The sequence below is a fragment of the Canis aureus genome, chromosome 34 (assembly GCF_053574225.1).
Source record: "Canis aureus isolate CA01 chromosome 34, VMU_Caureus_v.1.0, whole genome shotgun sequence".
In the NCBI taxonomy this organism is placed as follows: domain Eukaryota; kingdom Metazoa; phylum Chordata; class Mammalia; order Carnivora; family Canidae; genus Canis; species Canis aureus.
In genome coordinates, this window is record NC_135644.1 from 30,650,847 (window position 1) to 30,722,935 (window position 72,089).

Below are 72,089 nucleotides of genomic sequence, written 5' to 3' on the forward strand. Positions count from 1 at the left end.
ATAACAAATAAGAAAAGTCTCTGTGTTCCTAAAGCAATCTTCTAGCTGGGAGAGGCAATAAACAAGTATATAATATGTAAAGTGGTGATAAAAACTATGGAGAATGAGGCATAGTATGAAGGATAGCGAGCAGAGGATGATGATGGGGTAGGTTGAATCATATGGATTTGATGTTTTATAGGTTAAAAAAAAAAGTCTAATAGCCACAATTTCATATGATTCAATGTACAGGATGCAATCTTTTGTTTGTTAAAGTTCCCAGTATCCCAAACTTTTGCCTATTTTCTCTTTCTTCTCATCTTTCTCAGGGAATAGATGCCCATCTTTTTTTCCAAGGCCAGATTCTAACTTTAATGTTAATTTCCTTTCTGCTTTACTTTTCTTGACTTTGTCTTCTTAGCAAACTTTTTATTGTTTCCTTTTTTCCTCTAGTCACACTTCTCCTAACCTATTCAATGTACTTTCTCTTGAAGTTTCAACATAAAACTTTTTTTTTTTTTTACCATAAACTTCTATAGCTCAAAATCCTATAGATTTCCTCAACATTCCAACCCATTGTGACCTCTTCTGTCTTTAATATCCCTAATGGAGGTTTTCTGTATTACTCTCATAGTTATTTAGTCTACACTGCCCTATTCTCCTTTAATTCTTCCTGGGCATATTCCTTGTTATCTCCATTATATTGTGATTTCAATGATAGTAACAGAAGAGTCATTTTGCTGTTTCATCTCATCTTGAGACCTAATTAACCATTCATAGGGTAGGTACTCAAAAATCTTTAAAAATAAATACATTCAAATGAATTAGAATCTTAAACTTTTCCTTGATATTCTAGAAAAATAAATTTTGATTTTCATCAATCCTAATAGTTTGCTTCTTGACACACCTTGAAACTCCACAGAATACTCCTATTATTGATGATCAAAAGGAAAGGCAAAAACACATGTAAGTACATGAATTTCCAACAAAATTTATTTTAACTTATTTCTTCAGAGAGTTTGCTATTTTAAACACAAAAATAGCTTCAAATGCAGGATACTGTATTTAAACATTTTGAATCCAGTGACTCAGAAAATAGAAGGACTAATTGCTGTGAATTGTTCAAGCCTACACAGAATTTTGTTTCAATCTCATAACACAGGCTTAGTTCAAGATATGCATGTTCACAAAACAGGTAAAACATCCAAGATGGAGACAAACAGACTCTATATTTGGGTTTACAGAAAGAATTCTAGTAACAAACATAACTTTGAAGATTTTTGTACAGGTTAAACTGCATGAACATGGTATAAATAAAATGATTACCCCTTCAGTTTCTTTTACTAGAAGTTCTTTTAGCACAGTAAAGAATCAAGACTTAACAATGTTAGCTTTAATTTGCACCATTAGATTTCCTACACACAAAACTTCAGGACCCAGGAGAGCCATTGGTGAAGTATCCCACTTTAAGTTAGCACAAAATCTGAACCTATACTGTTAACAAAATAAAAATATATGAAAATCAGTGCTCTCTGCTTGATAGAAAATCTGTTCCCTGTAGTCTTTTACTTTCAACAGCTCAGTTTTGCATGCTTTCAAGACATGGAGGCTGTGAAATTGAGCAAGTGTTAACCTAAAGAAAACCAATGATCTAAAAACTCAAAATCTCCAGTTCTGATTAATGGAAACAAAGACAGACTGGATGGGAGTAAAATGAACTATGTTTATAGAGCTTTCCACCTTAATGGAATAATGCAATGGTCGTCATCATTCATATTTTATATTCACTCTCACTATTAATACTACAACATAAACTCATCTAATTTAGAAATGGACCTTATGTGGCCTAATAAACAAAATTGGTGTAATCTAAGGAAATCTAGGCCACCAAGATGAGCTAAGAGGTCTTTTCCCTGCAACACCGTGACCAATTAGAATAATGACTGCTGAAGGAAGATGAGATAGTAAAGCAGAATGACTCAGAAGAGAAAAAAGCCAGACTCAAACGACTTAACTCCAGTAGAATGTAATGGGGAAAGTATTGATTATAACTGACCATCATACTTTATAACATTTTAAATAATATAAATTTTTATACCATGGATTAGGACACTATTTGTCATTCTTATTAAATTATCTTTACTGTAAGGTGTACCTATGCCACATATATATAAATAGCATTACTGAAAACTTACATGTAAATGACATATGTGTTCTGAATCATTTTCCCATAGACTTAGTATAGGATCTCAGATATGTTTGTTTTTTGGTGTGACACAGAATGGAGAAGATGTCATAAGTCAGGATTTTAATGTGAATTTCTATGAGAATTATACCATTATCAATTTCCTGCATTATATATATAATATATATATATATAATCTCCAAATGCATTTTCCACACTCACTGAAACCTAATAGTTTGATTTTCATGTGTATTTCTCAGTGATCCTATGGAAACAAAATGTTTAAGTGGTCACTGTGCTTCACACATCCTTGTTTTAAATTATGGTGATGACTATATTTTCAAATTATATTTTTAAATTGTTTGCTGTTTTAATACCTTACTTTCTTTGTTTTAGAATATTGATCATTCTCGATAGCTGCTCTTTAACTTTCATTTGCGTAATCATAATATTTACAAATGATGGCAGTTTTGTTTCTTTTTAGTGCTTTTAAATTTATTTTTCATGCTTTATTGATTTAAAGGAGACTCCAGTATAATGTTGATCAGAAAACTGGAAGTCTTAGTCCTGACTTTAAAGACAATGTTTTAGTATTTTATTACGGAGTATCTTGTCTCATGTAATAACATTTGGTCATGAACTTTTTAACATAGTAAATAGGATCTCTTCTATTCCTGTTTGCTGACAGTTTGCCATGAATGGGCTCTGAGTTTATTGAACAATTTTCCTGCAAGTACTGTGAATTATGTTTTAAACCTATTATGATAAATTACACCAATAGATATTTTAACTGTCCTTGTCAGGTTATATCAACGTTATAAGCAAATGCTATATTTGCTTTACCAAAACATAAAATTGTGGAAGAGTTTTCATATTTCTTCTTTTTTAGAACAGTATGAATGAAATAGAGATTATCTAACCCTTGAGTGGTTAAAGTATCCTGTAAATAGATTAAGGATTCATGTCACATTATTTGGGTGATTTTTGTTGTTGTTGTTATTGTTTTTGCTGTTGTTTCTCCCAAGTAACTTTTTCCAAGTATTTTATATTTGCAAAATCATTGGCAAAAATGCTATTGTATAATTGTGGCCTAATTCTCATTACAACTTCTCCATATTGCATAACCTGCCAGAGATTTGTCTATTAGTTTTTCTAAAAAAATAACTTTAGACATTGTTTGCCCTCCCTACTCCTTCTTTATTTTCTATTTAAAATTTTTTTGTTCATATCCTTACATTTTCCCTTCCTCTACTTTCTTTAAATGACTTCATTATTGCTTTTTTATCTGTATAAGTTGAAAGCTATGATTTCAGTATTTCTTTTTTTTTTTTTTTTGAGATAACTACTATGACCACTTTAATGTTCTTTTTTTCTAATATGTACATTTAAGGCTTTGCTTTCTAAGAGTGATTGCAACTAAATCCTACACAATTTAATTTATAATGTTTGCATTATCATTCAGGTCTAAATATTTTCTAATTTCCATCACCATTTCTACTTGAAATTGCATGAGTGCAAGTAGGGTTGGGGGGGCAGCAGGACAGAGAGGGAGGGAAAGAGAGAACCCCAAACAGGCTCCACACCCAGTATGGAGCCTGACATGGGACTAGATATTACCACCCGGAATCATTACCTGACCTGAAATCAAGAACCCCAAAACCTTGGATTCTTTGACCCTTCATGGGACTCTTCTTTTCTACTATCCCCCATTCCTTGGCCTCCTTCTTCTGAGACTTCTATCCTCCATTACACCAAGAAAACTGGACAATCTGTGTATTTAGTGTACATAAATGCCCCACAACTTTATGCCTAACTTTAAGCCTAATTTCTATTTGGCTTTCTTAACCTCGGGACAGAGTGACTTTGTACCCTTTTGGTTTAATTTTTCTGCCGATGTGGCTATTAAGAATCCATTTTTTAAGGGCTGTTGCTACTTTCATTTCTATTCATCCTCTCCTTCATGAATAAAAGGACCAGTAATTGCTTCCAAAAAAAAAAAAAAGGTTGCTTAACCGACTGAACCACCTAGGCACCCTTCATGAGTTCTTTAAATCCAGGGGTTATTTATAAATTTTTTATTTCCAAATATTTGGTGGCTTTTTCTCCTATATTCTCCTAATTTTTAATTATATTGCATTGTAGGCATGTGTGTGATCTGTATGCTTTATTTTATGCCTAAATATGTTGTCGTTTGTTAGTAGTTTCTTATATGTTTGAAAACAATATACTTTAATTCTTGGGTACAGGTTTCTATATATGTCAAACTTGTAACTTTTTTTATAGATCTTATATATATAATTAATGTATAAATAAAATGAATATTACACATAGTCATTTATATATATGTATATACATATATATATAATTTGTACATATACACATAGTTTGTATATGGTAGATCTTAAAATCGTCTAAGAAGTATGTTAAATAAACCATGATAATTATAGATTTGATTTCTATGTTTTGTAAATCAGTCCAATTTTGCTCCATATATTTGGGGGCAACACTGTTAAGTACATACTGATCAACTGCTCCCTTAATTAATTGGCTGTAACCTCTTCTTTCCTTAAGAATGCTTTTGACTTTAAAGTCTCTTTTGTTTGATATTATTATAGTGACATCAGCTTTCTTTGTTTAGTATTTACCTCAAATATAATTTTCCATTCTTTTACACTCACGTTTTTGCATCTTATGTTTTAAGTAGGTCTCTTATAAATAAAACACAGGCAGATGGATTATTTCTTAATCTACTCTAAGAATTCTTGCCGTTTAACTTGCAAATGTAGTCAATTCACTTTGGATTTATTTCTACCATTCTTTCAACTTTTAAGGCTTTTAAAAACTTTTTAAACTTTTTTTAACTCGTATTTTGAGATCATCATAGATTGATGTGAAGTTATAAGATATACCTTTCACTCGTTTTTCCCAATGGTAATATCAGAATAGCTATAGTAAAATACCTCAACCGGGAAATTGACAGTGATCCTGTCAACTCACCTTATTCAGTTTTCACCAGTTTTACATCTGCGTGTGTGTGTGTGTGTGTGTGTGTTCAGGTGTAAGAAGTCCTATCCCATATATGGATGGTGGAACTACCAAAACAGTCAAATAGAGAACAATTCCAGCATAAAAATTCCTCTTACTACCTTCACCCATCTCTTTCTCTCCCCCTACCCTCCCAATTTCTGGAAACCATTAATCTGTTCTCCATTTCTATCATTTTGTCATATCAAGAACATTGTATAAGTGGAATCATACAGTGTATATGATTTTGAGATTGTCTTTTCACTCAGCATACCTCTTATCCCTAAGAACCAAATGGTTGTTGTGTATATTGATATTTCTTCCTTTTCTTCCAGTGGCACGGAGACAGTAACATTCTCATTCAGAAGGAGAGAAAACAATTCTTCCCTTCTATTCTTTATTGAAGCCAGTTCCAATTTGGCTTCCCCACAGTGTCTCTACCAATCTACTTTCAAGATCATCAATGACCTCTATATTGCTAAATACAATGGTGATTTCTCAGTTTTAGCTTACCTGACCTACAAGCATCATTAGAGATAATTTTCCTTCTTGAAACACTTCCCTCATTTGGTCACCAGAACATTACACTCTCTTACCCCCTTACTTATTTCACTAACTGGCCCTTTCTCAGTTTCTGTACTTGTTTCCAGTGGTTGCTATAAAAATTATTACGAACTTAGTAGTCTAAAGCAATACAGATTTATTATCCTATAGTTCTGGAGATCAAAAGCCCAACATGGGCTCCCTTGCTAATATCAAGAAGTAAAACCTTCTGGGGGCTCCAGGGAAGAACTGGCCTCCTTGCCTTTTCCAGCCTCTGGAGGTGTTTGCATTCCTTGGCTTGCATTCCTTGGCCTCTTTCAAAAATCATATCCCTCTGACCTCTGCTTCTGTCATCACATCTCCTTCTCTGATTGTGACCTTCCTACTTCCCTTTCATAAAGATTTTTGTGATCACTTCAGACTGATCAGGATAATCCAGGAAAGATCTCCCCATCCCAACAGCCTTAATTTCAATCTGCAAAATCTCTTTTGTCATGTAAGGTATTATATTCACTGGTTTTGGGAATTTAGGATGTGAGCATAAATGGGGGCAGGCATTAATCTACTGCCACATTCTCCTTGATGATTCTTCCACATTTCTATAAGCTAAACACTGGCCCACTCCAAGAGCTCCAGTCTCAGATCTCAGTTTCTTCTGTATCTGTACACTTCTTAAGTTAGTTGATACAGTGGCCCATAGAACTCACATATATCATGGTTTATACTCCAACTATAAACTCCTGATGTTCAAATGTGCATATCCAGTCTGGACTTCTCTACTAAATACCAGCTGCATGTTTGACAATCTCCACTAACACTTTCGATGGGCATATCAAATTCAGCATTCCCCAAAAGGACGTTTTCATTTATCTTATATCCAAAAGCTTATTCTGAGAACGTTTCTCATCTTATTGATTTAAAATTCCAAGTTTGCTTACTCAAGACAAAACCCACAATCCTTCTTTGAAGTCCATCTTTTTCACGACTTATGTCTAATACACCAGAAAATCTAGTCAGTTCTACCTTCAAGGCATATTCTGAAACAAATCGCATTTCTTCATCCCCCTACCAGACTAGTCAAAGCCATCACGATCTCTTGACTGGACATTATAGTATCCTCATCCATCTCCCTGTTTGCATCCTTTCTTTTTATGGTTTATTCTTAACTCAGTGACCTGAATGGAAGCATAAGTCAAGTCACTATACCTCTAGTGACTTCTCCACCCCCAGAAACAAAAGGCAAGAAAATTTACAGAACTTACAGTGTCCTATATCATCTGCTCTCCCTTTCCTGCAACTTCTCTTCTGTTACCTCTGTGACCTTTTTTCTATCACTTTCTCCTTGGCTCCGTCTGTTCCTGTCACACTAAACTCCTTTTCTGTCCTCAAATACAACAGGCATGCTCTCCCTATACAGATTTGTACTTTCTTTCTTCCTTTCCTGGTGTTCTCTGCCCCAGATGTTCCCCTTGGCACATTCCCTTCCTTTCTCTGGGTCTTGGTTTAAATTTGATCTCAGTAAGGCCTTCTCTGACCCCCTAATAAAAAGTTATGAGGTCCATCCCTGCCCTAACACTTCCACTTTTATTTGCCACCCCAGCACTCATTCTCATGTGATATATTCAGAAATCTTTCATCTGCACAGTTCATTTTCAAGATCCTGCACCCTATTTTCTATTTTTTCTCTTAAAGACAGCCCTCAAATTATTTAAGCTCCTGGCGCTGTAAAACTTGGATCTGTTTTACTTGTTTATTGTGTGTCTCCCTCCATAGGAATATAAGCTCAATGAGAACAGCAGTTCTTGTCATTTTGGATTACTGCTGCACTTATAGCACACAGGAGAACCTGGCATAGTATGTGATAAATATGTGTTGAATCAACTAATAAAATCAGCAGAAAACAAAAATAAAAAGGCCAATGGATATGACCCTATAAAAGAAATAACTTTTATGTATTTTTAAAAAGTACAATAAACAGAATTAAATGTTAATCAGCAATATAGGAAAATATTTGTCACAATTCTAATAGACAAAGTTGAATGCCTTTAACAGGCCAAACAAAAACCCATGTAAATGAACAAGGCAAATTCTAATTATTCTACAGGAAACTATGTAACCAGTATTTGCCAGCTTTAATAAAATGATGCCTTTGTGCTCTTGTAATAAAGATTCCTCTAAACTAGATGGGAGAAACCAACAGCTGATAACTAAATTATTTTGTTCAGCACTTACTCTTTATTAATATTCTTATGTTGGCTCTATTCCAGGGCATCTGGAACAGACTGATGAGACACTATGGACCACTCTCAAAAAATAGAGGCAGTCACAAAGCTTGGGACTTTGCATTTTTCAAGGAGTACACAAGTACATTTTTTTTTCTATTCTTAATACAATAGTAATTGTAGGAGTATTTATTAATGTTGAATAAGAAAATGATTGGTTATGAATCACAAGTTACAAGACTAAGGGGCTGCTTTTGTACTGCTGTTTTTAATTATAAGCAGCATTTATATACTTTTTCTAATATAGCCCTAATTTCAGGAGAATTGGTGGTAGGCTTGTTTATTTATAGCATATGTTATCTTTTTAAGATGTTATTTATTTGAATTAGAGCCAAAGAGAGAGAGAGAGAGAGAGCATGAGTTGTGGGGAGGGGCAGAGGGAGAAGGAGAAGCAGGCTCCCCACTGAGCAGGGAACCTGATGCCAGGCTCAAATCTCAGGACCCTGGGATCATGACCTGAGCTGAAGGCAGACACTTAAGTGACTGAGCTACCCAGGCATCCCTATAGCATATGTTCTTTAAACAATTACCTAGAATGGTTAAACATTTTTAAATAGGTTGTGTATGCTATTTCAGAACTTTCAGCTTTTTTTCTTTTTTTAAAAATAACATTGATGATTATAAAAATAATTTCTGTTAATTCATTGTAAAATGAATGACAATATAGAGGAATGTAAAGAAGAAACTTTTTCCTATTCTCATCATATAAAGTTTCTATTTTTTAATATTTAGCTTACCGTAAATTTTAAACTTTATTTTAACAAAGCTAGGATCTTAAATATTATTTTGCTTTTTGATTTTGTAATTCAATTCTATATTGTAAGCATTCTCATATTGTGTGTTTCTGAAAAATACAAAAACTCAATGGTTTTAATTTGATAAATGCATTGTATTTAATTTATACTATAAAACTGGTCATATATCCCTATTTTCATATAGACTTAAATGGAAAAAGGTTTAACACAATAGTTCCTAAGTAATCAGAATCTAAGTTTTCATTTGTATAAAATCAGAGCTAATGACCATTTTCATTAAATTGCTTTACCTGCAATACAAGGAGTCAGACAGGCTGCATAACATTCATCAGCCTGTTGCTCTCTTTGGTAATCCTGGTTCAGATTTAGAACCTATTTATCAGAGGTTGTAAACTAATGAGCTTCCCAAAGTCAGTGAGATATTGTGGCTCAACTAATTGGCATCCTTTGATGATGGAATCATACATATCCAGCCCTAGCCTTGGATGGTCCCTCTGAATGAGCAAGACTATTTATGACTTTTCTAACATCTGGAAGATAGTAACAAGCCAGTTGCCTTTCCAATAACTTCTAAATCTTAAAAAAAACTTTTTCTAAAAAATATTTTATTTACTCATGAGAAACACAGAAAGAAAATAGAGACCTAGGCAGAGGGAGAAGCAGGCTCCCCACAGGGAGCTCTAAGTGGGACTAGATCCCAGAACTCCAGGATCACACCCTGAGCTGAAGGCAGACGCTCAACCACTGAGCCACCAAGGCATCCCTAAAATAATGTTTTTAGTAAGTAGCTAATATTACAGAAAGGCCAAATTGACATATTCAGAAACCGAGACCATAAGTAATATAATGCCAATGCTTTCCAGAAAAGTCTGGAATTTCTACTACCTAGGACAGCAAAGCGATTATAATAGACTATGTTTTTAAAATTCTCTCCTTGTTCCCAAAGATGTTGCCTTCTGTTTACCAGGGTCTGCTCCCTAGTTGACATAAACATTTAAAAAACATATTCATTTGTAAACATCAACTAGTCTAAGGAAAATGTCACATTCTAACCTTTCAGTAGCTACAAAGACTAATTCAAAGAATGAGAATAGGGTCACCTGGGTGGCTTGGTCAGTTAAGTGTTCAACTCTTGATCTCAGCTTAGGTCATGATCTCAGGGTCATGAGACTGAGCTCATATCAGACTCCATGCTTTGCTTAAGATTCTCTCTCTCCTTCTGCTCCTCCCCACTTGAGTGCATGCACTCTCTCTAAAAAAAAAAAAAAAAAAAAAAAAAAAAAAGGTCCTACACTATTAGTGTTCCTAACTTAGATGTTCATCATTTTGTCCAATCTAATTAAAAAGGGCACTGTACCATTTTTAAAATGAAAGGTTGTTTTAGATTTCTCATATAGCTTATTCCAGCAGAGAAATCACCTTAAAGTTTTTTGGCCTTTTTCCCCTCATATTCCCTTGTGAACTCATTATTTTTAGAATAGTCACAGACTGTATAGATTTGTCCCAAGTATATGATGAAGTTATATTTTTAAACAATCTGAATCAATGGAAATGTTTAGATACTAAATTATGAGGGATTAGAATTCTCAGAAAGGTCTATATCGAAATTCTGAATAAAACATTAAGCATTTATTCACATACAAACTGTGTTAGCCAAGGTACAATGAAATTGCTCAGAAAATTGCTTTTTATAAATATCTACTTTAATGCACTTGTCTTTAAAGAGCAAAATCACTCACCAAATTTTCCAACTAATGTCTCACCTTTGATATTTTGAATATTAGGGATCTGAAAGAATGAGTTTCTATGTGAAGTAGACTCGATAAAGGCCAACCCTGTCAGTTTTATAACTGAAATTTATACCATTCATCTTTTAAAAAATGCAGTTTATCATCTATCATAGTCGATGGATGAAATTAGTCAATGTCCAAGCAACAGTCAGTATATATGTGTGCGTGCAGAATATACATTTATGTATATACGTATAAATATATACATCCACATATATCCTGAATGGAATGTAGATGTTGCTTTAGAAGACAGAAATTAAAGTTTAATAAACGTATCCTATATGGCAGTGTAGTGGAGGCCTGACAACTCTTCCCTGTGCTGTCTGCCCCAAGAGGCTAATCTGTGTGAGTGGCACCAACAGATTCCTGTGCCCTCGGGCTCCCTGTTGTTTCCGTCAACAGGAGGGAAGGCATGGAAGGTGTACATTTCCTGGTTCCTTCCCCATGAGGTTGCTATGGGCTGGCCACGCCCCTGATCAGAAGGTTATCTTTACTCTGAAGGCATCCAGAGCCATCCAATTTTCTTATCCTGGGCTCTGGGAAACCCTCCCTCCTCTCATCCTTAACAGTCTACAGATGCAGCTAGTCCAGGTCTATGCGTGATCTCTTACACTTCTATAACTTACCCATATTTTTGTGGCTGGCCACTTTTTATAGAAACCTTTCGTAAGTTATCATTTGTGTGAGCCATGTAACTTCTATTGAGGTCCTACTATGTCTCCTTTTCCAGAATTACTCCTCTCCTTGGAAATATTCCCATGCCCATATTAGTGCATGAACTCATCTACTGCCACAGTTGACTGGGTATGGAAAAACACTCCAGAACTACGATGAGCAAAGAAGAATCCCTTCCTAGAACTTTGGAAATGAAACTAAGAAATTACAACTTTAATTAATCAAATTAATACTTGATCAAAATAAACATTAACCCCAAGTTTTTGGTGGGCACACACTCTCAGACCCTAGGGAATGGGAAGAAAGCCAATGTGTAGATGAGAGGTGCAGGATCTTTAGTTTTCAAATCCCTGATTCTAGATGTTCATGAGGCCAAACTTCATTCTCCCCCATGGTTTCTGGGATGTGCCAAAGTGTTCTCACAATTGCCTCCCTTTGACTTCACACCCAGTTTAAGATGGACTTCTGCTACTTGGAACAAAAGATCCCACATATAGCCGGCACTGTGCTTAATGTTTTCACATTAAATTCTCATTTGTAGCTCTTGACTCTGCAAAAGCCCTTCAGGGAACACATCAGTATTTTCCTTTACAAGACAAAAACAAAAGCTCAAAAGGTTAAGTAATATATTCAAGGTCACACAACTTGTAAATGACAGAGCTGAGACTTGCACCCAAAATTACAAACCTAGTTACATTAAAATACACTCTTACACCAAAATTTTATTGGTTTTGGGGAGGTAAAAGCATGTATTTCCACCACGTTTAACCAGAAGTTAACTTTCTAATATGCAAACCTATCATGCTACTTTTTCTGCGGAAGAATATTCCAGTGGCTATTACTACTGCTCCAACATAGCTTAGAAAGACTGGCATGATCCAGCCCCTGCCTGCCTCTCCCGCTCTGTCTCATGCATCTTCATCCAGCCGACTCTTTATTCTAGCCAGCCTGAAAGTGTTTCAGTTCTTTAAAAGCACCATGAGCTCTCTCAGTGTCACTCCCTCATGCATACATTTCTTTCTTTCCACGAGTAATTTTCTCTGGTCTCATCTTAGCCATCTTTTCCCAAAGGAATGAGTTGTTCCTCTGACACCTTACCAGGTCTGGGTCAGGTACCATGCCTAAGTGCTCTTGTATTGCCCTGAGCTTCCTGTGTCAGATCCCTAATTCAACAAAACGTATGTGAGGCTCCTATGGGCCATGTCACATCTTCCTATTGTATCGACTGTACTGAGCCCAGGGTCTGATATGGAACAGATATTCAATGATTATTTATTAAGTGAGTGAATGAATTTGCTGTGTTACTCTTTGAATGTATTACCCTCTCATTAAAAAAAAAATGTATAACTGTTTTTCAATCAAATTCTAAAATCTAAAATATCTCTAGTGCTAAGACTACATAATCAATACATGATCTTTACTGTGTTTACTCTCTGTTCCCCACCCATGTTTTATTCAAACCACCCAGAATTTTAATTGGTATTAATATTTTTATATGTCTGCATGTTTTAAGAAATCCTTTAACAAGAGAATTACTATCACACCAAATACTATTTAATCTAGCTATTGAACTTTATAAGTTTTACAAGTTTTATCATTGCTGCTTTTTTTCTTCTATCTTCTTCTTTCCCTTTGTCTCTGTTTGATTGATCCATTGATTTTGGCCTATAAAACAAATTTTTCCAAAACTCACTGCATGTCTGAAAAATTCCATTGTACTCAGTTAAAAAGAAGACAACAGACCCAATATAAAGACTCATGATAAGTTCTGTATCACAAAAACCAGAACAATTTGATTATAGTTTGACTCTCCCAGAAATGGAATCTGAAACCAGTCAACCAGGAAGTGCGCGACCAGCACCGGTTGGGTGATGTGCCTGACGGACCCCTGCCATCCCCTAAAGGAAAGTGACCCTTTAATAAAAAAAACCATGGCCTCATTTAACTCCCTTTTCCTACTCCTTTCTGCCTATAAAAGGCTTTCATTTTGTACAGCTTTTGAAAGCTCCTTTCTGCTAGATTGGCTGCTGCCTGATTCAAATCGATTTTCACTCAAATAAACTCTTAAAATTCTTAAGTTGCCTCACTTTATATTTTAACCACTCTTACTTTTTGATACTGAGTATAGAATTCTAGATTCAAAAGCATTTCCATTCAGAACTTTGAAGAGTTTGACCCACGTTTTTTTTCAAGTATCCCAAGTAAAACCCAACTAAAACCAGTTTGTTTCTCATTTTTATAAATAATCTAATATTTCTCCCTAGAAACTTTTAGGAATTTTTTTCCTTTCTCCTTGAAGTTCACAACTCTGGCCACGACACATCCAGGTTTGGATTGGTTTTCTTTACACATGCTTGGCATGTTGTACAGGCCTCACATCCAACAGCATGTGTCTGTGTGTGTTCAGCTCAAGAAATAATTTTTTTATTAATTGTTTTTTCGATTTCTGTTCTTAATCATCTTCCCATACTTTTTTCTTATTCTATACCCTGGGAAATTTCCTCCAGATCACTGATAGTCTCAGTTCTGTCCATTCCATCAACTCATATTGTGTTGTGTTTCATTTCAGCAATTACATGTTTAATGTGTTTGTGTTCTTTCTTGTTCTCTGACTACCTGCTTTTCATGACAGTCAGTTCTTGTGTTTATGAATGCAATTTTTTTGAATTTCTCTGAATTTATTATTTTGATAATTATCTTTAAACTTTTGTGTTATCTTCATTTTTATTGTGGTTGCTTAACTCCTTTTTTATATTCTATTTCAAACTGTTAGTTTTTCCTCAAATATTTTATGATCTGTGGCTACTGATTTAGATTTATAAATGAAATAAGCAGTTTATTGGCTTCACTAGTTAGTATAAGTTTCCCCAGAATTTGCCTGTGTCATTTTCACAAAGGCTAGTCCCTAGCATAGGAGGGCCAACTGTAGGCTCAGAGCTTTGTGGCCAAATGGGGTGGGCATAGCACAACCAGATGGATTCCCTGGAGAGCGTGTGATGAGAACAAGCCAGTGAGCCACAATTCTTTTGAGTGTCATAATAAGGAAATATTTATTATGGACAGAGTAGACCTAACTATTCTTACTACGTTCTTTCACTTCCTTCTTTCCTGATCATAGCTCGTGTTTATTTTTGCTTCTTGATGTTGTTCTAGCTTGCTCACATGCTGGCCATTTACTCCCCATGTAACTCATCTTGTGAACAATTCTGCACAGGTGTCTTCAGTGCATGCCCCTCCCCCTCTTACCCCAACCTATTCTGCTAGCTCTCCCTAATGGTAACTTGAAATCAGCTCCCTGGCCTGGAATTTCTTCTGAGATGAGCTACATTGTCTTCCTAACTCCACAGCGCATGGTACAGCCCTCTGTGTCTTGTAACATGGTCACCTATCCTAGTGACCCTTTTCCTGGCAAGCCTGTGGGTTCCCTGTCAGTGCACTGGGTACTTACTAGGAGCCAATGGAAATTTGGGTCCTCTGTGCACTCCTGCTCAGACACAAGGCTGCTTTGTCACATAACTCTAGGGGCTACCATTCCCATGATCTTTTTACTATAAATAATGTCTTTGGATGCTATAGCACTGGCTCCACTGTTCTTTCCATTCTTGTGGTTTGAAATATCTTTGCATGGTTCCGCTTCAGAAATTTTTAGATAAAAGCAACTCACAAGCCTTACTCTTGAATCTTCCCATTACTAAGATAATTTTGATCCTAAGTCCCAAGAGACACAAAAACTTTTGCGACAGACAGAATCAAAGTGGATGTCACTTAAGAATCAAAGTAGACATCATTAAACATCTATAAGAATTGTAGCCCTACAGGTGAAAAAAAAAAATGCATGACAAAAGTCCAGACCAAGATCAAGCAGTAAAGGATTTAAATCTGATCAAGTGGTGAAACTAGATGGGAATTACAAACTTACATCAGATTTGATAAATAACTAATGTGTGATTTGAGTTCAGCAGATGTGGGCTATGCAATCACTATGTTTGAAGACCACCAACTAGTCTATAAGTGTAGCACATTTTTCTTGGAATAGTTTAATTTTTATGGTGAACACCTTACCCTCAATGGGCTTTAAAATTAAATATAGCTGTAGTTATCAGACTTCAGCATGCATCAGAATGACCGACAGCTCTTATTAAAACACAAGTTGCTGAGTCTCAAGACAATTTCAAATTCAGGAGGTCTCGGGTAGTGCCTGACAATTCACATTTCCAACAAGCTCCTAGGTGATACTGATGCTTCTGGTTCTGGGACCATATTTTAAGAACTAAAAAAACAGAAATGGAAGTGAAAACAAAACTAGTAATATTAATATTTTGTGTTATATTTGGGAATAATCTTTAATTTTATCATCTTAAAGAGAATTTAGAATATTAGAGGATCTAAACATCAATGTTATGCTTCCAATTTAAATATGCAATTGAGTTCCTGATTTAGACTTAGAGTTTTAGGTTGAGAAGTACAAGAGTGTTTGACCAGGTGTGAAAACAGTATTAGAATATTTAAGAGATTTAAAATTGTTATAATCCAATTACTAAGATACATCTACATTTAACTCATGCAATTTGCAAAATGTGTCTTGGCACTTGGGAAGGTTTGCTTGTTAGACAAAGTACTTAAAGACAAAACCAAATATACTAAATGTGTACATGCAGTTTAAGTCCTTAAGGGAATTTAATTAACCAAATTGTAAAATCTCCCTTAAAAGCGATGTTAGAATTTACTATACTAATAACCACATTAATAAGTAAAATGATAAGATTAGTAATTTGGACTTCAAAGGATAAAAAGGGGCTAGATTTACTTGAAATATTAGTGAAATAAGTAACAGTCTTTTAAAAAGCAGCTTCTGGATAATATTTTCTGTGTACAAAAGCCACTGTTGAAGATGTCACACCAAATTACATGGGAGATTCTTTGGTGCTCTTGTCCACTTCCCCTCTTCCAATACTCTTCATGGAGTTGAGGGGAACATGTGTCCGAATGCCTGCACACAGCTGCTTCTAACATTTTCCAGCTAGCTGCTTCCTGCTCCCCCATTCAGGCATCAGAGAGAAGTACTCATTCCGCTGGTTACGTTGCCTGTTGGTCTTCTCCTCCTCACACCTGATACCCTATGAGGAGCTGGGATACTGGCCAGTGTGGATCTCTGTTTGCTGCTCTGCGTCTAACAGTGTTAGCTCCAGCAGGGGCAACTCATAGTTTTAAAATCTGAGTTAGGGAAAAGTTGAAGTGTCAAGACTCTGCAGGGTAGTATCACACACTACCACTCTGTCCTGTAAGCATAATTAGTAGGTCCCACGTTTCCTTGGCTTATAATACCAATGATATATTCATATTAGTCCTTCAAAATCTCATGTTTCCCTGTCCTCTCCTTGTCTGGCAGAAATTCCAGTATTTTCTTAACGTTTTCATTTTCAACTATTTCTGAGAATCCATGCCTATAAATCATTCTTAATGAATCTCAGTGCTCATTGGGAGAGTAGGAATTTAGGTGCTGACCTTGAGGTTGGGCTTCCAAACAATAGTACCAGTGAGAATTGCCAAATTGCCACTTGACCCAGAGGAATGACTGCATGTTCAGTATCGCCAGATAGGGGCATCTGTTGTATTATTCTTTGCTGAGTGGTTCTTATACAATTCAGTATACAGTTATTTTATTCATCTTTGTGCAAAATTCATTCTCTGACTGAAGCTCTAGACCATTCACGTGGAAGTATTTTCTAATGAATGCTGATTATTGTATAGATTTTACATCAAGTGGAAAACACACTGTAACATGTTGGTAGACAAAAAAAAAAAAAATAATGCATATATAACTGCGGAAGCTTTCTCTAATCAATACTGTGTTTTTGCACAATCCCTGACCAGCCACAATTCATTTTGTGAATTGAATTAGCTATTTACTACTGTCCCTCTCCCCAACTGATGTTTCTCTTTCCTTGCTAACAGGCAAACTTCATGGTAAAAATGTTTGTGTTTTTAATTTTCCTAAAATGGAAACTCTGTTTGGGAAGGGATTTTGTCTATTTTGTTCATACATGGGTTTTTTGTATATTTTTTATTGGAGTTCGATTTGCCAACATATAGCATAACACCCAGTGCTCATCCGGTCAAGTGCCCCCCTCAGTGCCTGTCACCCGGTCGCCCCATCCCCCCACCCGCCTCCCGTTCCACTACCCCCTTGTTCGTGCATATTTCTTGTGTCTAGAAGAGAACCAGGTGCTCAAAAACACATATAATTGAGTCGATCCCCTTCATCTGCTGTCTAGCCCCACTACCAGTGCCTTAGTGCCATTACAGTCTCTTACAGGGGTCAGCAAATGGCTACCTGTGGCTCAGATCCAGCCTGCTGCCTGATTCTGTGAATAAAGTTGCACTGAAAGCCACACCCATTTGTTTACATGGGATTTATGCTGCTTTCACACTTCGACAGCAGAGCTGAATCTTTGTGACAAAGACACTGTCTAGACTACGAAACCTAAAATATTTGCTCATTTTTATGGAAAATGTTTGCCAAACACCTATCAATTGCAACATTTAGAAGTCATCTTTTCACCCAGCACCATCACCTCTTACACACCCATACCCCAGGTGTCTTCTTCACTGGCTCCAAAGAAATCATTCTAAAATACACATATGAATTTGTCAGTTATCTGACTCATTCCCTGAAATATTCATCAGCTGACTTCTTTTTGATTGTGCATGTAATGTTTTAATCTTCAAGTAAGAAAACCTTTCATAATGAAGCTTCAAGCCTTATACATCCATAAATACATATCTCCAATCTTATTGTAATTCTACATTCTTTCTGTGTAGAAACTCTTGAGCTGGCACTGCTAGAAAGGATTAAAAGAATAAATAGTAAAGGGCAACAAGAGAGTTTCTGGATATAAGGAGCAGCAGAGTGGGAAGGATACCCAAATGAGATATCCCTGGATATCCATGGAGGTCTATGTATTGAGGTCTTGTGCATTCATATAGTAAAAAGGATCTTAATAGCTCAACTAGGATTGTCACCTGATCTGTTACCCCAGCTTCCTCTACTTATTCACTACAATTTTGATCCCATGTGGTAGGCAGATTTTAAAATGATGCCTCAAATACTCATTCTTTGATGTCTACACCTTTTATAATCCTCTGCCTTTAAGTGTGAATGGAGCTTATAAATATGATATGATAGTCAGTCCCTTGACTAAATTATGCTATATAGCAAATGGTGGTGAAATAGTCATTTTGTGGTTACTTTCAATTTTAAGACTCCTTCTAGCAGGCTGGAGAAAGATTGGAAGTATGAGAACACCTAAGAAGGAGGTCCTGCAACAAGGACCTGAGATTGTCTTCCAGGAGCTGAAAGTGGTCCTTGGAGAGCCAGTAAGACAACAAGGCCCTCAGTCACATAACGGCAAGGAAATCAATTCTGTCAAGAAACCAAGGGGGCTCAGAAGTCTATCTTTCCCAAGCTGAGCCTCCAGATGAGGATGCAGAAGGCCAACACAGTCATTTCATACTTGTGAGATCTTGAGCAGAGGACACTGCTAAAACATGCCAGAAGCCTGACTCAGTGAACCTATGAAATAAGAAATTTCTGTTGTTCTAAGCCTTTAAGTTTGTGGTAATTTGTTATGCAGCAATAAAAAACTAATACATCATTATTAATAGAAAAAAGAATTATTTAAAGTTTTGCTAAGGGTTGAAAAGACATTTGTTTGAATGACAGTGCCTATCTTTTGATCATTGCAATTAGAACATTCAATGTACCGTCTTCAGGTTCTCAAGTGTCAGACCCTTTATGATGATAATATCCCAAGAGAGAAGTTCATAGTCTCTATGAGTAAAGTGGTCAACTGGTATTTTGAGCCAAGGAAGTGAGGATAGATTAGCATTTATTTGTGCAGGTTGGATTAAACAGCTTTACATTCTTGAGTTCAAGTTTTCTTCAAAGTTAACTGAACGATTGGGTAAGTGGTTCGAATATTTGTAAGAGCCCAATTTAAATTCTTGTACTGCCAAGGTATTAAAAATGGTATTAGGGCAAATGGTAAAATCTAGAAAGGGAAGAAAAGCCTGACCTTGAAGTGTAAACTTAGAGGCTATTGTACCAGTCAGGAAAATATATGTTATATTGTAGTAGCATACAATCTTTGATTCATATTTTACAAAAATAAAAGTTTAATTCTTGCTCAAATTATATGTCCATCATTGTTTGGCTAGAGGTCCGCTCTATTTTCACATTTTCTGAGGCATGAAAGCAAATGTGGCAAATCATGCACTGGCAGTCAAAGCTTCTGTTCGTGTTTCGTTGGTTAAAACAAGTCATGTGCCCTGCATTAGTCAGGGTTCTTAAAAAAACAGAACCAGCTGGGTGTGTGCATGTGTGTGTAGAGAAAGATTTATTTTAAGAAATTGGCTCACACCATTGTGGAGACTGGCAAGTCCAAAATCTGCAAGGTAGGCTGGCAGGCTAGAAAGACTTGATGTTGCAACTCGAGTCTGCTAGCATAATTCCCTCTTTCTCGGGGAAGTCAGTCTTTTCTCTTAAGACCTTCAGTTGTTTGGACAAGTCCCACCACATTATGCAGGATAGTCTACTTTACTCAAAGTCTACTGATTTAAATGGTAATTTCATCTGAAAAATATCTTCCCAGAAACATCTAGAATAGTGTTTGGCCAAACACTTGGCCAAATACAAGACCTAACTAAGTGGACACATGAAATTAACCACCACATGGCCCCCATACCTAACTTCGAAGGAGGTAAGGATCTACAATTCTAACACAAGTTTGGTATGAAAGGAGCCAGGAACATATGGTGAACAGCACTGAAAAAAAATGCAACCAATCAAAGAATCTAGAGACCTATTTTGCCATGTATCTATTTCTCTGAGCAGAACAATAAACTAGACACTGAGGAGTCAGCCATTGGGACTAAAAGTAAATTAAGATTAAATGTCTAGTGAGAAGTTGGAGAGACTTTGGCATATGTGTATATACCAACTGTAGGGAAGATGCAGCTCTGAACGTCATGATTACCTGGCAGAGGCTTGCTTGAAGACCTCAAGAAGGTGATTTAATTGAGGAGAAAGAGGGCAGAGAAATTGGGATTCAGAAGGACATGGAATATTTACTCTTGGAAACTCACCGGGTATGCCTATTTTCATAGCTCTTGCTAAATTGATGAAACCTTGTCAACATCTTTCCCTAAGAAATTATAAAGATTTTTAATTGAAGAGGTTAGTCTGCTTTGAGATGAGAATAAATGCCCTCTTACACTTCTGTTTTACAGGAGGAAAATTATGTCCTAGGTCTTAAAATATCAAAGGCTGGTTTGCTTTTTTGGTTGTTTGATTTCTTTTTCTTAGTGAAAAGTTTGAAGATGATAAATTTAAACACTTCAAAAATCTCACAGCTTTTTAAAAGCTGAAAGACAAAATTTATACAATACTAACAAATTAGGTTACTTGTAAAATTTATAAAAAGTACTATAATAGTGTTTAAGTTATCTCATGGTAAAAATATAGCATATATCTAATTTATATAATATAAATATATAGAAAATATATGATTAAGTATTTTTAAAATGTATATATTTGAAAAGGTAAAGGTAGATTCACAATCATAGCTCTCTCATTTTGCTGGAAGACATAGGGCTTGGAAATTATGATTTTTCCATTTCAAAGTAGTTTTAAAATAACTATATTTTATACCGATTATTGATGTACTGAAAACAACATAACTATCTTTTCCTCAACAAAATCTGAAAGTGAAAAGGCACAGACAGAAACCCTAGTCATAAAAAAAAAAAAATAATCTCTGCAATGTCTCACAGCTGGGAGTCATATTGCATTGAGTGAGGTCACACTCTACCATAAATTTTAAAAATTCATTATTTTCTTCAAGGAGATCATGCGGTTTGGAAAAAAAGGATTTGATTGCAAGATCCCTATTACAAAGCTTTTTTTGAGTTTCAAACCCAAAGAGATATATTAGGGAAACCCACAGAATTGCCAGTAGAAATGTCTTGCAATCTCTCTTATCTCAGAATATACCTTAAAAGCCTACCCTCGCTGCCTGAACCTGGTCCCAGGAAAAAGTGAACCCTAAATAAAGATGCAATCATCCCCAAAGTAACAGTATATCAACTGAGCTGCCACAGGTTCCACACTCAGGAGTGTAACCACCTCTACAGCATGGGATGAGCTACCATCATCTTGCTCCCAGATTCCTGTAGTTACCTCTTAACTGCAATTCCTGCTGAGATCCTTGTCTCCCTAGAGACAATATGACCAAAAGATCAATTCTCAAGATACCATTCAGAGTGATACTATGAAAGCAAAATAGATCATGTCATTCCTGTGCACAAAACCCTCCAACAGCCCCCCAATTCCCCTCAAAATAAAGGCCTACCTCTTTGAAACCACCTAGAAGATCTTTTATAACCCAACACTCCATAAACCCTCTAGTCCTTCTGCCTAGAATGCTCTTCACCAGGTAGAAGAATGGTAAAAGCCCTCATCAACTTGAGTTCTTTGCTCAAATGTCACCTGCTTCATAAAAAAGCCCCCTCTCATCACCCTATTTAAAATTTTCTCCCAATCCTCACTCTCTTTATTCTCCTTGTTCTGTTCCACTTTTTTTCCTATCATACAATTTGTATCTATACTAACATTTTTCTCTAATACTTTTTTCTATAAAACTTTTCAGTATCTGATGTATAATGTTCTTCTTATTATGTTTCTCATCTTCTCCTACCTTCAACCCTTTGCTAGAATGTTAGCACAATGAGGGCAATTGGCCCTATAAGTGATATATACCTATATACTTTTAAGTATATAATACAAAATTATTAACTATAATCACGATGTTGTACAATAGTTTCCTAGAACTTATTAATCTTATAACTGGAAGTTTGTATCCTTTGACCAACATCTCCCTATTTCATCAACTCCCAAACCCTGGTAACTGCTACTTCACTCTCTGTAGTAGAGATACAATAAAATTTTAACAAGTGGGGAATATGAGTGAAGGGTATATGGAAGTTCTTTATTTTAAAAAAAAATTCTAAATTTTAATTCCAGTATAGTTAACACACTGTGTTATATTAGTTCCAGATGTACAGTTCATTGGTTTGAGAACTCTATATATCACACAGTGCTCATTACAACAAATGCCCTCCTTAATCCCCATCACCTGTTTCACTTACTTGCCATTAATCTCCCCTCTGGTATCCATTAGTTGTTCACTATAGTTAAGAGTCTGTTTTCTGGTTTGTCTCTTTTTTTCTTTGTTCATTTGTTTTGTTTCTTAAATTTCACATGAGTGAAATCATATGGAATTTGTCTTTCTCTGACTTATTTCACTTAGCATTATATCCTCTAGATCCAGCCCTGTTGTTGTAAATCCAAGATTTTATTTTTCATGGCTGAGTAATGTTCCATTGTGTGTGTGTATCTTCTTTATCCATTCATCTATTAGATTTAGCATTTTCATATTCTTTGGGTAAATATCCAAAGTGTTTTTATAAGCACTGTTATATAATAAACTTGTGAAGTAAAATTTATTTTACTTTAAGGATTCAGGAACCAAGTCTCAGAAACTGAATTTAAGAAATTTAAGAATAAACAAGCCCCAATATTTTGTTCCCGGTCTAGAGCTCTCTCGAATATACCCTCCACCAGGTGCTGCCATGAAGAAAGTTCTATTTTTACAAGTTGGTTCAGAACCCTTCCACCATCACCAAGGCAAGGAAAATGGATTTCAGGGCCTTCTTTCATCCTTTAAGACCTCCTAATGTTAATTTTTAGTTCATCCTGATGGCATCAAAGAATATAATGTGTTGTAATAGGGGTCCAGTGTAACTGGTGAGCTATGTGATTGGCTCTGGGAGCTTAATTCCCAGTTTGGGGTCAGGGGATGTGAGTGCTGGTTTAGGGTCTGCCTATGTGAACCTGTCCTTCTTTTCAGCTTCTGGCTTGGGCAGCACATTCCCCCACTTTATCTCCTTAACCATCCTGTGCTACTTCCCATGTAAAGTTTCTCCTGGTCAGAGCAAGACAGACTTGAACAAACTATCACAAATAAGAGTATTCCAATTTAAAACTTATGCATCCAATGTGTAACTCAAATATCGACAAAGAACCATAGCTCCCAAATTGGCTGTACTGCACATAAACACTGTACAAATTAGTAACAGAGAACACAGCTTGATGGGTACTTTATATGGAGACGATTACACTGGTATTAGCCAAGTACCAAGTACAGGCGTATAGGAGCCAAGTGAGCCAGTATCCCTCGGAGCATATGATGAACTCTGGAGTGCACCATGTTACCAAGGGCTTAACACGCGTATCTAACAAACTTTCTTAAGGTCAGGTTTTTTCACTGTGGTCTCCGAGGAAATTCCTGGGAGCCCTGTGTGAAGGGCTACTTTTACTCTCCAAGTAAGCCCCGGGCACCACCTTCATTGTTCAAAAGCAAACAACAGTAACATAAAAAGAAAATAACGATAATGACAAAATCCCTAGTGTACAACATGGATCAAAAAAAGTATCAGGACATCAAAGCAAACAAAGCTACATTGCCATAGCCCGTGCTCTGAGGTTTCTAAGGCTTAGCTGTATCAAAGAAAACCTACCTGAACTGGGAGTTGAGTTAGGAGGTGAGAATTCTACTCCTGGCTTTCCAAATAAACCACTAAATGACTTCAGCAGGTCAACAAAACTTGAGAGATCCTTGTTCCTTTAGTATATGATAAGGGGGTTAGATTAAAAGCCCCTTCAAACTCTATAATTTAATTAATCTATGCTCGGGTTAATTCATGGTTAATATTTCCTTGGTAGGACCCTGGAAATTCTAATGAAGATTTTCCATGGATCAGGAATTTTCCATATACTCAAAACCCTGATAATGAGCCCAATGCTAGACCTTAAACTAAATGCTTCCCTACAAGTCATCCCCTCAGTCCTGTGAGGCTAGAGCTTTCTGTTTTAGAGCTGACATGACTATGGCTCAGGAGAAACTTGCCTACAGGGTATGTGACTCTTTTTGAATACTCCTTATAGCCTTCTTTTTCTTTACTGATTCAGGCATGACTGTCTTTAGACCACATTCAAACAAGAATATGGAGCAGAGTTGTTTTTTGCTGTTGTTGTTGTTGTTATGGCAGGTGCTTTTAGTTACACCACTTCGCTTTTAAAAACTCATCTCTTTGTACATATGGATAAAGGGAATAATTGAAATTTACAGCCTTGAAGGCATAAAACTTAAAGTTTTAGCTACTATTTAAAAGTTGTGCTGAGTGACTTTTTTATTCGCACAAGTAAAAATAAACATTTTTCTGCATCTTAAACAGCTCTGAACATCTCAGAGGCTGAAAATAAATTCACTGGGTTGCTAATAATGCATAAATTTACCACTAATACTTGATGTCTACTCTTCTAAAGAGAAAGAAAATACACTGATACCTTAAGCAGTGAAAATAAAACCCCTTTATAACAAAGTTAGTCAAATGAAATAAAAACAAAGCAGCAGACAGAAATCCAATAATAGCTGCCAGGACACTGAGCAAGGAATGGAGGTACATCTTAAATGAAAGTACCCATTGGTAGCAAATTGACTAGGCACCTAACGCGTAACCTAGTTATGTGTGCGTACATGTTTGTGCGTGTTTGTGTGTATTGTGCTTGCTGCGAACTCCTGTCTATTTAAGTTATCATGTCATTAGAAAGGACAAATACCCACCATTTGCTTCAACGTGGATGGAACTGGAGGGTATCATGCTGAGTGAAGTAAGTTGATCGGAGAAGGACAAACATCATATGGTTTCACTCATATTCACGTGGAATATTAGAAATAGTGAAAGGGATTATAGGGGAAAGGAGGGGAACTGAGTAGGAAAAATTGGAGAGGGAGACAAACCATGAGAGACTCCTGACTCTGGGAAATGAACAAGGGGTAGTGGAAGGAGGGGTGGGCGGGGGTTGGGGTGAATGGGTGACGGGCACTGAGGGGGGCACTTGACGGGATGAGCACTGGGTGTTATATCATATGTTGGCAAATTGAACTTCAATAAAAAAAGTTGATCATCATGGGATAAACATAATATTGGATATTATTTAAATCTGCTCAGAAACAAAAATAACTAAAGGAGATCTTTTATAGAGTCACATTCTGTCCTCTCATCATGTCAAAAAAAAAAAAAAAAGTGGTTCCCTTTTAAGGATTACCTTTCATGTCTTATCTTCTCAATACACATCTTTACCTTTAGTCTCTGGAATATAGACCCAGAGCCAAATGCTATGAAGTAAGGATCAATACAATCATTTTTCTTTTTTCCTGTCCAAATAATCATTTCTGAGACTGGATTGTTGACAATGAAATGTTTTGGGAGAGAAAGACAGGAGTGTATTTTTAAAAGTTTGCTCAACACTGTAAACCTGAGCTGGTTTCTTGGCATGATTACTACTATTATTATCTTATCTAAAGCATTCCAGGCTTGGGTAGGGATGGAAGGCAGAATTTTAGGGGATAGGCAAAGTACATAGCTGTTAGGGGGCCTGAATCTAAACATATGTCCCTAGAGACCTGGCCACTGATACTTGGGGAGAGGAAGTGCCATGTCCAAGGAGAAGTGCAATTATTAAATATATGTGGGGAAGGAATATTGACCTGGCCCCTGAGCCTTGTTAGCATCAATGAATCTAATAGTTTCCAAACTGAAAGTGGAGGCTTCAGCAAATGGGATAAGCATCCCCTTTCCTACTTCTCCTTGGGTACTTTGTCCACCTGAAATGTTCTCCCCTTTCTATTCTTCCAAGCCCATCAAATTCCATATCCACCGCAAAGCCACCTTTGCACATTCCAGCTTCCACTCACATCTCATGACTACAGCTCACCAAATCCCGAGAAACACATTAGCGCTTTACCAACTTGCTTTCACCTTTTATTTTTCTTCATTGCTTTGTCTTATGCTTCTTCTAAAGCTCATTTTGGCTATCTACATACATGTCCTCTCTTCCTACAGATCATACTTTGACTAGACCCTGTAAAACACTAAACACATACTAGATATTTAGCAATTAATTATTAAGGTGCTATCAAATGGGTTTTAAAGAAAGAACATAGTACTGGAGGGACAACTATATATGCTTCCAACTTTATATTCTGGGGTAAGGAGAATTAGAGTTGCCCTCCCCAGTTCATCAAACATTTCCAACTCTCTGTGCCACCTGACAATTGCTCATTCCCTTTAATGCTGTTTCCCCACTTAACTATAAAAAGAAAGACTTCTAAAAAGAAAAAAAGAAAGACTTACCAATAGACTACCCAACTGCCATAGCCCACCCACTAAGGGTGGCCCCTTCCACCACCCCTTGTTTGTTTCCCAGAGTTTCATTTTCAAGTCAACAGGTTGAAGATGAATTTTCGTCTGCTTACTAAGGGAACAGTTCACTGTTTTGCTGTCATGTCAATTCAGCAGGAAATTCCCCTTCATGCTTAGAAGTTATTCAAATCTCCTAAAAATCTAGCACATGTGGAACCCTGAATACTGAATTTAGAACTTTGAAATAATCAGGAGTTTCTGGGTGGTACAGTTGGCTACACATCTGACTCTTGGTTTCAGCTCCTGTCATGATCCCCGGGGTCCTAGGATTCTGTGTGTCTATTTAGACCTCTGTGTGTCTGCACAGGACCTGCACTCAGCAAGGGGCCAGCTTAGAGATTCTCTCTCCCTCCCTCCCAATCTCAAATAAATTAAAAAAAAAAAAAAAAAAGAACTTCAAAATAATCAGGTGAAGCTCCTTTGAAGATAGGATGGTATTTTGACCTTGATTCCTCAGAAAGTAAAATTCCCAGAATCAGGAAACTTTATCATCATATAGAAGTAGCCATTTGCTTTCATATGATAGGATATAAGATAAACATTAAGAGCAGATTTTTTAAGAGTATATTTTAAACAGATTAATTTACTACTGAAAAATTTTTAAAAATACTTAGTGAAGTAGGTAACATGAGCACTGGTGATCAATTTTATGTATTTTATTTATTTTTTGTATAGTTTTTATTGGAGTTGGATTTGCCAACATATAGCATAACACCCCGTGCTCATCCTGTCAAGTGCCCCCACCAGTGCCCGTCACCCAGTCACCCCAACCCCCCGCCCACCTCCCCTTCCACCACCCCTTGTTTGTTTCCCAGAGTTAGGAGTCTCTCATGTTCTGTCTCCCTCCCTGATATTTCCCACTCATTGTCTTTCCTTTCCCCTATAATCCCTTTCACTATTTATTATATTCCACGTATGAGTGAAACCATACGGTGATTGTCCTCCGATTGACCTACTTCACTCAGCGTATCGATTTTATGTTTTTAGTTTGATATGTATGGCTCACTTCTCCTCAGAAATTCTTCAAAGCCTGTGGTCCATTTTTTTTGTGAACTTCACAATACCTGGAGAACTTTAAGACAGGACATCATCATGCCTAAATTTTACACTTAATAACTACTTTTTGAATTGAAGATAAAGAGACCTTGATCTCTTTCCAGTATATTTAAAAATCTGAAACAAATATGCCTTCAAAGCAGAGGTTGCAAGCTAGCAGCCTGTCAGCTAGCTAGTCTGGGTGCAGAAATGTGTCCTTTGGATGAGATATTATATTATGTTTTACATTTTTTGGAGAATTTTCTTTTAAAAACCAAGCGATTTTTACGTAAAGTTCCAGATTCTTGTTTTGCCTTTAAAAACTGGAAGATCTAGCAAGACTAGAATTTAATTCCTTCATGGCAGCAATCTACTGGAGTGGTGTCCCCTTTGAATAGGGACACCCTCTCCAATTTCCTGCCATCTACAGCCCCATTATCCTCACCCAGCCTGTCTCACTCATTTACATTACCTGCCAGATTAAGAATCCTTGCTTCAAAGAATAACTGTAGTTTTTAAAATGCTATGTGCTTTCAAATATTACCCAGAAAGAGCCTACAAGAATGTCGTTTTGCAGAGAAATAGATTGTCTTCAGATTTCATGTGGTCACAGTAATTATTACCTCCTTGTTCAATGACACAATCAGTTCCCCAGTAACAATGATCTCCTAAACAGAGAATCAATGCTATTGGCTATTTTGGAGTGGGGAGGGGAGGAGGAGGAATAAGAATGTGAATAAGGACCACATCACCACCACAAAAGTTGAAATATCTTTTCTACAAAAATGTGCCTGGTAATTTACAAATGAGGAAACAGAAAAAGGGTGTCTTCACCAGTGAGAATGGAGAAAATTAACAAGGCAAGAAACAACAAATGTTGGAGAGGATGCGGAGAAAGGGGAACCCTCCTGCACTGTTGGTGGGAATGGGAACTGGTGCAGCCACCCTGGAACACTGTGTGGAGGTTCCTCAAAGAGTTAAAAATAGACCTGCCCTATGACCCAGCCATTGCACTGCTGGGGATTTACCCCAAAGATTCAGATGCAATGAAACGCCGGGACACCTGCACCCCGATGTTTCTAGCAGCAATGTCCCAATAGCCAAACTGTGGAAGGAGCCTCGGTGTCCATCGAAAGATGATGGATAAAGAAGCTGTGGTCTATGTATACAATGGGATATTCCTCAGCCATTAGGAACGACAACTACCCACCATTTGCTTCAACGTGGATGGAACTGGAGGGTATTATGCTGAGTGAAGTAAGTCAGTCGGAGAAGGACAAACAGTGTATGTTCTCATTCATTTGGGGAATATAAATAATAGTGAAAGGGAATATAAGGGAAGGGAGAAGAAATGTGTGGGAAATATCAGAAAATGAGACAGAACATAAAGACCCCTAACTCTGGGAAACAAACGAGGGGTGGTGGAAGGGGAGGAGGGCAGGGGGTGGAGGTGACTGGGTGACGGGCACTGAGGGGGGCACTTGACGGCATGAGCACTGGATGTTATTCTGTATGTTGGTAAATTGAACACCAATAAAAAAATTAATTTATTAAAAAAAAGAAGAAAAAAGGTGTCTTCTATCTAAATTCTTTCCTAATCTACTCTCCAAGGTTCTCCTGGTAAGAATTCAAAACTTCCCTCCCCATGACCATGTCTTATTTTTTATACTCACCCACATTCACTCTTTTAATCCACTATACCAACTTCAAATACTATAGCCCGTAACAACACATTCTGTATCTCCTTCCCGGTGAGTCTTAATATCCTCTGTCCTACAAAGAAATGCAGTTCATTTGATTTTTTCTGCCACTCATCGGGGGCTCATATTAGTTCTGGACACAGTGTTTTGGTAATGTCCTCTTGTTAATACTGTGGCACATCTTACCTGCAATTTAGATGCTTTACTGAACAATCAGGGAACACATTTATTCTTAGAGTATATATATTATCATCACAATTTAGATGAGTCAAATAAAAACAAACTAATTAAGTACTTGAAAAAGAAAATGCACAAAAGCAATGAGAAACCTGAAACATACCATATTTTTCTTTCTTCAACCCCAATATAAGCTGCTTCTTTAGCAATATACTGTTGAGGTTGTTTTAAGGTACCAATTTAGCTCATGCCATGCAACAATTCACAGTCTGATTCAAGATCATGCTTCCATATAGTTAATTTGAGTTAATTTTTTGAACACTCTCAAGACCAATGAAAGAGAATTTCTCATTTAGGAAATAAATTCAGCTGAACAGTTGCTGCATTAAATGTGGATATTTCAGAGTGGCAATATTTGGAATGACTGCATATAACCCTCTTAGGGTTATGTGTTAAGTGTGTGTGATTATTACATATTCCTGTAAGCTCAACAAATAGGCTTCTGAATTGTTTCCTTAGCGATGGTTACTAAGCACTTTGGAAGATAGTAGAATTTCCTTCTATCTTAATATAATATGGACTGTACTTTTCTCCCCCAAAGATCTCATTATTTTACAAGGTAAAATTACTTAATTCAAATTTCCTTCAAAGTGAGGCACAAGGTATAGTTTATAAATCTGCTACTGAAAGAATCTGTATACATGACCCAGTTTCTTAAATAAATTAAAATATATATAGCTACAGAAATGAATTTCAAAAATTAATTCTTTAGTGATTCCTATAATCACAACATGTATGTAATGATATTGTTTGGTGCTTTCAACAGGAAAAGATTTTTCATAAGATTAAGTAGAAAATTCAGCTTGATTCACCTAGAATTTGTAATTGAAGCTCTTCACTAGTAATCCATCACACTTCCAATTTTTAATTGCTCTTTGATTGATTTTTCAGCCTGCCACACACATTATGCACAATTTTGTCACATAGGGAGTAAAATTTAATTTGGACTTGTGTATGAGTGTATTTACTGTCTACCACTTCAGAGTTGCCCCTAATTTATACGTTTATTATTCATACCTCAGTGTTACACTTCTGTTATATGCTCAGCAAAAAATAACTTGAGGCAAATAACTGAAGTAAGAAAATTTACTCTGTTGCTAAGTAAAAATGATTTGGTCCTGAAGTAGGTGAATAACTCAGAGGAAGGCAGGAGCAGGGAGGAAAATGATTCTGCCAAGAGACCATCCCCAGCAGACTGAGTTCTTTATTAGCCTTGCTGAAAATCACTCCCGTTGGTTTAGCAGTTCAAGATTGAACAACCAGCATCGCTTATTTCTAGACTGTTGCCAGATTACACTGAGTTTTCACGGGTTTTTGTTGTTTTGTTTTGCTATTAGGTTTATCGTTATTGTCCTGCACACTACATTCCTACTGGGGTAGAATGATTTGAGTCCTTTGTACTGTTTTGTTTCTGCCAAAGAAAGTCTCACAGATAATAGTATAAATGCAGGGGGATTGGTTGCTTTAATATTTAATATTGGTTTAAAAAGGATGCTTATAAAGTTTATATAACTGTCCAATAAAATGTTAATTCCAAAATTCTCATCTTCCTAGATCTTTGTAAGGTTGGCTGAGCTCCTGGGTGTTCTGTTGATCTGTTTTTCTGTCACTCTCCAAACACCTCACGAGTACTTTCAGTTCACCTTTCCTGCCTCATCCCACTTGCTTCATGACTTACTGCAGTCTGGCTCCCCAACCACCACAGCTCTGAAACTTGCTTTCTCCAATAATCCATTGGTTTTTTGTTTGACATCACATCTCCGCAAAATTCTCTTCTGGGTCCTGTGATCCCACTCTGTCCTTGTTTTCCTGCTGCTTCTCTGACCAGTCTTCACATGCCTTCATTAGATACTTTTCTTTTCTTTGCACATGTAAATGTAGTAATTTTACGAGATACTATCACATATTTTCTCTCTGCAATCTGGCTCCAGATAGTCTCATTGTCACCCAGAGATTCAAATTCTATATGCATGTAGATGAATCTCAACCTTTCTTTTACTGACACCTAGATTCCAGATCCTTATTTCCAGTTTTACATTCCATCCAAAGAACTTGAATTCCATGGGCAAGATATCCATAATTAAATTCATTTTCTCTACCTTCTTCCTCCTTTCTCACTCTCTCTGATTAATGACATCATCACTTTTCAAAAATGAGTAGTAAATATTAATAGTGTTCACCAATATTTCTGGTTCTCTTGTCCTTCTGGGAACAAAGGGGATGCCATTTCTACATTCCCTTTAGGACAGGCATGGCCATGTGACATCGCGGGAAAAAAAATCCTTTGTTGCTTTGAGTCACTGAAACTTGGGGATGGTTTACCTTTAAAATATAACACTCATTCTAACTACTATAGAATTTCTTTTTTTATTATTATTATTTTTTTATTTCTTAATTTTTTATTGGAGTTCAATTTGCCAACATATAGCATAACACCCAGTGCTCATCCCGCCAAGTGTCCCCCTCAGTGCCCATCACTCAGTCACCTCAACCCCCTGCCCACCTCCCTTTCCACTACCCCTTGTTCATTTCCCAGAGTTAGGTGTCTCTCATGTTTTGTCACTCTCACTAATATTTTCACTCATTTTCTCTCCTTTCCCCTTTATTCCCTTTCACTAATTTTTATATTCCCCAAATGAATGAACCATATAATGTTCATCCTTCTCCGATTGACTTATTTCACTCACCATAATACCCTCCAGTTCCATCCATGTCGAAGCAAATGGTGGGTATTTATCATTTCTAAAGGCTGAGGAATAGTCCATTGTATACATAGACCACAGCTTCTTTAACCATCATCTGTCGATGGACACCAAGGCTCCTTCCACAGTTTGGCTATTGTGGACATTGTTGCTATAAACATAGGGGTGCAGGTGTTCCGGCATTTCATTGCATTTGTATCTTTGGGGTAACAATGAGACTGAAGAAAGAAATTAAGGAGTCAATCCCATTTACAATCGCACACTCAAAAGCATAAGATACCTAGGAATAGACCTAACCAAAGAGGTAAAGGATCTATACCCTAAAAACTACAGAATACTTTTGAAAGAAATTGAGGAAGACACAAAGGGATGGAAAATATTCCATGCTCATGGATTGGAAGAATTAATACTGTGAAAATGTCAATTCTACCCAGGGCAATTTACACATTTAATGCAATCCCTATCAAAATACCATGGACTTTCTTCAGAGAGTTGGAACAAATCAACTTAAGATTTGTGTGGAATCAGAAAAGACCCTGAACAGCCAGGGGAATATTAAAAAAACAAAAACAAAAACAAAAACAAAACAAAACAACAACAACAACAACAACAAAAAACCAAGCCAGGGGCATCACAATGCCGGATTTCAGGTTGTACTACAAAGCTGTGGTCATCCAGACAGTGTGGTACTGGCACAAAAACAGACACATAGATCAATGGAACAGAGTAGAGAACCCAGAAATGGCCCCTCAACTCTATGGTCAACTCATCTTCGACAAGGCAGGAAAAACTATCCACTGGAAAAAAGACAGCCTCTTCAATAAATGGTGCTGGAAAAATTGGACAGCCACGTGCAGAAGAATAAAACTAGACCATTCTCTTACACCAGACACAAAGATGAACTCAAAATGGATGAAAGATCTACATGTGAGACAAGAATCCATCAGAACCCTAGAGGAGAACACAGACAACACCCTTTTTGAACTTGGCCACAGCAACTTCTTGCAAGATACATCCATGAAGGCAAGGGAAACAAAAGCAAAAATGAATTATTGGGACTTCATCAAGATAAAAAGCTTCTGCACAGCAAAAGAAACAGTCAACAAAACTAAAAGACAACCTACGATAGAATTTCTCAAGTAGGAAATCTGATGTCATTGAATGAGTCAGGAATAAGCTTAGGTATATATAATATAAAAAAGTTAAAATGTGAATGACAAAAAGATACTTTCACCTTTACTTCTGTCTTAGGTAAAAGGCAGCCAGAAGTAAGTATTCCCAGGCTGCTCCAGCATCACCAGTGATTCACTTCCACTTTCCCACTTTTTAAGGCAAGCAAGAGCAGCACATGTAGCACATGACTTCCGCTTCATAGTACAGGAAGGATCAGTGGTGTTGTCACATGTCCCATCCATATCTCAGCACCTAGAAGGAAAAAAATGCTAGAGGGAAACATTTCTCTTTTAATGAGAATTTCTAGAAGTTGCATTTATGCCTCTCAGGCCTGTATTTAATCCCATGGCCATAACCAAGCTATACCAAGCTATGGAGATTTGAAAGTATCATCATTTAGCTGATGTGTCCAGCTAACATTCTGGGCACTGTATAAGACAAAGAGAATAAATATTGAAAGGTAACTAGCAATTTCCACCACAGCTATGTCTGACTTCAACATTCACCTCATCCTTTGCATCATCAAAATTTATTAATTTCATTTCCTAAATGTCTCTGAATTTTGACTCTTCCTTTCACTCTAATGATATTCTGAAAATAGTTTTCATGAATACTACTGCAATCAGTTGATAACTGATTTTCCTGCCTTCTTTTCCTCCTTTCCTTTGAGTATTGGAAGTTCTCAGTGCTCAATGCTTCATGCAGCTATAAGAGTTACTAGTCTATATAATCAATATTCTATATAATCTTTTACTCTCTTATTGTTCATTCTTCAACAATTCCTCATTAGTCATAAAATGTAGTTTAAATTTCTTACCATGAGATTCAAGACCTTCCACTGTAAATTTGATCATAATATTCCATTCATACCATCCATTTCCCATCATGGAATCAATGCACATTCACATCTATTGCTACTTTATGGCATCGCTCTTCTTAAGAGTAGGTGGGGCCCTGACTTACCTCTACTGAACCACTGTTCTTATCTTTCAAGCACCAGTTGAAAGAACTTTCCTCTAGGAAGACTTTCCACATCTTCCAATGCATTTGCATTGTTCTTTCTCCCTTCTTCTACTATAATATTACTTATATCTCTTTTAAGCATTTCGACTTACATTCATGTATGTATGTATTTTCCCCATTGAATCATAAGATCTTTGAATGTGAGGAAATCATTGTTGAATGAGTGTATATATGAGAGTCTGTGCAACAGGGACAATGTTGTATCCTTTCACTAATTTTTATATTCCCCAAATGAATGAACCATATAATGTTCATCCTTCTCCGATTGACTTATTTCACTCACCATAATACCCTCCAGTTCCATCCATGTCGAACTCAGATCTTTACAATATCTCCTTTGCTTAGGCTATTAGGAATAAATATTAAGACATCAATACAAACAATGTTCCTCTCAGTTCTTCTGTGGCATTAACTACAGTTAAGTAAGACAACATCAGCTCTAAATCAGATTCCCAACTTCTTCTAGGACTTGTCACCATTTATCTTAAATATCCTTCATGACCTAATCAAGAGTCCTAATCAGAGTAAATGAAATAATATTGTCATATTAACTGCTTTATTTAGAATACAAAGAAGTCTGATTGCTGTCTAATCAGCCAAATTAGCACCTAATAAAATGTATTTCCCTAAAGGAGCCTTGAAAGTATTGATTTATAATTGTCTGATCTCTACAGTAAACCAACCAGTGGGTTCTTAGAAAACCTAAGCTTAGATGGTCTACTATATTTTTCCTTTATTTCTTTTAAATTTTATTCACTTATTTGGGAAAGAGGATGAACCAGAGAGAGGCGCAGAGGAGAAGGGAGAAACAGATTCCCTGCTGAGCAGGGAGCCTGACATGGGGCTCTATCCCAGAACCTATGAGTTCAGGACCTGAGCTGAAGGCAGACCTTAATTGACTGAGCCACCCAGGCACCCCTACCCTTTTCAAAATAAGCACAGTAGTATTGGAAATAGCAATACTATCTGTCATAGACTTGCTTGGGCATTATGAGCCAAATGTACTGTATGTGTGTAAGTGTATATTATTCTCAAAGCAAAATTATTTGACTTTTAATAGAATAAGATTTATGAACCAGTAAGATCTTTCAAAATGAGCCTGGATCATTTTTATTTAAAATAAAAAAGATCTCAGATGCCTAGGTCACTCAGCAGTTGAACACCTGCCTTCAGCCCAGGGTGTGATCCTGAAGACCCCAGATCTAGTCCCACATCGGGCTCCCGGCATGGAGCCTGCTTCTCCCTCTGCCTGTGTCTCTGCCTGTGTGTGTGTGTGTGTGTGTGTGTGTGTGTGTGTCTCATGAATAAATAAATAAAATCTTTTAAAAAATAAAAATAAAAATGATCTCAATAGGATAGAGGGATCTTTACAATATCTCCTTTGCTTAGGCTATTAGGAATTATACCCACTCCAGGCTCTAGAGGTGGGTCTTGTTTGGCCATAATTAATTTATTGAGGTCAGGGCCTGTTACAACATAGTCAACAAGCTAAGGAGGAATTCCCAAAAGAATCCCTGGAAGATGGAGTAGAAACCTAATTAATTTGTACCTGTAGTCTACTAACACTCTGGAGTTTTCAGCATAAGTACCAGCAGGTTCTTTCTATCTCTTAAGTCAGTTTGAACTTGCTTCCAAACGATTGAATTATCCAGATCAGAGGCCCAGGCTAACAGAGGCCTACTTTGCCTCTGCAAATGCACCATTGTGCTACTTTTCAAGCCTGTAAATGGAAAAATCAGATGTTTTTAAAATATAATCTGAGTGATGCTTCTTAAAAAGTATATTTCACCAATGAGAAAAAACATTACTTAAATCTTGGCTTCTGGAAACATTTAAGGGTGACCTTTGTTGGACATCTTGTCTACATTCTAGAAGAGAGGCAGTGATTGTGAATAAAGTAGCTTGAAGTGGTTCACAGAAGCTACCCTCTTGGCTTACTTCATCTTTACTTATCCAGTTTTCTTTCACAGCTAGTGTTTTCATATTGGTATCACAAACTATATGTTCCAGAAACACTGAAGTATGAGCTTATTTTCCGGCAATAATTTGTTAAAGGCTGAAGAACTGGCATTTACTAAAAGAAAAAAAATAGTAAGTCATTAACTTTGTTATTTACCCTTCTGAGAACATTGCTTCTGTATAATACATTAAGAATATGTTTCAAAAAATAGCTTATAAATGAAAGGTCAACATACTGAAGCAAATCATCTAATTACTTCATGTCACAGAATAAGAAACATTTTAATTTCCATATTTTATCCCTGGATTTGAATCATTCCAAGACTCTCAAGAATAATGCAAAGTTCATTTGACCAAAGAAAAGGGCAATAAAAGAAATGAATCAAACATTTTAAAGTTCTATTAATAAGTTATATCCTTTGCTGAAAGAATACAGTCCAATTTAATTTTACATTTAAATATTTAGTTACCTCTGAAAAATATTTAAGACAGATAATTTCTCTAGTTAATAACACAGTGATGTGTACTTAATGGTTTCTGAGAGTAAATCTTAAGCCTTCTCACCACACATACACATGCAAGCTAACTGTGTGAGGTGATGGTTAATTATTGTGATCTTAGAAATCATTCTATATATATGTATGTATACATACATGTGTGTATATATGCATGCATATAATCATCCTGTTGTATACTACAAATGAACAATATTTGTCAACTATTCCTGAATAAATTTGGAAACAAGGAATTTTTATGCATCTTCTTTGTCTAGTTCTTGATTTCTCCTTATCATTAATTTATTTGCTCTGTGTACATGTACATGGATGTTTTAATTATTAATCACTGTATTTGTTGCTAGGGTTGCTATTAAAAAATATCACATTGACTATCATAAAAAAAACGAACAGAAATTTATTTTTTCCTACTTCCAGAGGCTGGAAGTTCAAAATTAAGGTGCCAGCAGGATTAGATTCCTCTGAGGCCTCTCTTGTTGCCTTCCAGATGGCCACTCTCTTGCCACTTTTTATATATTTGTTCCTCTGTATGTGGGCATTCCTGGTGCCTCTTCCTCTCCTTATAAGTACACCAGTTACACTGGATTAGAGCCCAGCTCTAACAGTCTCATTTTAACTTAATCACCTCTTTAAAGATCTTATCTCCAAATACATCTACATTCTGAGGTGCTGGGGTTTGGGGCTTCACATGAATTTTAAAGAGACATAATACAGCCCATAATAGTCACTTTGTTTTCTTTCTGGATATAAAATATGTAAGTAATAAATATTTTCATAATGTCCTATCTTGATTGTTATAGTAGTGCAGGAGCCTTATTCCAATTTCCCTTCCTGCCAGGGAGAAAGCATCTGATTTAGAAAGGGCATTTAATTAACATTTGTCAAATAAGTGAATGACTAGATCTAACACATAGACCTACTTTGTAAATTAATATGTATATGTTCTACAGACTTCTCAAATGCACCCCCAACAAATCTGATCAGATCCCCTTCTCACAAATCCTTCCCTGCTCCATGCACTGCTGCAGCCAGAATCCTTCATTTCTCCCTCTCTTTTTTTCTTTCTTCTAGTTAGTCATCAACTTTTGCAGATGCTACCTCATTAAAAGGTCTTCAACCCATGCATTCCTCTTTATTTGTGTCACAAAGTTTATATCTCATATTATTGCAACACACTTGTACCAACACACTTGAACCATAAAACTTCACTCTCCACACTGATAGTCTTCATACCTGGTCTTCTGCTAAAATTCTTCAATTGTTTCCACTGTTCTTAACATGATTCTTGAGCTCCTTCTTTTAGGGCCCTAAATGAACTCATTGCTTCTTATCTTTTTCATGTCTCACCACTCTCCATTTCATAGCCCATTGCCCCATGATATTGAATGACATCTAAGCTCTCAAGCTGACCATGAACTTTGTCTCTTTTAACCATTATCTTATATTCCTTCCTCTTTTTTTCCCTCAATGTTCAGTTTCCTTTAATAATCCCCATCTTCTTTTAAGAAGGTGCAGGCAGCTAGGTGATGGAAAAAGATGTTCACTTGAAGATCTTGCCATGATTGAATGCTGTGCCCACATGCTGAAAGGTGGAAGGCCCCCTTCCCAGAAAAAGTACTCCTGAACAAACATCTGGGTCTCCTCACAGCTAGGATCCAGCTTCTGCCACATATATGACTTGAAGTCCGCCTGCCAATATGGATTCAGCAGAAAGGCAGGCTCCTGGCCTTAGACCCAGACTCAAGAAACGGGGCTGCTATTGTTGGTTTCAAAGAGAATGACACCTGGAAAAGACATTCTTCCTCAGTTTGTCCAACCCCTGGAACATTCTGATGATGAAGTTGCAGCTCATGAAGGTCTGGGTGAGCTCTTCAGGAAAGCAGTAGTCAGAATACCTCAGAGACCAGTTATCCTTATCAAAGTGCTCTGAAACAAGTGGCAGCACCACAGACAGGGTGTCCTCATTGGAGTATTTGTGTTTAAATTCATCCAACACAAAGGTACTCTTAGGGAAGTGAGCAAAGGGATCCTTGGCCTTTGGCTCAGCAGCCAGCACCTGCTCACATTCATCCATCTCCTCCTCAGAAGCAGGGGCAGCAGCCCTTTTTTCCCACTTTCCACTCAGCATGGGGCTTCCGCTTCTCTTCTCAAGAAACTTTGTCTTTCCATGGGGTGTCCTTTTCAGGCTGGCTCTCTGAAAACTTTTTAGCATCAACCTGGGCCATCTTCTTATGGAGTTTCACCTCCCCCCAAATAGCCCCAAAATGGGGCTAGTTAATGTAAGTGAGGAACCAGTGGTCAGTGTTGGAGAAGGGCTGGTGGAAAGAAGGCTCCAGGATTTGTTTATTGAGCCATGACAGACAATTGTGATATCAGCCAGCATCACACATTTGCCCACCATGAAAGTCCTCATCTTTAAGTAAGCATCCAAGGCCCCAGAATTGGCCTCATCTCCTTTGCATTTTCTGTGGCCTACTTGTTGTGGTGCACAATGCCAAAAGTGGCGAGCACCCAGGTACTCGCTTGGAGCACTAGGTCACTATCCGCAAACCTCACCCACTGTACCACCTGAGCTGCTGGCTCTGTGGTACTTACCTGTAGCTTCTCTTTGCTCACACAGTAGGCAATGGCACTTCCCTCGAACACAGAGAAACCATCGTCACCTTCAAATTCTGGAATCTTGCTGGAAGGAAATTTATGAAGAAATTCAGGGGTGTAGGGCAGCCTGGGTGGCTCAGTGGCTTAGCACCTCCTTCAGCCCAGGGCCTGATCCTGGAGTCCCGGGATCGAGTCCCACGTCGGTCTCCCTGCATAGAGCCTGCTTCTCCCTCTGCCTGTGTCTCTGCCTCTCTCTCTCTCATTCTCTCTGTGTGTGTGTGTGTGTGTGTGTGTGTCTCTCATGAATAAATAAATAAAATCTTAAAAAAAAAAAAAAGAAATTCAGGGGTATAGTTGGTTTGGCCAAAGTGGAAGTGGGGTAGTGCAGAGAGTACTTGGAACCCTGCTGTTCTGAGCAGCAATGAGAGGCTTGAAGGCCCTCCAGTTTTCAGGATATGTGTATAGGGTCCTGGCTAGCATCGTGATTCCACAAAGAAAAAGCTGTTCCTTTCATAACCTGGAACATTCTTCCCATTTATCTCTTACCTTTATTTGCAACTGTCAGAGTCCCATTTGAACCTTTGGACTCAGTTAAAGGATCACCTCCTGTTTAGAGTTTCTGTTGAACACAGAATCTGAGAGCTGCTTCTGTTTTTCTCTTACCAGAAGCTGGTTAAAAGGAAAACTTGGAGACTTTATAACTATTACAAACATAAGATAAAGTGGCTGGGTTCAAAATTAGTCATATTAGGAATAACTAGGCTTCATATGTGTAAATCAAAACCTGCTACAAGTTCTAATGAAAGGAGACAACATTTACAGTAACAATTGTGTAAAATATCTAGGGTAAAGGACCTTTAAAAAAAAAAAAAACCTCTCCAAAGGAAACAAAAACTAGTGAGAAATACAAATGAAGACTTAAACAAATGGAAATAGTACTATTCATGACTAAGTGAACTCAAAGATTTCACTTACCCCTAAGTTAATCTACAAATTTTATATTTATTTATTCAATAAAAATACCAGTATTATATTTTTATTTGATAAGCAGTTTCAAAATGTCAAACAGAAAATAAACCAGTAAAAATAGCCACAAAACTGTGGGGGAGGGAGAAATGAGTAATACCTTATTTCTAATACCATAAGAAATACCATATGAATCATAGATTTGAATGTAAATTTGAAGCTTCCAACATTTTTGTTATTGGCAAAGGCAATAAACCGTGGATTTCTCTTCCCCATGGTAAGGGTATCTACCTCACCATTGATGGAGAGACAAGACACTGGCAGCCAAACAGAGCAGTGGATGAATTGGTCTCTTGTTGATATGGTTAGAAGTCTTTATACATAAAGATAATATAGCATGAAAAAAAAAGTGGTAAAAGGAAACATGAGACACTTTATACAATACTTGTATGACAATATCTTTTAAAGTATGACAAACTCCTGGAATCAGTAAAGAAAATATTGATAAACCAAAATTTCCTATATATAGAATTCACTACAGTTAATGTCCAATATAGAAAAAAATAGTTCACCCAAACTGAGCGATTTGAGGAGTGCTGAATGAAAGGACAAAGCTAAGTGTAGGATTATCAGGAAAACCCTAGAGTTACTGCATTGTCTAAAAACTGGTACTAGCAGGATACATAATCTCTTTTAAGCCTAAAGAGTAAGAGAAGAGCAGTTACTGGACTCAGATAAATTTTTGTTAAGAGAGTTGGCTCACAGAACATAATGCTACAGGAATACACTCTTCAGGGATAGAGGGAGGAAACAAGGGTTAGAAATATTATGCATTTATTCTCCTTCCTTCCTCCTCTTCTCTGCCAGTACTCCTAATTTGTGGAATTTAGGTCAGCCCATAGTGTTCATTCTCTTGAGGCAGAAAAGCTAAAAAATATAGTAACCAAAATTAAGAATAAATAGGCTTATTAGACTGGACACAGCAAAGATCACTGTGAGCTAGTATGTAAATCACTGTAAAATGCTAGATTGAAACACAGAGAGAAAAGGGATAAAAAGCAGGAAAGAGTGAGAGATATACTGTATATTGTTAAAATTTCTAAGAGAGAAAGAGGCTAGAGAGTATATGACAAAAGCAATATTTGAAGACACACTGTCCAAGGATTTTCAAAAATTAATGAATGAATAAATGATGCTGGAGAAACTGGATATCCTCATGCAAAAGGATGAAGTTGGACCTCTACTTTATATCATATGTAAAAAAATAACTCAAAATGAATCAAAAATCTAAATATAAGACTTAAAACTGTGAAACTCTTAGAAATAAACATGGGCAAAAAGCTTTATGACATTAGATTTGGCAGTGATTTCCTGGATGTGACACAAAAAGCACAAGAAAAACAGATAAATTGAACTACATCAAAATTAAAAACTTTTACATATCAGAAGACAGCATCGATAGAATTAGAAGCAACCCCCCAAAAAGGAATAATATTTGCAAATCATACATCTGATAAAGGGTTAATAATCAGAATAAATAACTCCTACAACTCAACAAAAACAAGAAAACATAAACAACTCAACTTAAAAATGGGCAAGTCTTGAATAGACATTTCTCTAAAGAAGATATACAAAAGGGTAATAATCACATGAAATGACACTCAACACAGCTAATCATTAGAGAATGCAAATTAAGACCACAATGAAATGCCACTTCACACCCATCAGGATGGCTATTTATCAAAAACACAGAAAATAACAAGTGTTGGCAAGGATGTGGAGAAGTTGGAACCCCTGTTACTGGGAATGTAAAATGGCTCAGCGGCTATGGAAAATGTTGTGGCAGTTCCTCAAAAAACTAAAAATAGAGTTACCGTATGATCCAGCAATTCTACTTCCAAAATAATTTAAAACACAGTCTTAAACAGATATTTGTATATCCACATTCATAGCAACACTATTCACAATAACTAAAAGCGGGAAGCAACCCAAGTGTCTATTGACAGATGAATGGATAAATAAAATGTGGTATATACACACAATGAATATTATTCAGCCTTAAAAACAAGGAAATTCTGACACATGCTACAACATGAATAAACATTAAATACATTATCCTAAGTGAAATAAGCCAGTCACAAAAGGACAAATACTGTATAATTCCATTAAATGAGATACCTAGAATAGTCAAATTCATAGATCTAGAAAACAGAATTGTGGCTGTCAGGGGCTCTGAGAAAGAGGATGTGGGTAATTATTGTTTAATGGATATGGAGTTTCAGTTTGAAGTGATGAAAAAGTTTTGGAGATGGATGGTAGTGATGGTTGTACAACAGTTTGAATGTACTTAAATGCCTCTAAACTATATATTTAAAGTGGTTAAAATGGTAAATATTCATTGTTGAAAAATACAGTTTTTATAAAGAAATTCTACACAAACTGGCCTGCTGATCCAATGCAATCTCAATCAAAATTGTATGTAGGGATGCTCAGGCTAGGAGAAGTGCAAACAACTAAGCTAGGTGGTGAGATGGGGCTTAGTGCATCTGAAGGGCCACAAAAATTGAATCTTGTATTTTGAGAAAAATAAAAATTAAGTTTTGCAATCTCCACTTCTTAGCATAATGTGTAACATGTAGTAGGAGCTCCATAACACTTTTTTAAATAATTAGAAAGATTTTTAATAAATATATTTTGCTCTTCTTAATCAAAAGGGATGTCATGTTTCTGTGTCTTATGATACAATTTTCTTTCTTGTTCCAATTATTTTCGTCTCCCAGGAAGTAGATTGCCTACAAACAAACACAAACACATACACACACAACCCAATAGAAAAATGGAGAAAGATTATGAACTGACAATTCACAAAAGAAAGAGAGAATAAGCAATGATCATATCAACCTCAAACATAAAATTAAATGGTTTGAATTAAAATGTTCTTTATTTTTACTGCCTTATGCAGCTGCACTAAAATAATAGTAAATGGGTATCAATGGAAAAGGAAACCACAGTCAATGAATGATATCCATAAATATTTGTAAGATATATTATTGAAGTGGACAAATTAGGGTTTTTTGACATAAAGGAGTAAAAAGAATTTAAGCTTCAATTCCAGCACAGAGGATGCCTATAACAGAGAACACTAATTCGGCAAGTAAAACCTATAAAAGGCTCAGGATGGAAGCATCATTTATTTCCAGAGGAGATGAAAGATGGGATGAAAAGTACAGTGGCCAATTTAAAGTGAGCATAAAATGGAGTTAGAACCAAAGTCTCCTCTGCTTCCCTGCCAATTCCCTGTGGGGAAACCAGAAGCCTTTTTCTGGGATAAACTGAACTATAGAAACTCTAGATTCAGAGAAACTAGTCAATTGAAAGTGGGGATGAGATATTGCAGAAAAAAAGAAAAAAGATATTAAGTGAAATTTTACCCCTTATATAGTGAAGCACTTTCCCTACCCAAGTCTTATTTCCCAGCTCCTTTGAACAAAATGTGTAAAGCCTGGCATTTATCAGCACATCATAAGTCATAAACTGAATGGTTCTTTCCAAGAGAAATTGAAGAGCCCAAAGATAAGCTCAACAAATACTGGTATGTGTGTCTTCCGGCAAAATGCGAAGCTCTGTGCTGTCATCCTGAAGTGAAGCTCACTAAAATGGCAAGCCTCACCAACGCATACAGAGGTTTCAGTGAACTTTTCAGAGCCTAATACTTAGACTTTAAAAGGTATTCAAAGATCACCAAATGTTTGAAAAAGAATAAACTTTAGAATAGCCTTGTCAATGTCTATAAAAACTCTGCTGGGATTTTTATTGAAATTTAGTTGAATTCATCAGTGAGTGAAACTGAGGAAATTTGACATCTTAATATTTATTGAGTCTTCGAATCCATGGACATTGTATATCTTTCAATTTATTTATTACTACTTTTGTCAATCTTTCATTGTTTTCACCTTATATATTACTTTCTTCCCTTCAGATTTATACCTCCATATTAAATTTGTTGATGTAATAATAAACAGTACTGTTCTTGGAATTGCATATTACAATTGGTTACCTATAATTTACAGAAATATAATTAATTTTCTTTTGGTGTTGATTTTGTATACTATGACCTGGATAAGCTGATTAACTAGCTTTAGGAGCATTTTTATATATTCTTTTTTTTTTTTTTATTCATTCGTGAGAGACAGGGAGAGAGAGAGGCAGAGAGAGAAGCAGGCTCCATGCAGGAAGCCCGATGCAGGACTCAATCCCGGGACTCCAGGATCACACCCTGGGCTGAAGTCAGGTGCTAAACCGCTGAGCCACCCAGGGATCCCCCTTTTTTTTTTTTAATTTTTATTATATATTCTTTGAAATTTCCTAAGCAGACAATTATGTTTTCTTCAAAAAGAATTATTTCTTCTTTCTGATCTGTATGCTTTTAATTTCTTTTTTTCTTGCCTTACGGCATTGGATAGATTTTATAGTACAATATTAGATTGGAGTCATGAAAAATGACATTCATGCCTTGCTACAGATCTTGGGGAGAAAGCATTCAGTCTTCACTAATAAGTATGATGTTACGTGTAGGCTTTTATAGATGTCCTTTAGTAGAATAAGTTACCTTTGGGACGTCTGGGTGGCTCAATGATTGAGCATCTTGCCTTTGGCTCAGGTAATGATCCCAGGGTCCTGAGATCAAGTTCTTGCATCAGGCTCCCTGCAGGGAACCTGCTTTTCCCTCTGCTTATGTCTCTGCCTCTCTCTGTTTGTTTCTCATGAATAAATGAATAAAATCTTTAAAAAAAGAGAATACATTACCTTCTATTCTTAGTTTGCTGAAAGTTTGTATCATAAATGGATATTTAATTTTATTGAATTGTTTTCTACATATATTAAAATTAATTTTTTTCTACCTGGTCTGTTAATATCTTGCATTATATTAATTGATTTTGTAATAAATGAGCTTTTTTTTTCTGGGATAAACCCAAACTGGTCATAATATATTATCCTTTATATACATTGTTGGATTTGATTTGCAAAGATCTTTTTTTTTTTTTTTTTTTTTTTTGAGGATTTTTGTGTCTATGTCCATGAGGGCATGTAGTTTTCTTTTCTCACAACACTTTTCTTCGTGGTTTTGATATTAGGATAATGCTGTTCTCAGAAACTGAGTTAGAAAATATTCCCTCCTTTGATATTTCCTAGAAGAGACTTTTTTATTATTTATTCCTTAAACATTTGGTAGTATTCATAAATGAAATTATCTGAGCCTGTTGTTTGTGTGTGTGTAAAAGATTTTTAGCTATACATTCAATTTATTTAAAAGGTATAGAATTATTTAGGGTATTTGTTTCTTCTTGAGTAATGTTTGGTAGTTTGTCTTTCAAGAAATTGGCTCATTTTATTTGTAGTATCAATTTGATTTATAATACAACTTTATGGGCATAGAATTGTTTTATCTCCTTATTGAATTTGTTATGTATTGCTGGGTAACAAATTACACTAAAATTTAGAGACAGAGGCTTCAACCATTAAACATTTGTTTCTTCACAGTTTCTGTGGGTCAGAAACTATGAATCAAAGAAAGAGCCTGGCTCATGATCTCTTATGAGGTTGCAGGTAAGCCATTGACCAGGGCAATGATTTCATCTGAACTTGATCTAAGAGGGGGAATCCACTTTACTCAGATTGTTGTTAGCCTACATCAGTCTCCTGTTATATGGTCCTCCATAAAGTTGTCTCACATCATGGTATCTGGAGTTCCCCAGGACAAGGATTATAGGAAAAAAGAAGTGAGAGGACCCAAGGTGAAAATCAAAGTACTTTTATAACCTAATCTTGGAAGAGATATCCCACTGTATCTAGAATAATCTCTCCATTATAAACAAGTCAGTAAGGCCAGTTAATAGTCAAAGGGAGAGTATTACACAAGAGCATGAATACCAAGTGGTGATCGTTGGAAGTCATTGGGGGGCTGCATTATAGACTTATCCTTGTAAAATCTGTGGGAACTATAGTGATATATCTTCGTCTATGATATTGGTAATTCGTGTCTTCTCTCTTACTTTTTTTGACATTCTAACTAGAGATTTATCAATATTATTGAAAGAAACTTTGGTTTCATTGATTGTCTCTACTGTTTTTCTATTTTCAATTTCATTGACATCATCTTATATTTATTATTGCCTTCTCTTTATTTGCTGTTTTTACTGGTTTATTTTGCTGGAAGTTTGGATATTTTTTTTGAAGCTTGGATATTGATTTTAGAATTTCCTCATTTCTAACATGAGCTTTTAACCATGTAATTTTTCCTCTAAGAACTCGTATCAGGTACATAGTTTGGATATGATGTAGTTTTAATTTTCATTTGGTTCAAAATATGTTTTTGTTTCCCTTGACACTCTTCTTTGATGCATAAATTCTATAAATAATGTTATTTAAGGGTGCCTGGCTGGCTCAATCAAGCATCTGCCTTTGGCTCAGGTCATGATCCTACCGTCCTGGGATCAAGCCTCAAATTTGGCTCCCTACTCTGCAGGGAAGCTGCTTCTCCCTCTCCCTCTGCCACTCCTCCTGCTTGTTATCTCTCTCTCTCTCTCTCTCTCTCTCTGTCAAATAAAGAAATAAAATATTTTTTATAAGAATGATGTTTAATTTCCCAATACTGGGGGATTTTTCAGATATCTATTATTGATTTCTAGTTTAATTTTGTTACGGTCCAAAAACATACTCTGTAGGATTTTTTTTTTTAATTGTTCAGGTATCTTTTTTGACATAGAACATTCTCTGTCTTGGTGAATATTCCATTTATGTTGAAAATAAAGTATATGCTATTTTTCTTGATAGACTGCTCTCTGCTAGATGTAGTTGGCTTATGATGTTCAGATCATCTCTATCCTTATTGACCTTTTACTTTGTTCAATAAAGCGTCGTGAAGTATTCAGCTATAATTGTGGATTCATCTATTTCTCCTTTCAGTTTCTTCAGTATACGTCCTATGTATTTTGAAGCTCTATTGTTAGATATAGGCACATTTAGAGTCGTTCTCTTGAGAACTGTACCCCTAGGCATTAAGTACTGACCCTCTTCATTTCTAGTACTTTTCATTCTAAAATCTACTTTGTCTGATATCAATATGCTCCAGCTTTCTATTGGCTAGTGCTTGCATCATTCATGTACTTTCAACCTATATATTTTATATTAAAAATGGTTTCACACAGACCTCTTATGATTTGGTATGCTTTTAAAATCCAGTTTGGCAACCTCTATTTCAATCGATGTGTTTAGACCATTCCCATTTAGGTCATTATTGATATGGTCGCAATAAAATCTACATTGCTGACTGCTTTTTGCTTATTCTATCTATTCTTTGTTTATTTTTCTTCTCTGCCTTCTCTTACAATAACCAAGAATTTAAAAATTTTCATTGTCTTTATTATTTATGTCTTTAAAGATATTTTATGGTTCCCCTAATATTTACAATATGCACCTATATTAGTGTCCTACTGATGCTGTATCATATTACCACAAACTTAGTAGTCTAATACAATGCAAATTTGTTATCTTCCAGTCCTGCGTGTCAGAAGTCCAAGATCAGCCTTTGTGGATCAAAGTCAAGATGTTGGCAAGGCAGTTCCCGCTGGAGGCACTGAAGAGGAAAGCTGTTCCCTTGCCCTTTTCAGGCTGTGGAAGCAATCTGCATTCCTTGTTCCATGCTCCCACCTATTTCATTCTTTGTACTCCTCATTTCATTGTACAGATTCAGTTTTTCTCCGATATATTAGTTGTGCCTAAACAACTAAACATTTCTTGTAGAGGAAATATGCTGACAATGAATTTCTTAGGTTTTTTGTTTGAGAATTTTTTATATTTTTTAATTTTGAAATTTATGTTCAGTGGGTATAGAATTCTGCTTTGACAGGTTTTTTTTGTTTGTTTTCTCTAAGAACTTTAGAAGCTTCCTTCCTAGCTTACATGATTTCTGAAGAGAAGTTTGCCATAAATATTTTCTTTGTTCTTCTGTGAATAACATTAATTTTTTTTTCTCTGGCTGCCTTCCAGATCTGCTCTTTGTCTATTGTTTTTAACAGTTTGAATATGACATGTCTTAAGGAGGGGGTGGGTATATGGTGGGATTAATTCTGTTTGATCTCTGAATTTCTGAATCTGTGACTTGGAGTTTGCCATTAATCTTGGAAAATTCTGCTCATTACTTCTTCAACGATTTCTTCTATGCATTTTCTTTCTTATCTCCTGGGATTCCAATTATGCTTATGTTAAAATGTTAACTATTGTCCCGTATCTCTTAATATCTCATTTCTATTTCTCTTTTTCTCTTTGTGTGTGTGTGTGTGTGTATGCGTATGTTCCATTTTGTATCATTTCTATTGTCCTATCTTCAAGTTTACTTATTCCTTTACTATGCCACATCTACTGATGAGTCTTTTAAAAAAATTCTTTATTACAGTGTTTTTCATTTCTAGCATTTATATTTGATTTATTTTTTTAAGATTTATTATTCATTTGAAAATCAGGTGCCTTGGTGGCTCAGTTGGTTAAGTGGCTACCTTGGGTATAGGTCATGATCCCAGTGTTCTGGGATCACACTCTGCATCAAGCTCCCTGCTCAGCATGGACTCTGTTCCTTCCTCTGCTCTCCTCGTTGCTTGTGTTCTCTCTCTCAAATAAATAAATATAATTTTAAAAAATTATCCATTTGAGAGAGAGAAAGCACATGCACGAGTAAGGGGAGGAGCAGAGGGAGAGAATCATCAAGCAGAGTCTCCATGCTGAGTGTGCAGCTCAACACCAGGTCAATCTCACAATCCATGAGATCACAATCTGAGCTGAAACCAAGAGTGAGACACTCAACCAACTGAGCGACCCAGGTGTCCCTCAATTTGGTTCATTTTTATAATTTTTATCTCTGTGCTGAAATTATCTGATCTTGCATGTTTTCTACCTTTTTCATTAGCATCTTTGATATGTAAATCACAATCATTTTAAATTCCCTATCAGATAATTCCAACATCTGTGTCAGATCCAAGCAATCCCAATGATTGCTTTGTCTCTTCTGAATGTGCCTTTTCCTGCCTTCTCATAAGGTCTTATAATTGTTGTGGAAAGCTGGAAGTCAGTGCTACATTCTGTACAGCCAGGTGAGTGAGTACTTACACCTCCCCTCTCTTCTATAGCTACTGTTTCTCTTTATATTTGGGGCCAGTTGTTTGCCATGCATTTAATGGATATGGAAAGAAATTAAAATTAAAGTATGGCTCTTTTTTCTTGAAATGGTGGGATTGTTCCTCCTTCTTGTCCTAGAGAGAACTAGAAAAATTGCTTAATTCTTCAATTATATGTTGATATTTCTTTAATTAAAAATTAGATGAAAAGATCCTTCATGGTAACAGTTTCATGAAATATAACCTAAAACAATCATTTCATACTTATCACATTAGCAGAAATTAAAAGTGTTGCTTATTAGTATGTGAAGTAACTGGAGCTGTTTTCAAATTCACTGCAAATGAGAGTATTATTTGGAAAAATCATTCAGGAAAGCAATTGGCAATATTCATTAAAATCGCTAAAATGCACACTTTTGATCTAGCAATTTTAGTTTTAGATAAATATACTAGAGTATTTCTTTTTAAAAAAATATTTTATTTATTTGAAAAAAGAGAGAGAACACACAGAGGGAGAGGGAGAAGCAGACTCCTTGCTACACAGGAAGCCAGATGCAGGGCTGGATCCCAGGACTCCAAGACCATGACCTGAGCCAAAAGCAGACACTTAAATAACTGAGCCACTCACGTGCCCCTATACTAGAGTATTTCTTGTACTTGTGCACAGAATGCTTGTATTACAATAGCATTTTATAGAATGGAAATCATTAATAATGCACATCAATAAAAAAGAGAAAATGGCTTTTTTCATGCAGTATGAAATAATATACACATTAAAATGAATTAACTAATATACATGCATTAAAACAGATAAATATAAAAATTAAAATTGAGTTAAAGTAGCAAGTTGCAAACGGATATGTATACTATACAATTTTTATGAAATTGAAAAATGTCTAAAACAATTTTCTTTATTCCTACAGTTCTATGCATATGTTTAAAAAGTATGAAGACATATCTAGAGATGAGTTGCAGCAGCCACAGAATGGTGATAATCTCTGGTGGTAAAAAAAGGGAGGAAGGGAGAAACACAGAAGAAGTGATTTAGATGTATATGAGATACTTCCTTTTTTCCAAAAAAGTACAAGCTTGGTACACTTGGGTAGCTCTAACAAAATACCACAATAGAAACATATTTCTCACAGTTCTGAAGGCTAAAAGTCCAAAATCATATCTTCAGCATGGTCATGTTGTGGTAGGAATCCACTTCCTGGTTGATAGCACCTTCTCATTGTACCATTTCATGGTGGAAAGGGTGAGGGATCTCTGTGAGGTGTCAATTGTTAGAACACTAATCCCATTCATGAGAGCTCCTCCTTCATGACCTAAAAACCTCCCAAAGGCCCTACCTTCTAATATCATAATTTTTAGAAGTTAGTATTTCAACATATGAATTTTGGGAAAACACAAACATTCAGATCATAGCATATATATGGCAATATCTGGTAACTATGGGTTATGAGCACACGAGTGTCTGTTGTTATATATTTTTCCACGCATTTAAAATATCTCATAATTAATCATTTTAAGGGGAATCTACTCCTTATTGCTCCCATGTGAGTTGTTCTTGGCTCAATTAAAGATAATTTATTTCAAACTACTTGGACCTATCATAGATAATAGTTGCCGATACCAAACATTTTTCAAACAGTTTAATAAAAATTAAAGGGTAAATTTTCAGACTCACTAGTATACAAGGCATCATTAGTGTGTATACCTCCCAGCAGTTACAGATTAAGTAGAAACAATCCTTCATTGTTACGTTCATTGCCATCTGTCTTCCCTGTGATTGGCAGAAGTAGTTCTCTAAGTAGTGGTTGTGGTTCCACATTAAATTCTGCTAGTGATGCCTTTAGGCACCTTTATTTATGTTGCTGTTATCCTGGTTAATTCAGAAAGTTTTAAAATGATAAAGATTTCTCTCCCAGATTTGTGTTTAAATTCTTTCATTTTTCAAACATTTCATCATAGTGCATGTTCCTAACACTAGACTTAGGTAGTAGTATATTTCAGAGTAAGATAAAAATGTGAAGATGCAAGGACACCTGGGTGCTCAGTGGGTGGACATCTGCCTGTGGCTCAGGTCATGATCCTGGGGTTTTAAAAACCTTTTAAAAAATGTGAAGATCCAACAAGATCGAAAGCTATTTCTAAAGTTTTTTCCCACAGGGTAATTCTATTTTTAACTTTTTGAGGTAGCTCCATATTGTTTTCCAGAGTGGCTGCACCAGTTTGCATTCCAACAAAGATGTAAGGGAGTTCTCTGCATCCTCACCAACATCTGTTGTTTCCAATGTTGTTAATTTTAGCCTTTCTCTGCATCCTCACCAACATCTGTTGTTTCCAATGTTGTTAATTTTAGCCATTCTGACTGGGGTGAGGTGATATCTCATTGTAGTTTTGATTTGTATTTCCATGATGATGAGTGATGTTGAGCATCTTTTCATGTGTCTATTAGCCATCTGGATGATCTGGATGTCTTCTTTGGAAAAATGTCTTCTGCCCATTTCGTTAAGAAAGCATTTTCCAAAGGACACAGAAATACTGTTTTGAAGGGACCCATGCACCCTGATGCTTATAGCAGCATTATCAACAATAGCCAAATTATGGAAAGAGTCCAAATGTCCACTGACTGATGAATAGATAAAGAAGTTGGGTGTAGGTATACAACAGAATATTACTCAGCCATAAAAAAGAATGAAATCTTGACATTTGCAATGACATGAATGGAACTAGAGAATATTATGCTAAGCAAAATAAGTCATAGAAGGACAAATATCATATTTATTTCACTCATGTGGAATTTCAGAAACAAAACAAATGGGCACAGGAGAAAAAAGAGAGGCAAACCATAAAACAGACTCTTAACTATAGAGAACAACCTGAGGGTTGCTGGAGGGGTCGTGGGTGGGAGGATGGATTAAATAGGTGATGGATATTAAGGAGGGCACTTGTTGGGATGAATACTGGGTGTCATATGTAAGTGATGAATCGCTAAATTCTACTCCTGAAAGTAATATTATACTATATGTTAGCCAACTGGAATGTAACTAAAAACTTGAAACAAACAAACAAATATAAGTAAATAAAGGTCTTTTGCATAGAATTTTTAAGTAACCTGCAGAACTACAGGCAAGAAAGTATATTCTATTTACATTGGGAAACCTCATTTCTTGGTTCATAAAAATTCTTAAACCTCTCTGGCTAAACGTGTATATATAAATATTCAGTTCAATCATAAACAAGCTGTATGTCCCTGAATGCCTCTTGTTAGGATGCACAATGATATCACATTATGGGGATTTAACGTGACAGTATAAACATGATGTAAATTAAGTAAACAAATGGTGGCTGAGACTTAATTCCCATTTAAATTAGATAATGGAAAGATAATTAGAACCAATATCTGCTACTTTCAAATGCATTATTTTGACAAATATACCTACTAATATGCAATGTATTTTTGGTACTATTAGCACAAATAAGGGCTAGTGTAATAAACTCTAAGCAGAGGGAAGATAGAGAATTGAGTTTGGAATTGCTACAAATAGTTCAAGATTCTACTTCCATCCCTATATTTTAATATTTACAGAAGTGGCATCTAAAAAGTTTCTAGGCAAGCAAGATTTACAAATGTCTCAAGAAAAATAAAAAAACACCAGAACAGCTTCTCGCCCCAGTTTGCTTCTGATCCTATTTTGAAATAATTCCATTATTTAGTACACAGGCAAGTAGAATTTTTTGTAAATGTTTCAGTCTTGCTAATTTAGGAAAATTAAAAAATTTAATTATAATCCTTTATTAACATAGAACATCAGCATTTTAATTAGGATAAATTGGTAATACAGTGTAATAAAGAATAATCAGTTGAAATAAACACCTTCAGTAATTAGATTTAATCTGAATTACTTGCTGAGATATAGTGCTTAAATATAAATGATTTTTCCATTAAATGTGTTCCCAATTCTGAATCAAGATGACATATTTATGAAATGGAAAGTATTCAGTTAAATTATTCCCTATTGTTACATGCATCAAATTCCAACACAACAGGGATATATCTACACAGAAAAAGAGGATAAATACCCATTATCTAAATGATCAAATTAATTGAAAATTTTCTAGATCTCTACTTCTGTCTGTAGTCTGTATACCTGGTTACTCTCTTCTCCATCAATCTAATCTGGTGAGTAATAGAGTACTCTATAAACATACTTGCAAAGAGCCTATTGAGATCTAGAAAATGGATTCATATGTTAATTATGAAAATATTTAATGATAAGAAAACCAGAATGGCCTTTAAGCTTTATAAGAGATTTTACTCACTTTTGTCCAGTTAGTATATTGGTCATATTAGGCAGTATCTCATTTCAGCAGCTCTGTGTAATAAAACACAAATCTGGGGATCCCTGGGTGGCTCAGTGGTTTGGCGCCTGCCTTTGGCCCATGGCGCGATCCTGGAGTCCCTGGATCGAATCCCGCATCGGGCTCCTGGCATGGAGCCTGCTTCTCTCTCTGCCAATCTCTCTCTCTCTCTCTCTCTCTCTCTCTCTGTCTATCATAAAAATAAATAAATAAATCTTAAAAAAAACCCCACAAATCTATCAGTTATTAATGAGTAATTCTTTGTTGGTTTCCTGTCATGAATTCTTTATTGCATGGTATACTTTGGAAAATACAAATTACCAGATACAACCTGTCTGCCCTTAAGACTTACTACCTTGAAACAAAAGTGAACTTTCCCTCCCACCAAAAGACATTTCTAGAAAGACAAAACCATCAGAACATGTGGGAAAAGTATCTTTGACCTATAATAATGTCAAAGTTTAGTCATTGCCCTCAGCAATATAATGTATATCTATGTAACTTCATTATTACATATGGTCCTCAAATCTACTTTTCCTGAATTTTTGGTAAATTGATATATAATTTCTGCACTGAAAAGCTAACTAATCCAATCAGTAAGTTAGCTAAATGGAAAGTGAGTTATATATTGTGCTATCGCATTGCTTTAGGCACTTTGCAAATGTCATTCCATTCAATACTCACAACAAATATTAAACTTGTTTAAATATTAAATTTTAATATCCTTAATCCACAAAATACTTAGAGAAGCAAATCTATTGGTCCTCCTGGTCGCTAAGAAGTGGCAAAGCTAGAATTCAAATCCAAGTGTCTAACCTCCAAATTCGTTCTTTTATTCTTTTATGTTATTTTACAAGAGAAAAGCTATAATTTGTAAGAAGAGTGATAATGTGATGCTTGATTTTTAAAGGATACATATAAATAACCTTCACTCAGCACTTACTATAAGTCGGGCAGTCTTCTAAAAACTTTGGAAGAAAACTTTGGGATTCATTTGATCCTCATGAACCTTTGTATGCACTACAATTTCCCTCATGTTACACATCAAGAAATGAGTGCTTAGAGAGCTCCAGTAAGTTGTCCTGGGTCACAGAGTTAGTACAGAATGCTCTAGATTTACATTCTGTTTGATAAGGGAACCCACATTGTTAGCCACTAGATGCAACTGAGATCAGGTGTGGAATTATAATACCACCCTCCTTTTGATCAATTTTTTTTCATACTTATACAAAATAGAAGATACCTATTTTCTACGGCTTTACACAAGGCATTAAACCATATGCTGGGTTCACAGAGTGAAAATGCCAAAACCCTTATGTGCAAAGAGATTGTGTTATATTGAAGGCAAAAAAATAAAGTATTTACAGTATTCTGTGACAGCCATATACAGAGATTAATTATGAGTGAATACCTAATCCATAATGAAGACATAAAGAAATATGAGCTGAGTCTTGTACAAACATACCATATTTTTTGAAAGCATCTCCTCTTCATAAAAATGTTTTTAATAGGGATCCCTGGGTGGCATAGCGGTTTAGCGCCTGTCTTTGGCCCAGGGCCGATCCTGGAGACCCGGGATCGAATCCCACGTCGGGCTCCCGGTGCATGGAGCCTGCTTCTCCCTCTGCCTGTGTCTCTGCCTCTCTCTCTCTCTCTGTGACTATCATAAATAAATAAAAATTTAAAAAAAAATGTTTTTAATATACTTATAATATTTATATTATCTTTGTTCCAGATTCTCCTGATTTAATAATATTTTTAAGAGGAAAAGTTCTTCCATGGTACTATTTTTTGCCAGATTAACTGACAAGTCTAGCTAAATTATTAGCCTGTTTTCACATTCCCCATGAAAAAAATCAATAAAGTTTTCTTTCACTCTACTAAACAATGTGATATTTGGTGTGGACTGTGTTGGATGAGAGCAAGCTGTCCATTTATTCTTCTCTAGAGGTTGCTGTTGATTTGATAGATTGGGAATTGAAAAATCCAATATATTTGGACACTGCACTTCAGAAAGTACCTGGCCAAACTGTTCTTTGTGCTTCTGTTGCAGCAGTTGAAACACTGGCCTTTATTCTGAGTCCTAACCCACGCATCTCAGCACAGGGATGATGTCCTACTGAAAAGCTATTCTTATCAATGAACATCAGAACATGACAATCTTAGGCATCCTGAAATGTCAAGTGCGATCCTTGAGAAGAATGGTATAGGTAGAAAAATAGGCCTTTTGCTATAAAAATACAAACTTAACTAAAATGAAACTCTCTTAGATTAACTGAGCTTACCCAAGGGCAATCAATGGGACTGAACCAAAATACACCATATGGGTCCAATTCACCAGAGACAGATAAAATGTGCACAAGCACTGCTCCTGCCGATCTTACCTACAGTGAATCATCACTGACTTACAGTTGCTCTCGAGTAATGCTGTGGGCACGTAATAGCCCTTATAGGCTTCTCACACACACACTCGCCATAGTTGTGTACTTCTGTTTTACATCTCATTGTTATCTTAATGCACACATACCTTCCTCTCTCCAAAAATAAAATCCTATCCTTTGGTTAATTAGTTATTGGGACATGGAATAATGTTTCGCTGTGAGTTGAAAGGCTGACTTGCAACCAGAATATCAATAAATCAGTTTAACATTCTGCTACTCTGACAAAATGGCCCAGGATTAAAGACAGAGCTTTGTAATGGCCATAAGGAGAAGAGTCCCCACTCCTTTGAGAACTTACCCTTTAGGTGGTGTTTGCTCACATTCTGGCACTTCAGGAGAAAGAGTCAAACAATTTCAACCCAAAAAAATGTTTTAAAAAGCCAAAGACTTTATTATGTTTTGTCATTTTTTCCTTATTTAATCACTTGTTTTCTAGACAAAATCAGCTTAAAAAATGAAAAGAAACACACACACATTACTTAGTTCAATAGCTTTAATAAGTACGTCACACACACCAGCTAATAATCTTAAAAATATGGTTAGTACTTTTTTCTTTTCCTTCATTCTAACTTGTAGACACATTAACATTAGATGGTGCTTATTTAGTTTCTCCAGAGAATTTTTCTTAAAAGGATGAAAATCCACAAATCAAATGAAAAAAAAATCCACAAATCAAATGAAAAAAATTATTTTTCTGATAATTTCTAGCAGGAGATTGCAAAATTGGAGCAATAGTTTTTACATTGAGACATCGGACTACATTTTTTTTCTTTATATTAGGAAAACTAAATCAAAGAAAATTTTCTCATTCTGTTTCAAAACATAAATAGGAGCTTAGAAAATAAACTATATGGATAGGCTATTTCTTCTTAACTGGGTGACATCACCACCATTACTACTACCATGAATCTGTGGTCCATCCACATTAAAACTTACACCCTCTGGGTTAGAGATGCTTCCTGCTGCCAACCAGCTCAAGGATGGTTGAGGTAATGTGGATTAAAAACTGGTGGTGCTTACGTAAATGTATGAGCATCCTGTGATATGTGTGGCCATAAAAAAAATACTTAGTGACATGCTCCTGAAGAGAGAGAATGTGAAGTAGGCAATTCTGTTATAAGGAAAGAAAATTTACAAAGGAAACTATTTTAAATATCTTATATATCCCTTAATTTTAATTATTTTATTTTTCGAGTAAAATCTTCTGATTATGGAAGAAATGTGTAGTTATGACATATGAGGCTGTATCGGAGAGGTTAAAAATTGCCATACAATTACATGTAATTCAACTACTTGCAGGTTGTGCAGGATAAAGACCAGAGAAGAGAGAGGAAGGGCCAAACCTGGGAAGGATCTATACATCAGTCGGGCCAGAGAAGAGAAAGCCAGGAGGCAGTGTGGAAAGTTGGTGCAGGTATGTGAGGTGAGGAGTCACGATGACCTAACTGGTACTTTAAGAATTTTGAGAAGACAGTCATGTTTTGGTTACAATTTCTGCCTAAATCTTCTATCATTTGAAAAATACGTGTGGGTTTTTTTAGCTCTTTATGTTTAACTGGAGTCTAAGGGGATCACCCCTTTCCAGTGCTGATGCAGGATGACTCGTGTGGGATTCAAGCCAGAGAAGTCAAAAAGGAATATCCTGCACTTGCAGCATATTTCTTTAACATGGGGTTTCTTTAGGGAGGGTACTAGGGCAGGTAAGCCTCATTTAGCTATTTGGGCAAATTTAATCTAAGGCAAATTTGGAAGCGATTCCACTTGGGCAGTATACAAGAAGAAAAAGAGTTCTGAGTACATTTTTAGAAATGCAGGTTGACTCAACATTGTTCCTGGGACTCTGCTGCCATCTTTAAGAGCTGTCACATAGTATTTATCTTCCTCTGACTGTTCTTTCCCTTTTGTGTTTGGATAAATGACAAACAGCAATTCCAAGTACTGTCTTGAATACTTTCCTCATTGAAAGCCATAGTGCTGCAGATTTTTCTAGTCAATGGATTATTTTGAAATCTGTAGAAATATTGTCTTAATAATAGTCACCACAGGAAAGAAAAGTGTTAAAGCTGAGTCACTGCACCAACAAAACCTGCATGCCCATCACATAGTCAAACACATCCTTTAATGCTCTCTGACTAACCAGAGGCACCTTTATTCCTATTTTTAAAAAGGAAGTGCATGGTTTGCAGAGCTCAGTCTTTTTTAATGAACTTTCCCCTCTGAAGACAGTACTGAAGATGATGTATGGAGTTGCCAGCTGACAAATGTATGACCCATGGCTCCATGTTTCTCTCTGACAATCCATTAGGTGGGATCTAAGACCTAGGAGTTTGAAATGTAATTATCATAGATATTCTACTATATGTAATAATGGCTTGAATATTTATAGTTTTAAGATAATGTTTTGTCATCCTGTAGAAAGATACTACTGATAGAGTGATACACAATAGAAACTTCCAGAAGAGGGATCCTTGGGTGGCTCAGCAGTTTAGTGCCACCTTTGGCCCAGGGTGTGATCCTGGGGTCCTGGGATCGAGTCCCATGTCGGGCTCCCTGCATGGAGCCTGCTTCTTCCTCTGCCTGTGTCTCTGCCTCTCTCTCTCTCTCTCTCTTTCTCTCTCTCTCTGTGTCTCTCATGAATAAATAAATAAAATCTTAAAAAAAATCTTTAAAAAGAAACTTCCAGAAGAATGTCAGGTCAATGCAGATCCTGTCCTCAGGAGACTTGTTCAAATCCCCTATGCTGTTCTCCACTGGCTCCTATCTGATATGAAGGACTGGCAAGCACTCAGAATGGGGCAATAATTAAATTCTGGTGCTTTTAGCTGTAGTGATTAGTTTAAAAATTAAGAGTGCTTTTACGTTCTATCATGTTAAAATCAGCAAGGCTTACATATATGAATTTTAGTATGTTGCTTAAAAATCCAAAAACACACAATAGACTATATCCATTGAATTTTAAAGTCAGGTACTATGGGAGAACTAGGACCATCTATGTATTTTAGGAAAATATATTTAATTCTCTATCCATAATTTTCTATATCATGCTTTGGTTACAAATATTTATTCTACAGAATTAATTTGCCACATTGTTAAAAACAAACTTCTCAAGAAGAAAGCCTCTCATTTTCTAAAGAGAAAAAAGGGAGAAGCCTTATGAATACAAATTCATTTCTGAGTACAACTGCTCTCAAAATGAAATGAATTTCACAAAGTATGCCCTAGAATTCATCATTTTAAGTCGCCTAGGTTGGTTTACATATTAATCCACTTCCCAAGCATCTCCCTTTGTGACCTGGCAGGCTTCAGTTATGCACAATGACATAGAGACAGTCTGCTGAAAGGTCTGTTCTTTTAAAATGTCACTCCTCACTGTGGAATATGTTTTATTAAGGGTAATGGGAAACGTGAAGGTCTGGTGGTGAATTTGCTTTTCTTTCCTCAGATGAAATTTGAACCACAGACTTAATAGGGAAATTTGTCATTAAATTATAGCAGCAGAGTGGGTTGGGCCGAGTGTCAGCCTCCACTCCAAACAGAGGACTCTAGCCTAACTTCTTGGGGAAGTTGGTCATCACATCCCCAGTTGGCTACCATCTGAGGCTGAGGATCACATGGTCAAGATTAAGCATTGCTTCAGAAAAACCTAATTAACAGGCTAAGGAAGAGAGTTTCCAGGTCACCATAATAGAAGAAAACTTTTTAAACAATAATAATGATGCATTATTCATGTTGCATGCTTTTACATAGACAACATGCAGGTCAAACCATTTGAAGGAAAGCATAATGACTACCGAGAGTCCAGCATACATGGTGGCACAGATGTCTAAAAGGTAGACGTTGGTCTTCCCACCTCAACATCAGACCTATATGAGGATGCCTCTTATCTTAGTCAAAGGCTTCCATGGGTATTTTTTGGTCCTCGATGAACTTCTGTGACTCCTATTTCCTCTTTGGTATGATATGACTTCCAAGATGGGAAGGAATTAGGCTTTGGAACCCTTCATAACAGTGTTTGATTCTAAACTGTGCACTAGGTACTAACAAGCACTGGCTTCACGAGTGTTTGACCTAATGAAGTTTCATGAACTTCAGTCCTTTTCATGAACTCTTTCCCTCTGAAGGAAAAGCTCAGAAGAGCGTCCTGTGTTTGGATTTTAGTGCTTTATAGCCAGTGTCCTAAAATTCTCCATAAATTTATCTCTTAACTTGCAACTGTTAAGCAAAGTCTAAGGGGACAACGACACGTTCAATAAGTGCTTGGAGTCTGGGTTCATGCGTGATCTTCCCTCCCACAAAGTCCTGCCCTCCTGGGGCTGTTCTCAGCTGCCTGCTCCAGCTTCCCCTAGAACCCTGAGCTCACATCATGGGTCTGTCCTGTGACTGCTGCTGCTTTCCGCCCCTTGTTGGGGGCTTGGATGGGGGGCAGGCAAGTTAGGCTTGTATCCTCAGTGCAGCCAGATGCAGGGTAAGGCTCTGGATACCTGGGAGAATGTGTATGTATCAGGTGAGTATTTTCATATCCAAGTAAGGGCAACACTCCACAGCAAGTAAAAAGCACTATGACAGCTTTAGACAGAGACTGCAAAAGAAAAGGGAAGGCTTCTTTCTACTTTTTGAGCAAGGGAGAGCCCACATTTTTATCTTGCACTGGGTCCCACAAATTATATAGCCAGCCTTGTCAGTATGTTCTTATGCAAATCATACATCCTATATAGCCTCAGACTCTCCGTCTAAAAAGTAGGAATTACAATAACACCTATCACAGAGTTATAGTGGGGATGGATTTTTTTTAATGCATGTGAAAGGCTTCACATAGAAGCTAGTGTACTATAAGAAGACTCATAATATCAGTTACTAGTTTCAAAATTAGAACAAAAACATACTTTCACTTCACATCCTTTGTGGACAACAGAGTAAGCACAAGACAAATGTAATTTAGGGTATCTCAGCAAATGTAGGGTCTATATTAAGAATACTTTGGCCCATGATTTCTGGGGCACCTGAGTGGCTCAGTTGGTTAGGCATCCAACTCTTGATATTTTGCTCAGGTCAGGATCTCAGGGTTATGAGATCGAGGCCCATGTTGGCTCTGCACTGAGCCTGGAGCCTGCTTAAGATGGTCTCTCTTCCTCTGCCCCTACACCTCCCTCTCTCGTTCCCTCAGAAAATAAAAATACTTTGGCACATAATTTCTTAAAGTTCAAATACTAGATTAAATGCATATTTTTTTTCAGCGTTACTAAAGACCTTGGCATTTAAAGAAAAACCAAGAGAATCTTTCATTTAAAAAAGAGAATAATGTATTAAATGAAAATATTAAGAAACAGGATCTATTAGGGAACAATTGCTGGAATGTCACTCACTGTGTCTGGGGACCACATGGAGAGAACATTTGATACAAAGGCTCTGTGGATGTCCAGAGGCCTCAAAGGCCTCAAAGGATTGCCAGTGCAGCCTGGGGGGGAGAATAAGCACCCCATTCTCCACTTCTAGAGGATTCTCAAGGAAAATATTCCAGCCTGAGCTACAACTAATCTCTAAAAACAATTTGCATAGAGGAAATGGACAGTGGAGGAGGGGGTTAAGAGAAAGGATAAAAAGGCTTTGCTAATTTCTTGTGTAGAAAAACAAAGTGTCTACCTTCTATAATTTTGGGGGGAAGAATTTAAATATGATTATGTCTGAATATACCTCCTAGTAAATCCCAGATTTCACTTCATACTCTATCCCACCCTAATAATGATTTCTTATCTAGAGCAAAACTCCTTTGCCCCTCCCTTCTGCCTCAGAGAACACATCAAACTCCTGAGAGGCACTTGGAGTGAAGCAGATCCCCAGCCAGGCAAGGCATTACCCTGCAGCAAAATTTACAACCTTTTAGTTCATGGAGCTCTGGGTCCTCCCTGTCTCTTGGCCAGGGGCCCTTTGGAGACACTCTAAGGGCAAACTCAGTAGCAAATCCACATGAGAGGGAAGGCTATAACTCATTTTTAGACTACTGTCACTATTGCTAGACTATAACAGGAGATGGACTCACCTGCTGAATAATGCCCACCTTCTACATAAAACTCATAAAAGTATTTTTATTTACCTACAGTGTGATGAAAGCAAAAAGATTAACAGAAGTATGGCATGAAATACATCTGAAATTAAAAAGAATAAACCTAATATTCAGAAATCATTTTTCCCAAAGTGAAATTAATATCCTGTTGGAATGAATATGTCCAGTCTTGGTATTTTCAGATGTATTGTTTTTACCTTGTATATTTATGTGCTCTGCCTACTAATTTGTAAATATACATCTCTTGAGATTTTTAAACCCTTGAGAAAGGAGTATCATTTCTAATTTATCATTGTACCTCCTAAATCAGCTTCTAGTTGGATACTTGATATATGTATCGTATAGATTAAAGCTCGTAGAGTTGAACTGATACTCCCTAAGCAAAAACTTTTCATTATCAACAATGTCAAAAATGAAATAGCCCCCAAATTAAGTTACTGAATGGTGTTAATTATAACTAAAGCTTTTCTACAGTTTAATGTTATCTAAACTTTGATATCCATTAGTCCACTTTCCTAAATTCAATTTACTTCTTAGGAAACACAGCATGGTATAGAGCACTGGATTTCAAAGTGTGATTCCCCAGATGAGCATCATCAGCATCACACAGGTATGACAAGGAAGGAATGCAAGTTCTGGGGTCTTAGCCCAGATTTTCTGAATCACAAGCTCTGGACTGAAGTTTAGAGATCTGTGTCTTGACACAAATCCATTTGATTCTCATGCACACTAAAGTTTGAGGACCGCTATATGGGAAGAAAAAATTAATGCAAGGGGGCCTGAGCTGTAGTCCAAGTCCACACCTGATTTTATGAATTTGTGTAAATTATTTAACTTCTTTAAGGATCCATTTCCTTTTCTGAAAAATTAAAATAATGATTTCTATTTCATGGGTTTGTCATAAAGATTACATAATATAACATCTGCTAGGAGACTGACACATGATAAGCATTCAGCAAATGGTAGCCATTGCCACAGGATGGTTCATTCTGAAAGGTTTAGCTTACAATCCTTCACAAATCCCTAATCCTTCTTATTCATATCTCTTAAGATTTTTCAGCAGCTAATATATAATTCCAAGTTGGGATTCAGAAATAATAGTTATTAACAGCTTTCTTACTTGGAAACATACAATTAGCCCTTTGCAACTAGAGAAGCTGTTAGAGTCTGCCAAGTACTAAGCAAATAATCCTTTTCACAACATATAAGTGATTAGCTTCACTAGATTTTGTATATGGCACAAATCGGGCACTTAAGATGCATAAGCCATTCCCAGGAAAATCCAGATAGTGGTAAGTGATGAATAAAACTGAAGGCTCTAGATAAAGAATATCTGGGTTTTGTCAACAAGACCAAGAGGAAAAACTACACTGAATACTTACCTTCTAATTGGCTCCTCTGTTAGAAAACAAATCTCTTGTCTACTGTGTTATAAGACTGACAAGAAAAAGGTAAAAAAAAAAAAAAAAAAAAAAAAAAGGAAAGAAAAGTTTTGGAAAGAGCCACCTCCTCGGCAGGCTTACCAGCTATTGTACTGTTACAGAGCTGAACCTTCCCCAAGGCATTAATTACCAGGAATGACCACCTGGAGGCTAGGAGGGCCGCCTTTGTTCAGGGTCTCAGGTTGCATAGCTCTGTGATGAAAACCCTCACCATCTGTGATAACCACCGGCCACCAGCCGCAGCAAGTTAATGAGATCAAATCATTCTCCGTGCACTTTAACCTGTCTGGGTGAGACACGGACTCAGCAAAGAGAATGTCATTAAATTTAATTTAGACTTCTGGAGTTTAGACTTCTGTTTCCATCAATAAAATAAATGTTTTAAATCTAAAACCATTTGCAGAGGTAGAAGCAATGAAATATTGACTTATTAATTTCTAGATAATGCTAAGTTCTTGCCAGTGCATAGATTCCCAGTAAAAGAAAAATTAAAATGGTGAGTTTTCTCTAATGCCCATTTAAGATATATTCTGGTATATGTGTCCAGTGATCTTCTACACATAAGTGTAACTTTTTTTTAGATGTTTATAATATTTGTCTTTGAGCTTGTGAATAATAATGCAGTTATGGTGAGCCTGAATTATAGGTTTGCATTTGCTAAGCAGAATCCACTGTCTGCACTAAATGACTTTTTAAAGGGTTTCCTAATGAGCAGTGGTGTTCAATGTGTTGGGAGCTGTGAGCACCACATGTATCAAAGTGGCTTTGATTCTGATCAAAGGCTAACTATTAAAATAGGCTTCCTTAATTAAAAGGTATTAAATTATCTTTAAAAGAGCCATCTGATTTATCATATAAACACATTGCAATGATATGGGGGAGGAGTCAGATGTATTGCAGGTAGTAAAGAAGCAACTGGAGAGGAGATCAATTGAACTTTCCAATTTTCTCCCTCCTCTTTCGTCCATCAGCTGATCTATTTGTTTCATGTTGACTCCGGCTTTTGTTCAAGATTCTACTTTGCTTCTGGCAGTTTTTGACTATACAGGCATCCCAGTTGTAACCCAGTCCATATCAAAGACTATAAATATTTTAAACATGGCAATTTGTACTATGTATCTTAACAGCTATGCAAATTAACATCAAACATATGCCAAGAGAAAAAAAAAAGAAAAAAAAACATATGCCAAGAGAAAGACTAAACAAAGAAAGTATAAATTTAAAAAGAACCAATACTGGGGATCCCTTGGTGGCTCAGTGGTTGAGCACCTGCCTTTGGCCAAGGGCGTGATCTTGGAGTCCCGGGTATCTAGTCCCACGTCGGCCTCCCAGCATGGAGCCTGCTTCTCCCTCTGCCTATGTCTCTGCCTCTCTCTCTCTCTATCTCTCTCTGTCTCTCATGAATAAATAAAATATTTTTTAAAATAATAAAAAAATAAAAAATAAAAAGAGCCAATACTGTAAGGAAGTAAAAAAAATCTACATGCCATATAATCTACTACTTCATAACTCCATGAAAGTTTCCTTACAAAATGCATAGCACTTGTCATCTCCAACATTCGTTGAATAGAAGTGAGAATAACTTTAAGTCTCGTTGGACTACGGAGCTGCTGGTGCATGCACTATCCCTGTGGCTATAGGAAGAATGGCCACGCATGATCAGTAGGCATCTAAGTAAGCCTCATTATTTTGTGGGCAAATGTATTTCTATGTTACTATTTATCTACCACGCTGTATAAAAATGGACATGTAATAAGGGAGATGCTACAAACACAACATCTTTAACTAAAATATTATTGAGCAATGAAAAAAGGTGATAAAATCTAATAGCTATTCATTATTCAAAGTACCTATTATTTTTTAAGATCAAAAGATGTTTTTATTTGTTTGTTTTTTAAGTAGGATCTACACCCAGTGTGGAACCCAAGGTGGGGCTTGAATTCACAATCCAGAGATCAAGATCTGAGCTGAGATCAAGAGTTGGCCACTTAGGTGCCTGAGGCACCCCAAGATCAAGAGTTGTTTTATCTCTATTCTGTAATTAGCCAACTTATCATGGCATGGGGTACATCTTAAAAATGGATTTTTTATAAATCTTAAATTGTCGTTTTCTGTTTATACAGCAGTGTGGATGTTTATTGTAAAAAATTTAGGAATACAACAGAGAATAAAAATAACCTATAATCACACCACCTAAAAATAGTCTCTAACATATTGGATATTTACTTCATTCTTGCATATCTTTTCCATACCTTTTAAGTAATGGATGTCATACTTCCGCTAGGGAGCCTTTACACCATGACTAAACCAACTTCCTCACCCAGAATATTCATATTTCCTCTCACTTACTTACCCCATCTTATTCTAGGCATCTGTTGAAAGGTGTGCAACACCTCTTTACTAAAAATTTTAAATGAAAGAGATCCTAATTCTTCTTTGTAGCCCAGTGCCCTGCATCTTTAAAAATTAAACCCAGAATTGTTAAAAGAACAAATGTACAAGTGAGTTCAACCGTCATTCTATAACCAATTTTTTTCATTTAACATTATATCATAAGACTTTTCTCACAGCAGGGTGACTGAATGGCTCAGTCAGTTAAGCATCTCCTTCAGCTCACTTCATGATCTCAGGATTGGAGGATGGAGCCCCACATGGAACTCCCTGCTCAGTGGAGAACTTGTTTCTCCCTCCCCTCTGCCCTTCCCCCTCGCTTGTGCTGTCCCCCTCTCGCTCTCTCAAATAAATAAGTAAAATCTAAATTAAAAAAAAAAAAAGAGGAAAGAATTGTCTCACGTCATTAAATTCCTTCAAAATTCATGATATTTTATCACATGGTTATACTATAATTTCTTTAAACATTTTATATTATTAATCACACCCCATCCTTATTTTTGATATTGTAAAAAGCACAATGTTGCTGTAAAGAAGTCAGTATAACAGTGAAATAAAATATGAATCTTCTCCATTAAAAATGGGAGGGCAGGGATCCCTAGGTGGCGCAGCGGTTTGGCGCCTGCCTTTGGCCTAGGGCGCGATCCTGGAGACCCGGGATCGAATCCCACATCGGGCTCCCGGTGCATGGAGCCTGCTTCTCCCTCTCCCTGTGTCTCTGCCTCTCTCTCTCTCTGTGACTATCATAAATAAATAAATAAATAAAAATTTAAAAAAAAATGGGAGGGCAGTATGATTAAAAAATAGGGGTATGATAAGTGATAGTTTTGAAATGATGTTAAATGTCTAACAGCAAAAATGGCATGTGCTTAAACAGAAGAATGTTCTTATTCTTTGTGATACATGCTGAAATATTTTGGCTTGCATATAGAGAGAACAGATGTAGCAAAAACTTAACAATTGGTAAATCGGATTGAAAAAGTGGCTGATTCATTGTTCTCAGCTCTCAATTCTTCTATAGACTTAAAATTTTCAAAATGGGAAGAAAACTATGGAACTTAAATTTCTACACACAGATTTTAATCTGCTTCACCAGTTATTAGTTGTGTCATCATTAGTTAATTTCTTTTTCTAAAATTTTATTTATTTATTCGTGAGAGACAGAGACAGAGACAGAAGCAGGCTCTCTGCGGAGATCCCAATACGGGACTCGATCCCAGGGACCCAGGATCTCGCCCTGAGCCAAAGGCAGATGCTCAACCGCTGAGCCATGCAGGCTTCCCCATCATTAGTTAATCTGAGTTCATTTTCTTACAAATAAAATAGAGGCAATAATAGTAAATATCCTATAGAATTCTTTTGAAAATGATTATACAGGCAAATAGACTGAAAACAATTATCATTGTTCCTATTGTAATAATAAGTGCTATATGGTGGTCAGCTATTATGAATATCTTTATGCATAAATGTTTGTCTATATTTGCATTATTTACACTATTATAATTTTTTCTGTAGGCTAGAACCCAAAAGTGCAATTACTGAGCCAAAGAGCACAGGCATCTTTGAGACTTCTGATTGATAGTAAGAAATCACTTTCCATACGGGTTGATTCTATCTCATTCTAGCAGGACTCTCTAGCACTGGGAATTTTTACTTTAAAAATTAAGGATAGTAAATAATTAGATTGCATATTTGATTGCTTTCTTAGTACATCTTAATTATAATCTGTGTCTATTTATTTATTTATTTATTTATTTTTATTTTATTGAAGTTCACTTTGCCAACATATAGTATGACACCCAGTGCTCATACCACCAAATGCCCCCCTCAGTGTGCATCACCCAGTCACCCTCTCTCACCACCCACCTCCCCTTCCACTACCCCTTGTTCCATTCCCAGTTAGGAGTCTCTCATGTTCTGTCTCCCTCTCTGATATTTCCCACTCATTTTCTCTCCTTTCACCTTTAATCCCCTTCACTATTTTTTATATTCCCCAAATAAATGAGACCATATAATGTCTGTCCTTCTCCGATCGACTTATTTCACTCAGCATAATACCCTCCAGTTCCATCCACGTCGAAGCAAACGGTGGGTATTTGTCGTCTCTAATGGCTGAGGAATATTCCATTGTACACACAGACCACAGCTTCTTTATCCATTCATCTGTCGATGGGCACCGAGGCTCCTTCCACAGTGTGGCTATTGTGGACATTGCTGCTAGAAACATCGGGGTGCAGGTGTCCCTGCGTTTCACTGCATCTATACAGATGGGGTACAACTGGGTACTCTACTTTAAGTCTTTGAGGAACCTCCACACAGTGTTCCAGAGTGGCTGCACCAGTTCACATTCCCACCACCAGTGCAGGAGGGTTCCCCTTTCTCCACATCCTCTCCAACATTTGTGGTTTCCTGTCTTGTTAATTTTCCCCATTCTCACTGGTGTGAGGTGGGATCTCATTGTGGTTTTGATTTGTAGTTCCCTGATGGCCAGTGATGCGGAGCATTTTCTCATGGGCTCGTTGACCACGTGTATGTCTTCTTTGGTGAAACTTCTGTTCCTGTCTTCTGCCTATTTCATGACTGGATGGTTGGTTTCTTTGCTGTTGAGTTAATAAGTTCTTTATAGATCTTGGATACTAGCCCTTTATCTGATAGGTCATTTGCAAAGGTCTTCTCCCATTCTGCAGGTTGTCTTTCAGTTTTGTTGACTGTTTCTTTTGCTGTGCAGAAGCTTTTTATCCTGATTAGTCCCAATAGTTCATTTTTGCATTTGTTTCCCTTGCCTTCATGGATGTATCTTGCAAGAAGTTGCTGTGGCCAAGTTCAAAAAGGGTGTTGCCTGTGTTCTCCTCTAGGATTTTGATGGATTTTTGTCTCACATGTAGATCTTTCATCCATTTTGAGTTCATCTTTGTGTCTGGTGTAAGAGAATGGTCTAGTTTCATTCTTCTGCACGTGGCTGTCCAATTTTCCCAGCACCATTTATTGAAGAGACCGTCCTTTATCCAGTGGATAGTATTTCCTGCTTTGTCGAAGATGAGTTGACCATAGAGTTGAGGGGCCATTTCTGGGTTCTGTTCCATTGATCTATGTGTCTGTTTTTGTGCCAGTACCACACTGTCTTGATGTCCACAGCTTTGTAGTACAGCTTGAAATCTGGCATTGTGATGCCCCTGGCTTCCCCTGGCTATTCGGGGTCTTTTCTGATTCCACACAAATCTTAAGATGATTTGTTCTAACTCTCTGCAGAAAGTCCATGGTATTTTGATAGGGATTGCATTAAATGTGTAAGTTGCCCTGGGCAGCATTGACATTTTCACAATATTAATTCTTCCAACCCATGAGCATGGAATATTTTTCCATCTCTTTGTGTCTTCCTCAATTTCTCTCAGAAGTGTTCTGTAGTGTTTAGGGTATAGATCCTTTACCTCTTTGGTTAGGTTTATTCCTAGGTATCTTATGCTTGTGGGTGCAATTGTAAATGGGATTGATTCCTTCATTTCTCTTTCTTCAGTCTCATTGTTAGTGTATACAAATGCCACTGATTTGTGGGCATTGATTTTGTATCCTGCCACACTGCTGCATTGCTGTGTGAGTTCTAGCAGTCTTGGGGTGGAGTCTTTTGAGTTTTCCAGGTACACTATCATGTCATCGGCAAAGAGGGAGAGTTTGACTTCTTCTTTGCCAATTTGAATGCCTTTTATTTCTTTTTGTTGCCTGATTGCTGAGGCTAGGACTTCTAGGACTATGTTGAATAGCAGTGGTGAGAGTGGACACCCCTGTCATGTTCCTGATCTTAGGGGAGAGGCTCCCAGTGTTTCCCCAGTGAGAATGGTATTTGCTGTGGGCTTTTCGTAGATAGCTTTTAAGATGCTGAGGAATGTTCCCTCTATCCCTACACTCTGAAGAATTTTGATCAGGAATGGACACTGTATTTTGTCAAATGCTTTCTCTGCATCTATTGAGAGGATCCTATGGTTCTTGTTTTTTCTCTTGTTGATATGATCTATCATGTTGATTCTTTTATGACTGTTGAACCAGCCTTGCATCCCGGGGATAAATCCCACCAGGTCATGGTGAATAGTCTTCTCAATGTTCTGTTGGATCCTATTGGCTACTATCTTGGTGAGAATTTTTGCATCTGTGTTCATCAGTGCTATTGGTCTATAATTCTCGTTTTTGGTGGGGTCTTTGCTGGTTTTGGAATTAAGAAGGTGCTGGCCTCATAGAGTTTGGAAGTATTCTGTCCCTTTCTATCTTTCAGAACAGCTTTAGTGGAGTAGGTATTATTTCTTCTTTAAAGGTTTGATAGAATTCCCCTGGGAAGCCATCTGGCCCTGGACTTTTGTGTCTTTGGAGGTTTTTGATGACTGCTTCAATTTCCTACCTGGTTATTGGCCTGTTCAGGTTTTCTATTTCTTCCTCTTCAAGTTTTGGTAATTTGTGGTTTTCCAGAAATGCATCAATTTCTTCTAATTTGTCTAATTTGTTGGCATATAGCTGCTCATACGTTTTTAAAACTGTTTGTATTTCTTTGGTATTGGTTGTGATCTCTCCTCTTTCATTCATGATTTTATTAATTTGAGTCTTTTAATAAGGCTGGCTAGTGGTTTAATAAGGCTGGCTAGTGGTTTATCTATCTTATTAATTTGTTCAAAGAACCAGCTCCTGGTTTTGTTGATCTGTTCTACAGTTTTTCTGGTCTATTTCATTGAGTTCTGCTCGAATCTTTATTAACTCTCTTCTTCTGCTGGATGTACATTTTATTTGCTGTTCTTTTTCCAGTTCCTTTAGGTATGAGGTTAGCTTGTGCATTTGAATTTTTTCCAAGTTTTTGAGGGATCTTGCATTGAGATGTATTTCCCTCTAGGACCACTTTTGCTGTATTCCAAAGATTTAAACGGTTGTATCTTCATTTTCATTCGTTTCCATGGGTCTTTTTAATTCTTCTTTAATTTCCTGTTTGTGCCATTCATCTTTTAGTTGGATGCTCTTTAACCTCCACGTGCTTGAGTTTCTTCCAAATTTCTTCTCGTGATTGAGTTATAGTTTCAAATTCAAAGCATTGTGGTCCAAAAATATGCAGGGGACAATCCTATGGGTGAGACCTGATTTGTGATCCAGTTTGTGGTCTGTTCTGGAGAAAGTTCCACGTGCACATGAGAAGAATGTGTATTCATCCAATTTTGTTCAGATGCAAAGTTCTGTAAATATCTGTGAAATCCATTGGTCCAGTGTATCATTTGAAGCTCTTGTTTCTTTGGAGATGTTGAGCTTAGAATATCTGTCATTTGTAGAAAGTTCATGTTGAAGTCTCCCAGTATAAGTGTATTATTATTTAAGTATGTCTTAACTTTGGTTATTAATGGATTGATATACTTGGCAGTTCCCACATTCGGGGCATAAATATTGATGATTGTTAGGTCCTCTTGTTGGATAGATCCTTTAAGTAGGATATAGTGTCCCTCTTCATCTCTTACTACAGTCTTTGGGATAAACTTTAGTTTATCGGATATGAGGATGGCTACCTCAGCTTTCTTTTAAGGACCATTTGAATGGTAAATGGTTCTCCAACCTTTTATTTTCAGGCTCTATGTGTCCTTAGGTCTAAAATGAGTCTCTTGTAGACAGCAAATAGATGGGTCTAGCTTTTTTATCCAATCTGAAACCCTGCGCCTTTTGATGAGATCATTA

General features: G+C 36.6%; 4 long non-coding RNA genes and 1 pseudogene across 6 annotated transcripts; 2 read left to right on the forward strand and 3 right to left on the reverse strand.

The window, feature by feature from the left end:
* The first annotated feature begins 567 nt into the window (after positions 1–567).
* LOC144304556 (uncharacterized) lies at positions 568–11,492 on the forward strand. Its single transcript, XR_013371491.1, has 4 exons — positions 568–760; positions 870–945; positions 7,999–8,095; positions 11,289–11,492. It is a non-coding gene; the product is annotated as an uncharacterized LOC144304556 (long non-coding RNA).
* A 4,512-nt stretch (positions 11,493–16,004) lies between these two features.
* Positions 16,005–29,973, reverse strand: LOC144304558 (uncharacterized). Of its 2 annotated transcripts, none has more exons than XR_013371495.1 (3): positions 29,693–29,973; positions 29,326–29,425; positions 16,005–16,447 (listed from the first exon to the last, which is right to left on the reverse strand). It is a non-coding gene; the product is annotated as an uncharacterized LOC144304558 (long non-coding RNA). The 2 variants fall into 2 exon arrangements; XR_013371494.1 differs by having other exon boundaries at positions 16,005–17,008.
* On the reverse strand, positions 18,310–20,437 carry LOC144304562 (uncharacterized). Its single transcript, XR_013371499.1, has 2 exons — positions 20,378–20,437; positions 18,310–18,806 (listed from the first exon to the last, which is right to left on the reverse strand). It is a non-coding gene; the product is annotated as an uncharacterized LOC144304562 (long non-coding RNA).
* A 110-nt stretch (positions 29,974–30,083) lies between the features above and the next one.
* Positions 30,084–50,144, forward strand: LOC144304560 (uncharacterized). 2 transcript variants are annotated; one of them, XR_013371496.1, is made up of 4 exons: positions 30,084–30,148; positions 36,445–36,578; positions 46,067–46,132; positions 48,084–50,144. It is a non-coding gene; the product is annotated as an uncharacterized LOC144304560 (long non-coding RNA). The 2 variants fall into 2 exon arrangements; XR_013371497.1 differs by lacking the exon at positions 46,067–46,132.
* LOC144304810 (elongation factor 1-gamma-like) lies at positions 38,502–40,039 on the reverse strand (annotated as a pseudogene).
* Positions 50,145–72,089: the final 21,945 nt, after the last annotated feature.